The following is a 72,089-nucleotide window of genomic DNA, read 5'->3' as shown; positions in this document are numbered from 1 at the left end:
TTGAGAGGGAACAACAAAGAGGTTTTCAGTAAGAGTCTGTCTGAAGGAAGCACTGATGTAGACATCAGCGATAGGGAGGCCTGGGTTGAAGACCAAGATGTCCCCCTTGAACTTCTTCCTTCCCGACTTAGTAAGAGGGATAGGGTAGGAGGTAGAGCAGCAGTTGGAGAACATAGGGTAGACGGAAAGCACAATAGAGGGTGTGAGGAGGAAGTGGAGGAGGAGGGACTGAAAGAAAGACGTGAGATGCACAGCCTAGTGCCGTGCAATGTAGCAGCGCGGGGGGGATCACAGAGTTCGGAAGGGACAGACAGGTACACTTAACAGTTCAAACAGTACTCCCAGTGGGCTGGGGTCCTTGAGAGTGCAGAGAGACTAGAGGGGACAATTCAGAGTACAGCAGAAACCACAGTGGATGAGACCCTAGGAGTGGGAGAGAGCCTAAGGGACACAGATCACAGTACAATAGTAACCTCAAATGAGGATATCTAGAAGAAGGACACAAAACACAAAATACGGCTAACCACTGGAGGGGTTAGGGAGAGCCAGAGTATGATTAAGTCAGACGATTGAGTGAGAGTATGCCCAAAGGCCTGGAAGTTTAGAATAGAGCAGTAATGATCCCCCTTCCTGCACGTTTTTGGCTCTTAGAGCGAAGCAAGAGCCCCTTCCTCGGCTCTACCAAAGAATTCTCTGGCTTCTCCACCACTTTACATTGGTCTAAATCGAAAGATGGGATGGGATGAAATGAGATGGGAGGAGTAGTAGCCTTCTGACAAATTAAAAACTGGAATACGATGAAAACTGCTTAAATACCAGGTTTACCATTTCTCCAAATTATTATATGCAGATGAAGTAATTTTACAATGTTGGGTATGTGCGAAGGTTCCTTGGGGTCCAGGGTCCTAAGAAATAACAAACCTAACTGAAAGCTAGGTTGGATTTTGGGTGTCTCGCGCTTTGCCTACTTCAATTAGGTAAACTAATGGTTAGCATGAAATCAGTTCAAAATGTCCTCAAAATAAGTCTACAAATAGATGATTCATTATCACAAGTCAGAGCGCTATGTTACATAAAAGCAAAGAAATGTCAATGATGTCGACTATGTAAACTGGAGAATGTCCGGGTGGGGCAGTGATTGCTATTGAGTTTACCTGTTCTGGGAGATGGGGCCGCTGCATTGTGAGCCTGGGCCACAGCACCATGAGCCAGAAAATTGTACTTGCCCCCCAGTCCAAACGTTGCTTGCAACACTAGGGAAAGAACATGAATTAGGGTTCATGGGCTCGTGCTGCAGTATTCTTTGATGCTCAAAGTTGTGATACACCTATGCTTCTTCTCCTTCATAATGCACAACTTTCCGGTAACAATTAAGCGGTCGCCTTCACCCTCAGGCTAGGGGTCTGCAACCTTTGGATCTCCAAACGTAGTGGCTACAACTCCCAACAGCCCCAGCCATCATAGTTAATGGTGAGGGATCATGGGAGTTATAGTGCAAAACATCTGGAGAGCCGCATCTCAGTTCTTGGTATCATGCTGGATAATTACCTAAGGCTTGACGCCCTTATTTAGACATGCTACCAGCCAATAACGTGTTTTCAGTGGAAGCATTTAGACAGGACTGTTGTGAGCGTTTGCGTCAATATGGACTATATTTTAGTAATAATACCATTAGCAAATCGGAAGTCATGAATTTGAACATCATCACCGGTAAACCAGATGACGTTGCCCAGGACAGTTTTGAGATAAATATAAATGCTCTCAAGATACACATTTTAGCTTGAACACTGCAGTTTGGAGTTTAAACAAACTCCTTATGGCTAAATTATACCAAGAAGTTTGCAGTGTTTCCTGTTTTAGTGACATAATGCAACATCTGGAGTGCGTATGAGCCTGGAGGCCGAGATTGATGCTTTCCACTCCATAGTGATATGATGTCATTGCAACCACGCCCGAATAGTATAACCATTAGCTGTTCTTGTTAACGGAAGAATACACTTGTGTGGGGAGAAAATGTAGATGCCGAATTAAAGGGATTTACTTTTACTTGCACAGGTTTCAATACACACTTTACATTAAACTGTACAAATTAGCCGTGAATACAGAAATACATCCACAGCATACTAAATAGTGTTAGAAAGTGTTGCTATCTGAAATATCACCATTATCAAATATATTGGGCAGCTTTTATTAAAGTAGGCATTGATATGTTGCAAAACATTTAAAATGATCTGGTTGAATGCCTTAGGGTGCTCACATCATATCTCTCATTAAAGTGTATTTTCATTTTAAGTTTCATAAAGCCAAAGGGTATATTATTCCCATACGTCAGGATGTGCAAACCTGAGCTTTTTTAATTTTTGACATGCAAAGTAAAGCCGGTTTTCCAACTCAGACCATGAGAACTGCTGAACAGACCTCAATTTGCAAATGTCCCTAGCTAAAAACTATAGTTCACAAGTGTTCTTTGATGGGCCTTTTCTGCTGGCACATGAGCAGCTGCATCGTTTAGCTACATGGCAGCTACATCCTGACACGCATTGCTGAAAGAGCTTGCTGGAATCAAATTAATTCCAAGAGCCGAGGGCTACCTTTAAGAGTGGAAACCCATGGACTGACAGCCTACAACTAAGCATAGGACACCCAACTCATCTTCAAGATAACCCACGACAATGACACTGAGAACACCGTCAATAAATATCTCACTGAAAAAAACAACTGGATGACAAACAACAACTTCAAACTAAACCCAACCAAAACAGAAAGGATGATACCCCCACAAGAAGACAGTCCAATGCATACATCCTTCACATGATCCCCCGAGCAACCCAACCGGAGACATCAAAACTGATAACAAATCTGGGAATCCTCATGGACAATAGCCTCACCTTGGAACCACAAGTCAACACAATAGCAAAAAAAGTTTCTATCACCTTTGATTAATAAATGGATCCTCCCTACCTCAACTTTGCAAACAGAACCCTTGCAATCTTCTCCTTTGTATTATTTAGCATAGACTATGCAAATAGTCTCTACCTAGGAATGCTGAACGCCTCACCAAAAAACAACAACACATCCAAAATACTGCAGTAAGACTACCTGTGAGACTAAATAAAAGAGACCACATCACACTGGCCCTAAGAAGTCTGCACTGGATTCCAGGAAAAAAAACTCATTAACTTCAAAGCCCAATGCATTGCCTATAACACATTAAGCGGACAAGGAGCCTAATTCATCCAAGCAAAAATCAGACGTTACCAACTGAGAAGAGAATTATGATCTAGCACCGACATCCAAACAGAAACAAGACACTACGAGAAAAGAACATTCGGAGGAACCGCCTTGTCCTATCTGATACTCAAACTATGGAACTTGATCCTGAAGGAAAAAATGAACAAAGGAAGACCACCTAACTTTCAGGAAACATCAAAATATGTGGCTATTCAAATTGCAGAAACAAACATAGACCAACTATACATCAACCACCCTGATGAGAAGACTTCCCAACTCATACAATGCCTGCAAGCCATAATCCAGTAACAACGAAACAATACAGAATGAAAAACAACAATATATGATTGATATTATTGGTTATTTATAACGCGGTTAATACCCAGAGGTTTCTAGGCACGGACCCGGGGATCGAAGCAGTGTTTCTCCTTGTCGTCTTGCTTCCAAGGTGAACATGTTGCCCCTGATCTATCCTCCCAAAACGGGTATAGCTACAAATACCCAGAGACCACCCAATACAAAATAACCACTTCTCTCTTACACACAACCAACATCTCCCACCTACAAGACACAACCAGAGGGCTAGAAAATCAACCCACCAAAACATACAAACCACACATCACTCTTTAATCAAGCTACAAACCAAATAACTTCTGACAACAAATATCTCAAACACTGGACACTGCCCTTTCGGACACAACAAGCCCAGTGCACAAACCAAAACACAACCAGAAACCACGCACTCAAACAGGCCAATTCCTCCTGGTTCTACATGCATCACAACATCTGTCATATTTCTCTTTCTCCCTCACTAACCAACCCAATCCTATTTTCCTTACAGAGCCATCTGAGCACCTGGAGACCATGAAAATGGCATCTCTGTGTGGTATAAATCAACCTAACATATCATAGCATGAAGAGAGTTTCATTTGCTACTTTCCTTGGCATCTATGTTGTTTCTTAAAGAGGCAATGTCCCTAAAGTTGTTGCTGTGATTTTCTCCTGCCGTATGATGAGGACTATGTTCAGGGAATTCTATCAATACCACTTCTGGATCAATCATCTTCCAGATTGTGAAAGTGCCCAGCCCCTTTGGTGACCTCACCAGAAGTCCCCACATGCAGGCTAGGGAGGTTGCCAAAATGGGGGGAACTAATCAAGAAGGAGAAACTAGAGCTGGGAATTTGTGAAGAGAAGTAAGTGCATTAGAAAGGAGAGACCTTGTCCTGATGAGGTAGTCAGAGCACCTTAAACTCAATTTGGGAAGTCTAAAGTTTGAGTTTGAAAAAGCCTCAGGCAACCACAGTAGTCACTCAAGGAACTAAAGTAAGTTTGGAGTCAATTCTTAGGCCAATGTTCTAAACCCAAGATGTTGGGAAGGGCACCAAGCCCAGATTTAGGGGGCAAAAGAAAACCTCAAAAGCATCTTGTGAGCCCTGAACCACTAATACCTCTGTTGAGTGAGAATTTATTTGGCCTGTGAGAGCCCAATCTCTCATACAGGGCTGACATAAAGCTATGAAAAGTTGTTAATGCTCAATTAGTGTCAAGGTGGCGCAAGATCTGTGTTTCAATGGCATAGGAGTAAAATCTGAAACCGTTGCAGGGTAAGGATGAGCCCTATAGTAGCCCATAGCCTATTGGCAGTAACTTGGCTACAAAATGGTAGCCTGCCTGTGTCTGTGGTCTAAGAAGCAGTGTAACTAGTGCAACTAGGACAAGGCAGTTCCCTGAGACGTGCACCTCCAAAACTAGGAGCGTATGATGGTCAATGGTGTGAAAGGTATCTGAGATGTCAGAATCCACATTAGTACCTGGGGTTGGCCGAGCAGCCAATCAGGTTCCTTGGATTATGGGCTGAAACTGCTAATCTCACCCTGTATTCCATGGAACACAGAGGCTGCTTCTTCTGCTCGCAGTGACATCTTTCCCCCACTCTCCCTTAGATTTAAACTTTTTACGTTCCCTACACCCCCCACCCCACTTACTTGTTTCCTTCGGTGGCAACAGCACCTATGTCACCACTGTGCTTCTGCCCCTGATCCGTGGCTGCTAGGGTAATGGAAGAGTGGCTCTGTATGGAGCCCTGCCTTCCATATTCATGGAGGCCATCTTTGGACAGTATTTTCATTCATTGAATGGTTAGCGAGAAGTGCCCCGTTCAATGAATGAATATGCCTTCTTTTTTAACACCCAGGGTTACCGCTTTGGTGGCCTTTTTTATGGGTAGAATCTGTGACCTTCTAATAAAGACCAAGTGCTTCAATACCACACAAAAAGCTAGAAACCTATTAAGACGGATGATCCTCTGCCAAAATATAGAAATCTACTGCCAACAGAGTAGGTACAGCAGAGACCAACAATTGTGCAGGGATACAATTATTTTCTAAGCTAACATTTCTAGAGAGAAGGGGGGCAGTACAAAGGGAAATATTGATTTGCATGGACTCCAGACCTGCATGCCAGATTTTTAGGTAGAATATTTAAACACTATTCAAGAATTCACAAGATTATTATGTACAAGTAATAATAATAAAATAATAATATTCAAGAATTTGCGCCAAGGGAGGGAACCTCATGCTGGTAGCGTGGACATGCAGTGGACTCGAGTTGGGTGTGTCAGCTGGAGTTAGAGGTGTAGAGTTGTGTTGTTTGGAGTCTGGGGAGATGGTCTTTTAAAAGCCATGTGTGGATTGCTGGATTGCGTTTGCATGTGGTGAATATGGTGGAGAAATTGAGGGTTAGTCAGTAGCTTCTGTCTTAGTCCCTCACACACCTACTCTTTTTTATTTATAATTATATATATTACCTTCTTTATTTGCTTCACAAAGAACCAAATCTCCTCTACCCTTAAGGTTCCTTAAGGCTACCTTTCCATCGTATTTAACAATTCTGTGTCACATATCTAGATATCTTCTCATAATTGCCTTCTAGCCTATTCAAATATGGTTCCTCTAGTTTATAAAATTCATCACTGGAGTTCCCCACTGGAGTAATCGGGCGACACATTGTTTTCAGTTTAGAGAGCCCAAATTTTCATATGTATTGACATCAGTGTGACATCAAAGAAAATTATGGTACAGGAAGTGACATGAGTCTTTGACACTTGATGGAATCATGGAAAGCAACATTACAATACATTTTCATTAATAAATCAAAAGGCAAACAAAATTTGTGATACGCAATATATGTTAAGTTGATTTTTACCACTCACTGCTGCCATTTTTATGGTCACCTGTCACTCTATGAATGGTCACTGTTACTCTTATGGAGCAATAGAATGAGTGGGACATTTTGTTTCTAGATTCAAATGTGGACAGAATCAGTTCTAAAGACTTTTCATGGGTAAGTCACATTGAGATAAAATTATTTGCCTAAGATCACACAATTCAGCTAAGTGCTGATACAGGGATTTGAGACCAGTCTGAAAAATTGAATTTTGGCATATAACTTCCAGGCTTTAGTTGGTAGAAAGATGTGTTTTTGTCTTTCAAGACTACTCCATATACAAATCATACTATACCACTCCGACAAGCAAATAGGGTATCACACGTTTGACAGTGTGAGAAAAAAGGGGCGGTAATGGAACTTTGGTGGATTTATGGCTGGTGGAATTACGGCGCAGTAAATCTGCTCATTTTGGAGGTAAACTGGAGGATTTACCTTGAGCTCATTGCTGGAGGTAAATCCTCCACTTTACCATCCCAAATTGCCAGATTTAACATGCAGTAATTCCACCACTGGTAAATCTGCCAAAAGAAAACATGGAGTCCTGTGGACTCCAAAAATGGTTTAGTACCACAACTTGTAATCCTGTGGTACCTCCACAGGACCACGTGGTGGTAATGGTAAGTTGGGTTGGCAGTAGTTAGGTGGATTTACCGCCAGAATACTTCCAAACGCACAATGAGGTCCATAGATTCTTGCAAAACATGTTAAGCAAAAAGAGGATCATTATAGCTTTGTTTTCCCCCATCTCGAGCAGATTCCTAATTGTATCAGAATGCTAAGCAGTGTGACACTAAATATTGACTTTTGAGTTTTGTAAATGTACTTTTAAGACTTAGGTGCAACAAAATGTGTTGACATGGTCACCTGCTTTAGTCATAGCTTTACACAGGCATTGAACTGGGAGACTAGGGAGGGTTGGCAGAGCCTCAGTACTCTGGATTAGGAAGCCTTAAAAGTGTAATAAAACTCTGCAACAGTGTACTTTTCTCTGACTCCTTAGACACCCACCCTTCAGTTACAGAAGCAAAGAGCTTGGAAACATTAATGCAGATACTCTGAACACATTATTACATTGTTTTTATTTGGAAATTTGTCAGTTGTTGAGGCTGTTCACAGGAAGTGTGGCACATTTCAGAGCTGTTATTATTTCTAAATGCATGGTCGCAAAAATGTCTAAAATGTTGGCTACAATTTCTTAAAACCACCCCGTCCACTGACAAATATTGTATTTTGCAACAAAAAAAAGGCTGCACCAGAGATTTTGCAGTGCCTGTGCATGTCTTATTCTAACACTACATAATTTGGAATCGGCACAACGGCAGCCTTGGTGCACAATAACTGTGATGCAAAATCTCTAACATCCCTGTTTAGTTAAAATAAAAGTACTTGTCACTGTTCAGGGGTTAGGGAGGATTTTGTGAATTGTGGCACATTTTCAGATATGTTTATTTTTCGGGGTGCATGAATTCACAGTCACATAAAAAGGCTTGAAATTGGTTACAATTGTTCAAAGTATTGCCTACCCACTGACAAATACTTTCTTTTACACTTGGTGTCTGTGCATGTCTTATTCAAACTTTACATTCAAACAGGAGTCAGGAGGGAAGGTGGCCTGGGGCAAAGAGACACTGAAAAATCCATGTTAAACCATCTTTATAAATAGAAATATTTGTCAATGGTCAGGTGCTATTTTGAGGAATTCTGTCAATTTTTAGATGTGAATCAGCAGACACAAACATTTCTCAAATGTGTCTACAATTCCTCAAAATAGACCCAGGCCACTGCCAAATATTGGTATTTTATTTTGTTTACAACAAAAACGATGTAACTTAGAATGTGCAGTGTTTTTGAATACAGTCTGGGGTAGGAGAGGAAGCAATGGGAGAAAACATAGCAGCATACAGCGAGGAGTAATGCCCCTCTCCTATGGTATGCCAAGACCCCCTCTTCACCCTCCCATCCTTGCTCACACTAAGGCACCATTGGAAGGGAAAAACACTGTTTTTAGGTTTAAACCAAGGAGGCACTTTTTCTCTCATTGACGTTTTTCTGGGGTTTATCGGATTCAAATGAAAATCAGAAAGCCTAATTATATTGAATAAATAATAGTTCCTGGTCAACTTCTCCCATGAATACTGGACTCTGTTTCCTCAACCTGTAGATATCACCTCTAAGGATTCAAGCAAAGGAATGAGCTTGAGAGAAGAATATGCAGTCATCAAATTGCTAACATGGCAAAGGATATCAGTTTATGGACGTGACTAATAGCCCATGCTCTAAATGCAATAGCTATAAGCAGGAATATTCCACTATCCTGTAAGTCTAAACGTTGCTTTCTTTACAAGAAGTATTATATGGGTTTTACGATATTGCATAAAAAATTAAACCCCGCAAGTCTGTCCGAGTCATATCTATGTTACATTAAAAAAAAAAAAGGAAAAAAGGACTCGAGGGAACCACCAAGGACCACTTGTCCTCCCACTTCTCCGCGCGCGCTCCGCGCTGGGAATGGGTTTAAGTAGCGTTGTTGCTGCTGACTGCTACTGCTGGGCTCCGCCTCCAAAATTCCACTCGCACAGAAAAAGGACTCGAGGGAACCACCAAGGACCACTTGTCCTCCCACTTCTCCGCCTAACTGAAGAAATATGAATTACATTTGAAAACACTATGCGAAGAGTTAAGCTGGGCTCCGGAATGGGGCAGAGATAATGAAAGCTTGTTTAGTAAATGTGGGTATCGCCTAAAACTATGGGATTGGCAATGTAATTATACCCACTTGGAAAATCTGAAAAGCTATAATTTCGTCCCGTATGTCCTCTATACATTTATGAAGGCGCAATTGTATCTTAATCTTTGCCCATCAGATCAACTAAGACGCTTTATATTACTTCTGCGTATAAACCATCTTCCAGTACTGGCAATTAAGGGACAGGAGATAGGACTTGAAAAATCTGAAAGATACTGTAGAATCTGTAACATGCAAAATGAACTTGAAACGGCTCGCCATGTACTGACTCTATGTCTGGGGATGGAAAAGAGTCGTGTTAAACATTTGGGAGGTTTTGTCCACGATCTAGAATTTGTAGAACAGACTGACTTTTGGATACAATGTATTAACACTTTAAACTCCAAACTCCATATGGCATTATTCCGGGTATGGTCTGAGGCATCTATTTGTTTTCAGCTGAATGGCAGAGGGTCTGAGGGATTGAATAAGTAGTATGAAATATGCTTTTATCCCATTTGTATACTGATGTCTGCTTATTTTGAAGGTGTGACATCACTGGATGTAATGCTATGGTGAATTTATGAAGTGGTTTTATCACCTGCAGAACGATATGAAAGTCCCTTCTGACGGCCTATATGATACTGCAGGGCTTCACGATTTTAATGATTTTAATGATGATGATTTTAGATCTGAAGATTTGGCACCTAGATTATCGAGTCGTACCCGTGACGTATTATTCGTATGAAGTAACTCTAAATAATAGAGTAGGGGTTCGGGGCATCTTAATCTCCTAAGTTTATTCCAAAGCAGGGATCGATTAACCGTATCAAAAGCTGCCCTAAAGTCTATAAATAGGGCATAAATGGGGGGGTTCGTATAAGATAGAGCCTTATCCCTTAATGAATTCATTATAAACAGGTTGTGAGAGGTAGAATAACCTGGCCTAAAGCCACTCTGGAATTTGTCCAGTATGCCCTCAGTCTCAACCCATTTTAGCAATTCCTTCAGTATGAGGGCCGAAAACATCTTGCCCGTACAGTCTAGCATAGACAATAGTCTGTAATTCTCGGGTTCAGTTCTATTGCCCTTCTTATAAACAGGTATAAGTATGGCAGATTGCCATGTGGCAGGTATTAGTCCCTCGCTTAAGATCTTTTCAAAGAGGATTTTTAATAGGCCAGCCCAGAAGGAGGGGTTTTTCTTTAAAAGGCAAATAGGACCAATCTGAAGAAGTACTGCCCTACCAGCCGTTTGGAAGATACATTTAGAATTATTGGGATACTAATAAATGTAGAGTAGTTGAATGTGAGGACAAGAACAAGTTATACTAGACCCACTGAGTAGTAGAGTGGGATACCTTTCAAACAGCATTACAAGTGACAGATGGACACGCCCCTGTATCACAACCCTCAACTCCTACACATTTGATTAAACCCCTATACATTTAATGAGCCCCCAAAAAAATCTTATATAAATTGTATATACACAGAATAAGAACCCAGCTGTAGTGTATATTACATTTGTGGCGATGTATCCGAACCCCTATGCATTTAATTGAACCCCAATATATTTGATGAGCCCCAGAATTAGTTATATAAATGTGATATACATTTGATTGAACCCCAATAAATGTGATGACCCCAATACATATTATATTAATTTGATATACATTTGATATGAATACCAATACATTTGATGACCCACAAATGTTTTTATATAAATTCACTATGAATTTGATAAGAACCCCAATACATTTGATGACCCCCAATAAATGTTATATAAATTTGATAAGACCCCAATTAATTTGATATAAAAATACAACTTTGAGAGCAACCCTAGCAGACTGATATTGAATTATAAAATAAAAAGGGCACATTTAATACATACTATTGCTATCATCTGAGACATTTCACAGTATTATTTAGCTGTTTCATCACCGTCCACCATGTTTATGATGTTATACATATTGTTGTAGACTTGACGGAACAGGGCGCAGCTATATGTATGTATTTCACAACAGATCAAACTCTTTATATGGGGCGGGGGTGAAATGTATCTGTAACAGCAATGCGTCATCGGATTTAACAAGCTTACATCAAAATGCAATAAAAATAACCCCAAATGTTCTCATCCTTGCTAACAATGTCAACAAGAGTATATCTGATGCACCACATGTTACATAAGCACCCCCACGATGTTTACAGCCAAGCAATCTATCTCACAACCTAATATGACAACTGCCTCAGCATCTGATGAATTGCTTACCCCCGTTTCTAATATGGAAATAAGTTATTTTTTACATCCAATGGTGCATAAACAAGTGAATGTATAAACTAATGTTTCCCCACTGTATAGTGAACAGCCTATAATGTCTGCCGCCCTGACTGCAGCGTGTAGCAGCTCCCAATCTACACTATGCAGTAGCCTGGTGGCCCAGTTATTACTGCCACATGTACAAAGGTCACTATGCAACAATGATAGATTGTGTAGAAGAATGGCGGGGAGGTGACATTCTCTCTTATGCAGTAGTAGAAGGAGAAAGAAAACACGCCAATATAAATATGATGCCTACCATGGCTTAGGATTAGATAAAGTGGAGGACCTTCGCCATCCTGGGCAATCTAACAGTTGGTACTCAGGCATGAGTGCAATGGGAAGGCAAACGACCGATGAGAGTTGCTATCTGTGTTCCTTAATAACGCATGCATCTGGGGCGCCCAAGGTCCTAGTACCTCAAGAGGTAACCCTAGCAGAATCACAACGTCTCACCCACCTTGCACTATGTAGGATAAAGGGCACCTTTCAGGTACGCAGAGTCAAACTAAAACTCCTCCCACCAGATGACAGGAAATGCAAAGTGGGATCAAAAGACACTAAATGTTTACAAGAACCGTTCCTGGCTATCAATGGCACAAGTTTCGCAGAAAATAAGTGGGAAGAATAGACCTTCATGTGCAAAACAGAAGTGTTCTGTGGCCTCTCAGATGAAAAACTGGACTTTGTAGAAAAAACATGTGCACACATATGGACCGAGCATATCACAAAGCTAACTTGGGTCACCACTCTCAAACACCTGTGAAGGTGAAGCAAGAAGAGTTATGAGCTGTGCTTCTATAGTGAGGGAAAAGTGTTGATGGGCTCTAACAAACACTGCAACAGAACAATCATTATTCCAGATCTTCAAAAGGGAAGCTCAGCGCTAAGGGACTACTACTGGGTCTGAAGCAGAAAGGCGGATTTGTACCTCCCATTATCAAGGAGGGGCTATTGTGTGCTTTCAACACTACATTCAGCACTGTTGGCCATACCCGATGACCACCTAAAGGGGGCAGCTGTGCCTGCAGACGGTCAAACAGTACTAAAACCAACAGAGACCTCACCCACGGCGCCACCCCCCATCTTTCGAATACTGTCAGAAGAAGAGCAGCATGATCGCCTGTTCCGGAGAAAACAAACGTCGAACAACCTGTCTCAAGAATCGCCTGTCCTACTTGCCCAGATACCAAAGGAGTATAAACTTTTCAACTCAGCAGAGACAGTTTTCGCTTCCCTTGTGCCCAGCATCCAAACAAGAGCTATTGCCAAGTGGCTCCAGATTGTCGGGTGGGAACTGATCCAGTTAGCAAATGACACAGAAGAAGGGTTCAACGTCATCAAGGTGGAACTAAGAGCACTCGGACTCATGAAGGATGATGTAGAATCGTTACGTGCTCGACCTGCAAAAAGATCGGGGGTTCATGTTGCACGTTCATACCTTCTGCAGATGCTGAAAATGGGACACTATCGCAAGGGACAACAGCTGTACATGAATTGGGCGTCAAAATTAAAAAAGAAGCAGGAGTAAAGGAAGACGATTGGCCCAATATGGCTTTCGGCTGGGTGCCCTCATGGCTTGGGACAACTATGAAGATTCTGATCCCCATCATGGTGTTCACACTGCTGATCTTTTGTGTGTGCCAGTTAGGACTTCGATGTTGACTATTGGGTATAGAAATGATAAAAAGGTGCCTCATGCTACACAGGAAGCACAAGTACAGACAGGAGAAAGTGATGGTCCCAAATATTGCATGGTCGCTATATACCACACTGGGGATGAGGTGGACACTTATTATCACACAATTACACAGCCATCAGACCTTGAAAATTACAGAGAAGTATGGGTAGACCTGGCAGGTGATGGGGTATGTATATATACGACCTGTAACCCTGAACAGGGAGGAAGCAGAGAGAAGGGCTAAGGAGCATAGAAATGATGGAGGGTATTCATTACTGTAGGAGTAACGAAAGGGGGAATGTTGGGACGAAATGGTCCTATCCCACCCCCCTAGCAATAGCCAACATAAGTAAACTCTATCAAAGCCAATGGGAGAGAAAGCCCCACCTCCGCTGTATGTGTAAAGAGCCCACATCTCAACATGTCTGAACACTAAGACTCCATTTTGTACAAGGCCTTGACCCAAAACCTAGTCCCAAAAACTGCCACACTGTGAGGGTGCAGCACTCACTTTTCCAGCCTCTCACACATTGGGACCAAGCCATGTTACGCTCCCCTGGTCTCTGCAGCGATGTTGGGGCACGGTTACAGCCCTCCCTTGAACTGGATCCCCTTGGTCAGGCTTCTTCCCCTGCTCGCGTGTTGTGGACTGCGCTGGTTGTTGGCACTGCCCCTGTTTAATTATGATGGCGAGCTCTCCGTCCTGCTTCTCACTGGAGGGGCGCTTTAGATAGACTGAGTTTCTTCACTGGTCCATGTGCGTGGCAGCCCAGACCGGCTGTGGCTGAACCACTCCAAAGGTAAGTATACTTTCAATAATGATTATTGTCCGTATCCTTTTGTAATATCGTTCCTTGATTATTGTCTGTATCTTTTTGTAATGTCTTTCCTTTTCCCCAGTAGGTGATATGAGGCCCAGCGGTAGTGGTGGTACAAGAAGCAAGACCCAATGGAAGAAAAGAGAGTTCACAATGTCCCAATAGGTGGTAAGTTTAGTTTTAAGGTCAAGCGCGAGGATTGGTCTAAGCGCAACCTTAGCGTAATGTCTTTAGCGATTTTCTAACCTTATTTTGTCTTTTTCTCTTGCAGGATTGTCTGGCGATGTCAGACTGGAATGCTGATATCCGAAGATTTGCCGGTGGGTGAAGGATGCCTGGATCCGAGATGATGCTGGCCAAAAGTGGGCTCCCGAGTAAGTGTTGTGGCTGGGAGCCGGAATCAGGTAAGGATGCACTCCGACTGTGGTTGCTGCTGGAATCAGGTAAGGTTGCGCTCCGACTGTGGTTGCTGCTGGAATCATATAATTATGGTTAAGTTGCTCATCCCATAGGAAGAGCACTTTTTGGGCAGTTTATAACTTCGCTCCTCTTGGACGAATTCTCACCAAACTTTACAAGTATATGGCCCACTCTAAATTTCTTTTGCAAAGTTTAGTGAGGTTTGGTGCAGGGGGGCAAAGTTATAAGGGAGATCCCAAAATGTCTTGTTTTGCTCACTCCTACAGCTGTAACCGCTGGACAGATTTGCACCAAATTTGCGGCAGGAGCAGCGGTTTGGTCCCGAAAGTGTGCTTTTGAAAATTTGGTGTAAATCTGTCCAGTAGTTCTTTTTAAAAAGACCAAAAAGTAGGTCTAAAAAAATTAGTGATATCTATGTCTGCTCCGCGGACACATTTCCCTGTTCGCTCCGCGGACAGGACACCGATTTGTTAATCGGCTTTTGTCATGTCTATGGACATGCAACGTGTTCGCTGATTGGCTTGGTTGAAGCGTAAGGTGTGTCATATTGTTTTGATGAGCCTGCCATCTTGGATCCACGGACAGTGTGGCAACGAACGGGGGAAAAATACAACTTTGGGGAGTGTGTTGGTGTGTAAGAGTGCTTGGGGAGGGTGGGGGAGTAAGAGATGGGTCAAATGCTGTATTTGTTTAGGTGGCAGGTGCCCCTGATGTATTTGTCATGTCCACGGTCACCCCGGCTGTCCACAGACATAAAAAATGCACTTCTGGCTATTTTACTTTACTATGATATTGGTTTTGGGTTGTTAGTACAGTGTTGATTGTATTTAATATCCTGTATAAGTAGCCAATATAGCACAGTTAAAATGTTTGAATCTAAGGGTGTGTTATGCTGTGGTGGTTGTGGCCAGGGCCTAGAATCTTGGGTGCATGACCGAAGGCCGTAGGCCGTAGGACATGCACCTAAGACTCTAGGCCCTGGTCAAAACCACCGCAGCATAACACACCCATAGAATCAAACATCCATCAAATATCCACAAATAAAAAGTTTGTGTGTTTGATTTGTAGAGTTTGTATGTGAAGTTTTGGCTAAGTCATGCAATTAAGATTGTAGAGTTTGGTAACAAGCAGTGCAGTATAACATATCCATGGAAGTAAACATTTTGGATTGTGGTGTATGGTTAGATGTTTGCTTCAATGGTTATGTTATGGAGCAGTATTTGTAAATTGAATTATTACATACTTACTGTTTGATTTTTTTTGTGATTGGATATATTTTTTTCATGACTTTGGTAACTGGAGCAGATATTCTTTTTCAATTTCTGTGATAAAAGAAAACATCATGTTAGTGTAGGTAGTTCATAATGAGTTATTTGCCCTCATTACAAGGCAGGCGGTGGACCATGGTGCTATTAGCACCATGGTCCATGCCGGATTCCGCCATGGTGGATGGCGGAATTACCGCCCCATTCCAAGGTGAGTGGGGCGGTAATTCCCCATTCACCATTTGCCCTTCCCCATTCCCATTTTTGCCCCATAGGGCATAATGGGGATGGGGAAGGCGCTAATTACGGCACCGTAAATTACGGTGCCGTAATTAGCACCAACGTCGCTTAGCGCCTTGGACTTTAACGCCTGCAAAAAGCAGACGTTAAAGTGTGAATCAGGCATTAAGGGTTAACGGCGCCGACGGCGCCGTTAAACCCTAAACACCTGACTTGTAATGAGGGCCATTGTATTGCATAATAGACATTTCTGCATTATTTTGACCCTCATATTTAGTAGTTTACAAACCAGTGTACTGTGTAATTTGCTCAGTTTCTGTGTTTGTTTTTTAAATCATTGGGTCTGTGGGAAAAAAATCCATGCTGAATTAAAAGAAAACTTTTTTTGTTATGGTACAATATATTTCTTTCTTTGTTTTCAGTGTTTATTTGTTGTTTGTGGCTAATGTTCTATCTGTTGGCTTGCTGCAGATTTTTTGGGGTAGTTAGATACCTGTTGGCATATTGTAACTGGTTATAATTTTTTATTTATATTTTCAAATTACTCATCTATCTGTTGGGTTGTTGCAGATTTTTAGGGCAGTTAGATACCTGTTGGCATATTCAAATTGTTTATTTCTTTTTATATTTTAGTGGTATTGATTTATCTGTTTGGTTGTTGCAGAATCTTGGAGTAGTTTTATAATTGAAGTTTTGTTAATGTTTATGCACAGATTAGTTATTAAATTTTAGTTTTAAGAATATTAAGTAAGCGTTCATAAGATTTGATGGTAATCTCTGCTTTAGAGTAATGGTACTATCATTACATTCGAACCATCCACAATTCTTTTTTTATATGCAGTGTAGTGACCTGCATTGGTTGTGGCTCCTGCGTGGTAGATTATACCTATTGTTGTGAAGGTTTTCTTACCAAGTGATACTTGACCATCTGTGAATCCAGTCAGCTTACAGTTGTTTTTGGTATCATCTGCATTGTAACATAAAAGCATTAGTATTACGTATTTACTATGTGTTTGTATTTGTAAGGTGGAGCAATTATCGGAATTGCAGGTAGTACATAATCTGCCATGGTTTTCATTTTGTACAAGTTGCTGAAATGGAATGGATTCACAGTTAGGTATCGATACATACACAAAGCATTCATTAGGGATTTGTTCCTGTGCAACATGGTTGCAGAGAGTGCATGTATGTTTCCACATGTATGAAATCTGAAAGATTTCATTTATAGGTATGTTTTTGTTTTCCAGTACTTGTAGTAAGTACATTAGAAATTCTTGTGGATCTTCTTGTGAGTTTATAGTGAATTTGACCATTCCAGCACAGAAGTCCAATTCCTGTGTTACTCCATGAACACTGTAGGTGTTGTCAGGATTGTTGGTTGCATTTCTATGAAGGACTAACATTTGCAAACACAATTGGTCTGTATTGTGTAAGTACATTTTGTCAATAATTGGTGGCAATTGGAATAGAATATTTATTGCTATATTTGCGTAGAAATTTACACCAGTTATATTTGAAAATTTGAATGGACCTGATAGTTCTGTGTCATTTTTTCGGAGTGTGTGCTCCTTCTTTGAAGAAGTACCTGAGTTAGTTTGAGCAGTAGATTCTTCTTTGGTTGTAGTAATTGATGAAGTATTAGCTTCTTTTACTCTCTTTGGAGGATTTGCAGTGAGATCCTGTTTTGTTTCTGTTTGAAGTAGTTTTCTTTTACAACGTTTTGCTTTTTGTGGAACAGTATAGGTTTTTAGATGGGGGTGTACAGTGAACCAATATCTATGAATGTTTTATATAGCGTAAGACCTTGTGATTTGTGAATGGTGACTGCATATGCTAGAGTTAGAGAAAATTGTTCTCTGCGTACATACATGACTTTGAAAAGAAGGAATCGGGCTATTGAGCGTCCTATCCTTTTAACTTTTGATAGTTTGTCAAAGAGAATATTGACAAACTGAATGTTGTTGTCACGTGGGTATGTTTGAAAGCCAACAACTGTACCGAGTGCTCCATTAACTAGTCCTTGCTCCACGTCTAGGTTACGTTTAAGCATTACCCTACAGTTTAAGGATAATTTTAATATTTTCTCCAAACCAGCTGTGTTGGAGATAGAGTTTTCTAGGGTATTTAGTCTTGTTGTGGCTTGTTGACACAGGGGTAGTGTCATACCATGTACGTCCAGTTTGTCTATGGAGCAACTTTCAATTATTTTTTGCATTTCTTTTTTTAACATTGTTTCATTGAATTTTGAACAGCTTGCAATAGTTGGCATCAAGGACATACAATTGACATTTTCGTGTGCTAATTTTTCCATGACATCAGTAGCACATGAGTTATGGCCATAGAGTGCATGGATGTGTTGGGTTTTTAATATTGATTGTGCTTCTTGAGATAGTACACCAACTCTAATACTTTTTATAATGCTGGCGTATGTGACGTCTGCTGACTGGCGCATGTTTTTTGTTAATACTCTGTATTGGAAATGTTGCCAAAGGTTGACATTTCCTAAGCTGCCAACAGTTTCATGGCAGAGTTTGTGCTCTAAGGTTTTAAAAATAGGTTCAACTTTCACTGGTGTCAATTGAAGAAGATCTCCAAAAACAATAATGTGTTTTCCTCCAAAGACCTCTTCGCAGTCTGTTTTGAGTACTTCTTGTAATCTGAGGTGAATCAAAGCCAACATTAGGTTGGAGACCATGCTCACTTCATCTATTAGTAGCATTTTCATTTGTTTCAAAACTCTGCGTAGTTCCATTGCAGCTTCTGTAGAAAGTTTGTAATAATCTAATTTGTTTAGGTGTTCTACTGGAAGGAGTAGTAATTGGTGTAAAGTGACACCACCTGTGTTGTAGGCAGCTAAACCTGTGGGGGCAGTTACAAAAGCTGACAATTTGTTGTTTGTCAATTGTTGAAGGAACTTGCTGATGATTTTGATTAAGAATGTTTTTCCTGAACCAGCTTGACCACTGACATATAGCAGTATAGGTTTGTAGTTTGGCAGGTACACTTTTTATTTTCATGTTGTACACCATGTTCAATTTCTTTTGTTACTTCTTGGAAAATGCTATGCTGCTCATTATTCAGTTTGGATTTCAGTACAGTGAAGTCTTCTGTATATTCTTCATAGTGAGACATGGTGTTTTCTACTTCTGTCATAGCTAATTCTGCCTCATTTGCTATCAGTGGCTGTCCCAGTGGTTCTTGGCTTCCTGTTACAGAAGGTTGACTACTGTCAGGAGTGTTTATATCTAGATGTGCCTGGAGTTCTTCTTCGTGTTGCTGTTCATTGTGTAACATTGTTTTGTACTATGCAATGTTTACGTTGTTATAGTGCTTTCATTTGCTTTGAAAGTGTCTTCATAGGAGTCATAGATATCTAGTAACTCTTCTTCTTTTCTCCATGGTTTAAAAAGTTGTAGCAGGGACATGTAATATAGTTCTTTATTTGAGGAGTTTTTAATGACAATTTGATATGATTAATTAAGCTTTGTTTGGTAAGTTTCACTAAGCTGCCTTCACAATTTGTCACTCTGTATCTGTTTTCATCTGGTTTTATATTATTTTTGTATGTGAAGTTTTGGGCTATGTGGTATAGACACATGGTTTCCAAAGTGGTACTCCTATTTGGGTAGTATGTGTCTAGTAACTTGTTTTTCAAATGTCTTGGCTGTTGAGATAATTTTTGGCTATTGTTTCTATGTCCTCGTATGATTTGAGAACTCTTGTTCTAGATTTAGCAGGACCAAGATTTAGCCATACTATATTTTCAGATTTTCCATACAAAGCAGTACCGGTTAAATCGTCTGAAGCTTCATAGCAGCCACATTCTCTATGAGAGAGATTTTTTATGCCTAAGCTATACAATTTCTGTACAATTTCTGAGACAGTGTTTTGTCCAATGATAGGTCATCCCAGAGGTCTTGAAGCTCTGTTTTTTCTGCTTTGGTTAAGTAGGATGTAACATATTGTTCAAAAGAAGTGTTGCACTTCTCCGAGGGGAGGAACAGTTTTATTACAAATAAAGTGTAGCATAGCAATGAAGTGATGATGGAAATATCTTAACAGGATCTAGAGAGCAGAGTTCTCCAGGAGTTAATGTATCTATGTTTGTTTTGTTTTTGTTTGATATGCGTAGGAAATCATGTAAATCTTCCCATGCATATTCTGCACAACTTAATGTAACAACCCAAGTGGGTGGGCCAAGATTTCTTATCATACAACGTACATCTCTGTGACATCTGAACCAGTATTCTTTTGTACCACGCATGTTTGCTAACAGATTTGTAATGCTTGATTTCAGAACCTCATCTTTTTCTTGCACTTTTTGTAGTAATTGCATAGCTGACATATGAAAATGGGTACCTGATTTCAATGTGTGTGCAACTCCGTATCATAGAGTTGCTAGTTCACTTTCAAAGAGTAGGTGGAATATGTATTCCACATTTTGTCTAAATCTGGGATCTTCAGAATACATTCGTAATGAGCGGTATTCTGATGCTGTTATATGAGTGAGTCTATCATCGTACCTTCCTCCTTTCCCAGTAGGAAAGAGTAAAGGAAAGGCACGTGCTTCTGTACTTTTTTCCCATATGCTGATTGGTGATCCTTTGGTTTGTCGCATTTGGTACGTTTCTAGTGCATCATCTATGGTGTCTTTAGAGTGTAATGGATGAATTGTATAATGGTCCAAAATATGGGATACTGTAGCAGGATCTAGAAGTTGAAATTGACCACTTTCTGGTGACTCTTGAATTATTTCAGTGGTTTCCCTTTGGTTTTCTTCAATATTAATGTATTTGTAATATTCCTTATCATCTTTTAGATATTGCAATGCTTCTCTAACTTTGTCCACAAGTTGTTGCCAATTTTTTTTGTCTTTTGTAGGTACACCATTTACTAAGACAATCAAAGATTGTTCTATTGGACGTTGCACTCCCAGAGTGTGTACATTTTCTTTCAGAACTAATGGTAAATAAACTACTTTGCCACGAATGCCTTTCACTCATTCAGAGGGAGGTAATTTTGCTGTTTTTGGTTTAAGGCGTATTATTGCTTGAAATGGGTGCACTGTTTGAATTATGATGCTCTCATATAAATTGAGTTGTTGCAGGGGTTTTGGTAGTGGGAATAATTCCAAGTTATTTGTGATAGCACGTGAAGGAGTTTGGTTGTTGTCAAGTTTTGCATTACAGTAACTGCAAAGTATTAAGGGGTCAGCTATTTCGTATATGTTTTCTGCTATAAGGTAGAGAGCTAATTCAAACCATTTTGAATCTTCATTGTCTTCTATTTGTAACTTATGTCTACAGTTTTTGTGCTACTTTTATAAAAAGTTCTGCGGCAACACACACACACATGGTTTGGTACTTCAGCTGATGTACTTTTAAATTTTAGTATTTCTTTTTTGTATGTGTGTAGTAGAAGATTGCCATTTGTACAATTGTTCCTAGTCTGTTTTAAAGCTATTGCATTGTGTAAGTGGCTTTCACTTCCAAATTATTTTCTCTGGATATGCTCTATTTCTTCGAGTAGGTCTTTGGCTGTACCATGTAGAAGATTGTTATTTAAATTGCCTAATGCTAATGCAGGACTTTTAGCATAGTACAGTTTATGGACTAGATTTCTTGTAGATGAATTATGTGTTGATATCATTTTGATATGATAGAAGGTGCTTTTGCAAGTAGGTCCTGAAATGCAGGCTAATGAATGTCATTGTAGTCCTGTGTATTTGCGCACTGGACAGGTATCCATATTTTGTAGGAGTTTCATTTTGAATTTGTCTTTGCCTTTCACATACTGATTGAGGGACTGGCGTAAAGATTTGAAAGATTTTTTGTCAATCTTACACATTGACGTGCACAGCCATTTGTACACTGGGCGTTTTGGTTCAGTCGGATGGATAGGTGATACTGAGTTTTCTGGGGATATTTCTGTAAGCAGCATTTCTTGTTCCGTTATGGTATTATTACGTTTTTCATTCCCTCGTCCACTGGTAGGTATGGTAATTGTGTTTGTTAGCTTTTGCTTGTATGCTTCTTCATTGAAATATCGTTCTGTGCTCGTGGTGTGACTCCATTCACCTCCACAGATATTTAAGAAGTTATTTTTGTTGGCATTCCGTTTATTGAGAAGTCTTTTTTGTAGTTTAGTAGTTAGTTTTGTTAGTGGTTTCATTCTGTTTAACACTAAAATAAAGAACTTCCTTTTGACAAGGATTGCACTGTCTATGAGAGCTTCTAATATTAATTTTCTACAGTAGGTTTTAAGGGTTGTGCATGATTTCTCTCCTGTTTTCATAAGATTCTGAAGGAATCTGTGGCAGAACATTTTTTGTAAAATACTTTTTTTTGGTATGGTTACTTGCCACTACATCAAGATTTATAGGAGCAGTGTTAGCAGTAGTAGTAGTCGAATTTTTGTTAATCACTTTCTGTTTTGTTTTACATTTTGAAAGAGGAGGCAAAGTTTCTGTACTGGAAGCTTGTTTTCTTTTGCTTAAGCACTGTTTTAGGCATTTTGTTTGAACTTTTTCTTACAAATTCTGCTAGAGATGGATGCTTCTTTTGGACACTTTTATTTTGATTTGCTCTACTTCTGCTCTGCTTTCTACAGACTTACTTTTTGGTAGGCATTCTTTGGGGTCTGTTGTAAAAAAAATAAGGTATGGGTTGGGCTGTTCTGCAATATGTGTGCTGTGTGCATGAGTGTCTGAGTATGATGGTAAGGATGTATGTGGAGGTGTGTGATTGTGCAATGGGCAGCTACAACTAGTTAGGAAGGCTATTCTTATATTTGTGTGTTACTGTACTGGGGTTCAGATGACAATACAAAGTAAGCTAGTGGTGAGGAGAAGCACTAATACTAAATCTAATGGTATAGAATTAAAACAGTTCTTTGTTCTGCAATACTAACATTCTAGGGGCTGATTCATGGAATTTGTGTGCTGGAAAAATGGGGATTTGTGTGCCATTCTGCCCGCAAATCCCTGTTTAACAAATGGGGATTTGTGGGCAGAAATGTCATGAATCAACCCCACAGTGTGTTTGAGTTACAGTTAGAACATTATGGTAGTATTGTACTTACTTTTTTTGTTTGGAATGAGCAGGTTTCTTCTGAGTTGTTGTTTGTACTTCAGATGCTGCTGCTTTTCAGGAGAGTGGTCTTCACTGCAATTGTAAAAGAAAGAAGTTAGTAATTTTGTGTGTTTATAGCAGTGTTGTTAATTCAGACATTGATTTTTATGTTTTTGTAGTAGTATTGTTGTTTGATAACTGAACATAGTGTGTGCATGCAATTTCCTTTGACTATGTGTAGCCTTTCTATGTTGATTACAATCTGTTAGTTGAACATGCTTTGCAAATGAGTATAATACTAAGCGTATGAAACTCACTTGGTTTCTTAAGGGTGTGTTATTGGATGTTAGGAGATAGAAGAAATAATCATATACTTATTTTGCTATTTTTATTGGGTAAATGGCAGAAACTGTATGGAAAAGCATGGAATGAATGTATTTGTGTAGGTGTGGGTAATAAAGCAGAAGGATGTGATGTAGAGGCAGTGGTATTTTTTGAGCTGGGAGCTTTTCTAATGATAGTGTCTATCTGTGTGAGTGTAAAGATGCATGAACTCCCCCTGACTGTGTGTAATTTTATAATACACTACTAAGTGGTTTTCTGCAATTATACTGTTATTATCTTTTAATATTAAATTACACTTTTTTACATAGCTGTGTGTGTAAAAAATAATTTAGATAGCAGAGAGTTTTGGGAGTGACAGTTGATTACAGCAGATGAGAAAAATGACAGTAAGTTCATTTTATAGGTTATGCAGATTAAATGGCAGTTACCCTGTTTATATGCATTTATAAGAGTTGTACATGTACTGTGCAGAAAATATGCATACCTGTAGTTTGTATTCATGCATGTGGATATGCATGCAGCTGCAAGTAGAAATCTTGGATACTTGTACAGTATTTTTTGTAGTAGGTGCTTTCTAATGACATGAGAGTGATCAACAGTACATTTGAAGTGCTGAACAATGATGATGGAGTTAGATGTAGAGGTCTTGGATGCGATTGGCGGATGGTTGTGTGACTGCTTAGCTGTATCCAATGAGGGAATGGCACAGAGAGTGAAGTGGAAAGGGTAGAAGGGCTGTCTAAGAGTTACGTGCTCAGCGGACACTGTGGCTGTCTGCGGACAGGCGTGCCACATCTGGAGTTTTCCAGCAAATCCCGCATAGAAAGGGGACTGTAGGGATTACCAAATCAGGTGTTAAGGTTATGGTTTGTGTTGAAAGAGGCTGTGTGTAGTGAAGATGGCAGAGGTGGAGAAAATCAGGGTGTTGGTGGTTGGAGATATGTTTGTGCATGGTTTAGAGCAGTATTCTAAATGCAGGAATGTGGCAAACAATTTTGATGTTAAAGGAGTGGAGGTGGTGTGGAGCACTGTGCCTGATTGCAATGTACATGGAATTGTACACGTTTGTGAAGATATAGATAGGATGAACAGTCTCCATGTGGTAGTTTAGCACTGTGGTGCTTTGCATTTGGGCTATGTCAGTGCCCCTACTTTGTTGGCAGATTTGGAACACTTGGTTCAAGCAGTATTGAACGTCCTTCCAAATACCAAAGTAATTTTTTCTGGGTTAATACCTAGGGCAATATGGGACAATAGTTCTTGTTTTTTGTCCTCAGCAAAACATTGCTAGGTATGCAATCAACCGAGGCATGTTTGCTTTCATGCTTAGAGCTGGTATGTCCTTTTGTAATAATGAGAACATTTATTCTAGTAATGCTGTTTATTTTAAAGAAGATGGCATTTCTTTATCTTTTATGCGAAATGCCATGCTGTTTTGGAATATAAGGGATGCTTTGGAGAAGCTTATAAGAAGATTTTAGGAGTAAAGTAAGAGAAAATCAAAACAAAATACACAATAACAGGTGTCTCTCAAGCATCTCTTTTCAGAGCCAACTTCAAAGGGGAAATGGGGTACATTATTTTTCGATATATCCGCGGACATGGCGGTTGTCCGCAGACAGCGCGCATTACATACAGGGATTTTGGGGTGGAGAGGCATGCAAATGAGAATGAGTAGAGCCAGGGATTGGTCAATACAGTGTTATGTAAGGAGAGAGTTTGTCAGAAAGTCTTTTTCCTGAGAGAAGAACAGATAGCTATGGCTGTGTGTTTCAGAAAAAACATGATCTGGATTTTGGGAGACTCATGAATTTATTGTTTGGAGGTGCATGCAGAACGCTGTGGAGTGGCTGCACATCTTGGATTCCCTCATGTGGAAGTGCACTGGCATGGAGTGCGTGAAATGAAGTGGCTGGATTTGGTATCTCTCTGTGCTACTTTGGAGACCCAGTGTCATCCAGACATAATTATATTTCATTGTGGAAGGAACAGTTTAGGACATGTGTCTGGAATTTCTTTGCAATTTGCAATGAAAGAAGGACTTGGGAAGGTCATGGACATGTTTCCAAATTCCCAAGTCATTTTTTCTCGTATTGCAGAGAGTCAAATGTGGCTGCATTCTTCTTCATTTGGTCCACAAATGGAGAAAGTGAGGCGCAATGTCAATAAGTCTGTTATGTTGGCATGTCTTCTTTTCACAATGAAAATATTATGTTTCATAGCTCATACATTTTTTGCAGAGATGGAGTACATCTTACTTATGCTGGAAATCAGATTTTTCTGCGAAATATACAAAATGCATTGCAACCTTTTTTGTAATGACATTAAAAATTTTGCAACAGGTGTTAATCATTTGAAGTTTTTGAAATACAAAAAAACCACCAAAAGGCTTTTTTCAGAGCCACCACTTCGTCCCATAGAAAAGTGCAATGGTTCTGATAGGGCAGCACCCCTAAAAAATAAATGTCTATGGACTGTACGCAGACTCCTAAAAAATGCACAGGGCTCTGCACTATTTATTTGTCACTTCTATTTTTAAACTGTGAAACGGAGGGGAAAGGAGGGTAAGGAAGGGACACCAACCACAGGGATAAGAAAGGGTAGGTGGAGAGAGGAAGATGTAGGGTGGGCCTTATTCAGGTAGTGGGCAGACTTTCTCGTGCTTCTTGACCGCAGTCTCAAAAGCACTCCGAAGATTCTCCCCCCTGCAGAGTACTGCGTCGCAGTACATACACAATATTGTGACCCTTGAAAGGTAAGGGTCAACAACATCATGAATGGCCTGTGAGACAGCTGGAGGGATGTGCTGTCCCACAGGAGTGTCTCTTGTGGTGACAGGAGCGGAAACGGAGGATGTTGTAGAGGAACTCAACCTACTACATTTACAACAAGGTACAACCTTGCGAATAGCCCCACCGTGGAACGACCTTAGGTGTCGCTTCATTGATATACCAAAGCTGTACGAACCAGGCCTCCCACGACTCAGCACCATTTTGCACTGGTTGCAGGTGACCTTATTCGCAAAAGCTTTTGGCACTCCATCAAGAGTGGTAAACAACCGCCGTACCCAAGACTCACGGAGAGTGCTGGTAGTATGGACTTCCACTACCTCATCCTCTTCATCCTTTTCATCCGTCTCCTCTACATCCTCACACCTGTTGCCCTCTGCAGGCCCTTGGGGATGTGGTGGTGGTGGAGGGGGTTGGGGTGCTGATGCTGATGCAGGAGTAACTGAAGCAATTTGGGATGCCATCAGGAACCAGGAAGCAAAAGCAGCAAAATCAGCAAAAACAGGTCAATCTGCCAGGTTAATCTGCAGTACTGGAAAGACAATGATCTGTCAGGTAGCCAGAAGCAAAATGAGGATCAGCTCTGGGTTGTGGCCTTTTATAGGGGTGCTGGTGAGCGCTCCACGAACACCAGCGCTGTCTGCAGACACTTCGAACACCCAAAAAAGTGTCAAAAAGTATGTAGATCGCCAGGGACATTGTCTGGGACATGTGCAATGGTGAACTTTTACTGTAAAATACTTTGGATTATCCAAAAAAGTACTTTTAAAATGTTCAGGAACCCGGACAGTGTCCGCAAATCAGGACACACACTCAGCGTGGGTGCGGTGACATGATGACATTGCGAACACGTCGGCGAATGGGATGGGTGTCCGCAGGACACCAAATGTGCAGGGACGGTTATGAGCATGTGCGCGGGTGTTCTACGGACAGTGTTCGTGTCTTCAAACTAACTAAAAGTGCAACACACGTGCAACGGACAGTTTCGGACAGGCGCAATGTTCGTAGGACCTATGGGTGCATAGATGTTCTGCGGACAGTACCGACAGGTATAGTGTCCTTGGGACACCTCCATTTTGCTTAACTGTGGACATCCCGACACCCAGTGTGTTCAGTGTGTTCTAAGAACAGTTCCAATTTGATTGCGGACAGTACGGACAGGCATAGTGTCCTTACGACACCTCCATTTTGGTTAATTGTGGACATTCCGGACACCGAATACGCTCTAAGAACAGTTCCATCTTGATTACAGACTGTACAGACAGGTATAGTGTCCTTAGGACACCTCCATTTTGGTTAATTGCAGACATCCCAGACATTGAGTGTGTTCTAAGAACAGTTCCATCTTGATTGCGGACAGTACGGACAGGTATAGTGTCCTCCGGACACCTCCATTTTGGTTAATTGCAGACATTCCGGACACCTGTGCTGTCCGCGGACACCCCAACTGCCTTTTTAGAAAAAGAAAGACACAGAGGACTGAATTAAAACACACATAATAGTTTTGTTATTATATACAAATATACAATTTATGAAAGAGAGGGGGAAGCAGAAACTGACACAAATACAGGGGAATTAGGGGTTTAGAGAGGATGGATTGGAGGGGATGAAGGGATGGAAGTCTCATCATAATGTTTTTCTTGGTGGTGAGGGTTTGGGGATAGTTGACTGGGACATGGAGAGGGGGAACAGGTACATGTGGGACAATGATATTTAATTTTTTCTTTTATATGGTCCTCCACAAACTGTTTCAAAAGATTGAAATTTCCCATTAGCATATCAATTTTTTGTTCCATGCGCTGTACAGCATTTTCTAATGCCTCTTTTGCTATATTATTTTCACAGTTTGTATGGTCTGTTAAAAAAAAATGTGTTAAGTACACATAATGTAATGATTAGTAATTTGCTTATATAGAGAAGTGTCTACAATTAGTATCACTGTCTTCACTCATTTCATCACGTGGGACATTTTCTTCAAGCCATTCCAAAGTATTGGACATTTCTGTGTGAAGTTTACTTACTAGTTTCTGGTAAGTTTTGTTGTTATTGTTGTGTAGGTCTGCTGTTACTTCTTGCTGTGCAGTTTCTGTGAGGTAATTATGTTGGAGGCATATCTTTTTTGTTTTGGTATATTGCATTTTAGTACATATGCGATTTAAATGGACGGTTGATGTGTTACATATATAGGTTCCACTTCTTATTTATTATTACATATAATGTGTTCATGTGCTGCTTTTTGAACTTGTTCAGTGTTTATATGGCATGATAGAACAATCTAAGATACCCCCTGAGTTTTTGGGTAGTGTTGATGTTGTCCGCGTCCGTCTGCAGACATACGCACAGTCTGCGGACATCAAAATCACTAGCAGGGGGTTCAGTATATTCTAAGTTACATGTATATAAAGTAAGGCAATCCTAGTAAACATCTATCAAATTCACACTATGTATATGTATATTCAGTAAAAAAAAACTTTGATAAAGGGAGGTTATGGTTAAGTTGCGCTATTAAAAACCTATAAAATTCAGTAAAAAAACTTTGTTAATGGGACTTTATGGTTAAGTTGTGCTACTAAAAACCTATGAAATTCAGTAAAAAAACTTTGTTAAAGGGACTTTATGGTTCCAAGTAAAACCAAATAAACCCTGAAATTCGCTAGTTATGGTAAGCTAAGCAACCATAACTCACGCCACCACCGTCCATTGCTAAGACTAACACCCAGGACATCAAAGATGACATCACAAATGTCATTTATGACATCACTGATGACACCACATGTGCATTTACTTTTCATGAAAAGTCTGTACAAGGGATTCTTATAGTAATGTTGATTAAAAAGTGTGAAGGATTATTGGAATAAATATCATGAGGTACGTAGTGCATTAAGCAATGCCTTAATATAAATAGCATTGTATTATGAAGTTCTTTACAGTATAATAAGCTACTCATGTATAAACATAAGCATTGTGTGCAGCATACACGATGGAGGTGCAATATTCATAATCTTCCCATGTTGAATAGTGAAATGATAAATGCTTTTTTATTAGAGTTTTGTGTACTGTGCAACATGTAATAAGTAGCTAATAAAACCCACTTACTATATACTTTGATTATTACATACAAAACACAAAGATAAAACAACACATACACATATGAGTATATACAGGGAAAGTGAAGTACGCAAAATAGCAGCAGTAGAACCAGAAAGTGTTCATAACCTAACTGATTATCTTTATGCACAGAAATGCTTGTTCTGCTTCAAACCTACTACTTCCCTATGTATAACTATGACATGATGTGACTGCACCCTAAAGAAAGTAATGTGAATACAAATATGAGCATATCCAGAGAAAATACAGTAATAAAAAAACAGCAGAACAATAAAAAAGTGTTGATAACCTTAATGATTGTCTTCATACACAGAAAGCATTGCTATCTTTCAAGTGTGTATTTTCCCTATGTATATGTTTCATATGCTGTGAGTGAACCCCAAATGAATTACTGTAAGAACATATTTGAAGTATAAGGGCCTCATTACGACCCAGGCGCTAACGGGTTAACGGCACCGTAAAAGGCTGCGGCGCCGTTAACCTATTAGCGCCTAATTACGAGGTCCCTTTGCGGGACACGACCTTAACGGCTGGTTTTACCAGCCGTTAAAGTAGGGACCCGCAAAGGGACCTTGGTGCCAAGTACGGTGCCGCAATTTATGGCACCGTACTTAGCGCCTTTCCCATTCCCATTGAACCCTATGGGGCAAAAATGGGAATGGGGAAGGGCCATGGCGGCATGGGGAATTACCGCCCCACCAACCTTGGAATGGGGTGGTAATTCCCCATTCCGCCATGGCGGACACCGTCATGGACCATGGTGCTAGTAGCACCATGGTCCTTCGCCTGGGTCGTAATGAGGCCCTAAGTCTACAAATATAGTACTTTTTGATTTTTCTGTTCTGGCATAGATATATCACTAAAGAAAAAAAGAGGGAGCTAGACATGTGAAGTCATCAGTGATGTCATCAATGACATTTGTGATGTCATCTTTGATGTCCTGGGTGTTAGTCTTAGCAATGGACAGTGGTGGCGCGAGTTAGGGTTGCTTAGCTTACCATAACTAGGGAATTTCTGTGGTTTTTCGGTTTTACTTCGAACCATAACGTCCCTTAAACAAAGTTGTTTTACTGAATATATATATATATATATTGAAAATCCTAGTCAAGTATGCTAATTCTGATCGCAATGCTGTACTTCAACATCTTGATAAATTAGAGTCTGAATTACTTGACATTCCCAGCACTGAAGAGGGTAAGAAATTACGAATTAAAATTGAAGAAGATCTTATTGCCTATGAAGAGGAGATCAAACAACGCAAACACAGAAAGTTCATTAGAGACAAAACTGACTATGAATCAGGTCGAATTTTTACTTTTGCTAAGCGGTTTGATTCACTGCGCAAAAGTTCAACTATACAATCATTGCCTAAACTATTGGGGGAGGCGGAAGCTGTTTCTTCAGAATCCGATGTCTCTGTTTCAGAAAATGATGAAATGCCTATTAAATTAAATTTTTTAGACGAAATGAGACTTTTGTGTCAAGACGGAAAAAACCAAAAGAGAGGCAGAGGCCGTGGAAAGAGCAGAGGAAGAGGAAGAGGGAGAGGAAACGAACAGAAATTGTCAAAAGGAAAAAAAACCTGTTGAGGCTGTTGTGGGAAACGGCTCTGATGTATATCAACAGGGCAGGTCAATGCGCTCTGGAGCCAAATAGCTACAACAGACAATATGAATATTCATTAAGCTGTCAATATGTCTTACCACACTCTCACAGCTTCCCAATTATCACTGCTTTCACTGGGTTTGAATTTCTGTCCTACTACAAAGTTTGACTACGTCCAGTCACGTTTGGACTTTGACAAATTTTTACGTAAGGTCAGGCTAAAAATATTCTTCTCCATCAGTCCCCCGCAGGCCAAACCATCTTTACAGCATCTTGGCCGAACTGATCTCTACATTTCTGATATTTCTACCTTGACTGACCTGGCATGTCTCCATAATGAATCCTTTGATCCCTCGACCTTTGACCCTGCTGACTTTGACATTGATCCCAACTGGGATATACGTACTAAATTAAAAAACAAGTCCAGGTTTAACCCTCAGTTCTCAGTGGGGGGCTGTATTGAGGCATTTCAGGATCTATGTGTCAATGATCATCGTAAACTCCAGAAGAAACCTTTTAACAACAAACAGAATCTTACTATTTCACAACGATCTGCCCTTAATGAATTGCAGAACTTGTCCAGTATTGTGATAAAACCTGCCGATAAGGGTTCTAATATCGTTATCCAGGACAGGGAATGTTATATGTCTGAGGCCAATCCCCAATTACGGGATCGGTGCTGTTATTCTAGACTACCTAAAAATCCTTTTTTTGAAATACAGTTGGAGCTCACCGCTTTGTGTACCAAGTGGGCCGAGCAAGGTCTTATTGAGGATGAGCTGGCCAAGTTTCTTGTTCCTGCCAGCCACACTGTTCCGACTATATATTTTCTGCCTAAGACTCATAAGTCCCTGACCCACCCACCAGGCAGGCCTATTGTCACCTTATGTGGTTCCTTCCTAGAACACATGGCCCAGTTCATTGATGAGACTTTGTTTCCGTTGGTGTCAGCTCTGCCCTCATATCTACGTGATACCAAGGATTTTTTGAGCCATATTTCTGATATACCTTGGGAGGAGGGGTTAATGCTAGCTACCCTTGATGTTGTTTCTCTTTATACATCTATAGATCACACGATTGGGTTGACAGCTTGTAAGCATTTTTTGGACACTCGTTCTTTGAATTTTTTGGGGCAAAGTTGTGTGATTTTGGATATGCTTCTGTTCTGTTTGACCAACAATGTTTTTCTTTTTGAGGGTTCCTTTTATCACCAGGTTAGGGGTACTGCTATGGGCAGTACCTTTGCACCAACTTATGCTAACTTGACCATGGGGTGGTGGGTGTCTACTTTCTTGTCTGAACTATTTTCAATTAGTTTTCCTACACAAGTTATTGGTTGGTGGCAGTACATCAATGATATTTTTATCATTTGGAAGGGAAATGAGAATGAGTGGGGATCATTTGTGGACAGCATCAACAACAATGCTGTAAATTTGAGTTTCACCGAATGCCACAGCTCCACTGAAATTATATATCTGGATGTTATTGTAAGACTAGACAATCTAGGCATCCATACTTCCCTACATAAAAAACCCACCAATACTGGCCTTCCCTTACATGCAACAAGTTGTCACCCGCTTTCTTGTAAGAACAGTATCCCTTATGGCAAATTTATTCACTTTCGGCGCAACTGCACCGACATCGATGAGTTTGATCGCTGTTGCAGTCTGGCTGCCGCCGATTTCCTAAAACTGGGGTATCAAAAAAAGATTATTGAAATGGCTTTTTTTAAAGAATGTCACTCTCAAGGGAAGTGTTACTACATGGTTCTACCAGTAGGAAGAAAAATAAGGATCAGGATGACCCCCGCCTCATTGTGACATTTAACAATGCCTCATATGATGTTCACAAGATTGTTATGAAACATTGGCATATTCTCAGGCTGGACAAAGACCTTGGCCCATTACTACCTAAACACCCTACTTTAACTTATAAACAGGCACCTTTGTTAAAGGATAAACTGGTTTCCAGTTATTTGTCTCCTCTCCAAAAGAATTCCACTATGACCAATTGGCTACCTGGCTTATCTAAATGCTTTACCAAGTGTCAAAAATGCAAAGCCTGTCCTCATGCCACTTTTTGTAAATCCTTCATACATCCAATCATGGGCATTGAATTTAGCTTAAAACATTTTATTAACTGTGAGACCCCTTTTGTGGTGTATGTCCTTGCATGTCCCTGCCGGAAATGGTACGTGGGACCCACTACATGTATACTCAAGCTCCGCATTTTGCAGCATCTTAGAGCTATCAAGAACTTTGACCCCATGTACCCTATGGCTAAACATTTCAGGCAGGAACATGACAGTGATGTCCATCTGCTTACATTTTTTGCTGTGGCTCATGTGCCGATCGACCCGAGAGGTGGGGATCGCACTTTGAGATTGAGACAACTGCAAACCAGGTTTATCTTGGATTTTGTCACTAAATATCCCAATGGTCACAATGATCACGAGGAGATGCATACTTTTGTGGGAACCTAATCAAATCATTTTGTTTCTCTGTGTTTCTACCTCTTTTTTCTTCTTGCTTTGTTTGATTTTGGTTTCATGCCACTCTATCCTGTTTCTCTTGTTTTCCATTTACATTTTTTGCCCTGGCCTGGAACTGCTCGATTTGTTTAAATTGTATTATCTTTGTTATCCGACTTTTTTACTTTTTGGTTGGTCTATTTTGGCTGTCTTGCCTCTCTGAGGGTTTAGGGGGATGTGATCTTGTAAGTACGTGATTATATCTGTATTCTGATATTTTGGTTTTTGATATTGTCTTTTCTATTTTTTTCCTTTTTTAACTTTTTTCTTCTTTCGCCTCTATTTTGCCACAAGTTTCAAAATTGTACAGGTGTGTTTCCTGATTGTGATCCCTTTCTATGTGGGCATTTGAACCAACTATTATCACTGGTTTTTTTTTACTATTGGGTGCATATGGTATGTATTTGCACCCGAGCCAGCAGCTATTTGTGTGCTAATATAGACACACATATTAGGAGGAAATTGGTATATTTTTTTGCATTTGCACTTTATGATTACTATTTTGTCTTTCCTGTTTATTGCTGCTAGGTCGATATGTTTACTGTCAAATGCACTTGCACTTTATATTGTAGCCTTGCGTTTCTGTTCTTGTGAAGATTGGTAACTTGCACTTTATGGTTTCTGCCTGTAACATGTTTTTATTCCAAGGGTTGCATATATTGACTGTTTATAACTGTCATTAGAGATGTTTTATTAGACAGCATTATTTTGTCCCATCTGTTTACTTACTGTTTATGATTACTATGTTGTCATGCTGAGCCAGATATGCACTTGCACTTAATTTCTTAGCTATTTGCTGCATCTTTACTATTAGGTTCATATGTTAGCATAGGAATGCATTTGCACTTTATGTCACAGCTGTGGACTGCTGATAATTTCTCTGAGTGAGATTTTTTAACATCTATCTCATTATATGTCCCTTTTACTCATGAATATTATATTTCCATTTGTTTTTTGTTGGATTCCAATGTGCTATTTATAATACTGCTATTTTTAACTTGTTCTTCCAATGGTTAATGCAGGTCTTTGCTACATTTCAAAATGGCCACCATGATTTCGTGACAAAGCTGTTAGCTTGTGGTGTGAGGCAACATGGAAAACAGACTAATTTACAATATCTATTGTTATTGTTTTCACGTCTCCCTAACATGATCAAGCACTCGTGAAGTGCGAAACGCGTCGTTCAGGACACTGCCCTGGTGTCCTGTTTTGTTTTGTTGTGTGTTTTGCCAATCTTTTGCTAACTTTTTTACCATTTATTAAACTCGTGTGTTCATTCGACTCGAGTTTGTTATTTTTTGTTCTGGGACTTCCTAACCTCACGCTTGGAGTGCGGTTTCTTTCCTCCATGTTTCAATGACATATATATGTATATATTTATATTGTTTGCAGGCTGCTTAATTTAGGCGTCCTGCTGTTTTGTCCTCTATGTGCTGCTTTGTGTCGTGTATTTGTTTTTTGCACGATGCATTTGTTTTTTTTTATTTTTGTACTAACATTAAAAGACATCAGTAATTGGTTCACTGTGTCTGCGGTGTTTCTTCCGACCCCCTACTGAACCTGGCATTTGTTTCTCTGTGCCTGCGGGAGTGCAATTTGCTTTTTCCTCCTTTTCTGCTATATATATATATATATATATATATATATATATATATATATATATATATATATATATATATATATATATATATATGTGATAGCTATAAATAAATATGTGTGTCTAATGGTATTTAAAGTATAACAACATTGGTCATAGGCTTGTGTAATAAGTGTATTTTAGATATTACTGTAAACAACAGAACATGAAGTCTAAGTTTTAAAGGGTGGGGTCTTTACTTTGGAAAAAGAGAAACACTCAAGAGCTGAATGTGAATAAAAAAGGGGAACCTTAGAACATCTTAGATGCACTGAATTTGCTGCATTCTTATAGGGCCCGTGGATGTATACATTGCAAACGGATGTTAACTTTTTCAAATACATGTCCAGGTAACGGCATCACATACTCACGTGATAGCTTTAAACATGAAGCAGCTGCATGCTGAGTGTGAGCAGGTTTGATTGCCTGATGGCAGATGCTTGAAGCTAGCAGTCCTGGGTGTTTTCCCAGTGGTTCCCAACCACACCTGCACTTTAGCCTTCTCTTACCTTGACAACAGTCTAATTCCTTGGGAATCTTCCTCAATTATAGAACTCTTCCTGCTGGTGTTTGATGCTTACTCTTGTCTCCTGAGCAATCCCTGGTGCTGTGCCACATGCTTCCTCTTTCACTCTCCTGCCCTCATCCATGCTAACATACCAGGGCTCCTTCCTCCCTCTCTGTCTAAGCCTTCCCAAGCATGTTCTTCTCTCCATCTCTCCTCTATGGCTATTGCTGTCAATCATCACCTCCCTATGACCGAATATCACTTATATCTCCTGCATCTTCACAAATTCTTCTCCTGTTGGGACAACACATCCTGTGAAGGCTCACAGCTTCTCCTTCCTTACATCTCATAGCCTCCTCATGAAATCTCAACACTTTTCCCTTCTTTACCTTTAATTCATTGTCCTGATGTTTTACCACCTGTTCCTGTTTAGGACTCACCACCTCCTCCTGATATTTCATCACTGCTCCCACCTCTGTCTCTACCACCTGTACCTGATGTTTCACCACTGCTACCTCGTATGTCCTTACCAGGTCTTTATGATGTTTCTTCCTAATTTTCTCATTTGTCATCACTGTCTACCTGCTACCTCCTATCTGATGTCTCTAACCTCCTCTCTATTGCTTCCAATTCACTTCATCTATCCTTCTCCACTCCAGCCACCACCTCTCACATTCATCTCTTCCACAATGCTTCTTCTCTGCACCTCTGCTGCCTCATGACACCCATGCCCTTCTGCCAACTCTCATCCTTTGTACAGAGGCCTGTCCTACCTGCCTGGACATCCTCTCTCTCACATGTGTGTGTTGTTCACTTAAACAATATGATTGGCCAGTTAGTTTTAATAGCTAGTAATCAGGCCACACTACTTCCTCTACTCCTCCGTCTCACAGGTACATAGGCCAAGCTGATAACTGCGGCTGGCACCATCTTGGAACATATTTTCATTCTTGCACACCCGCGGAGGAAATCTGCACTCTCTGCAAGTTCTCCCTGTTCCTGAGTGCCCACAATAACAGTCAGACTTTCTTGCATGTGGGCTGGTGAGGTATATTATTGTAATGTTTTGGGTTATTCTTGCAATATATGAATGCCACACAGTTATAGCTGTCTACTAGTCTCTCTGCCACAATGCTGTCACATCTCTGATTCATGAGTGTGTTAAGGTGGCAGAGCACCTTAGTGGTAGGAATGGGGTAGAACATGGGATCCTCTCCACACTGTCCTGGGCCCTGCATCACTCAGCAGGTGGGGGTGCCTGTCCCACTTTTTCACCCTATCAGTAACATTGAGAGCCAGACAGGCAACATTGTAACAGTGCTCTGATAATCTTAAATGTTGCTTAATGTATGATCATTCTGTAGCATTGCACAGTATTACCGTTCACAGTAATATTGACATTCTTCTGGTCACAGAAACATGATTAACAGAAACCTTCTCCACCTGTTTTGCAAACATTGTGCCACATCATGTTACACTTACTTTAAACGACTCACTATTATTATTATTATGTTTATTGTTTGATTCTAGAACAATCTTTACAAATGTAGAATTTTTTAATTTTGCAGTTTTTACAGATTTCATAATTTACCACTTTAGGATTTAAAAATTAAAAACATTTTAGGCTATCACCTTTTACCGGTTTTACAATTTTAAGTTGCAACAATAACCAATTAGACTCAATCTAAGAACAACACAATAAATACTCTAAGATTCCCTAAAATGCTGAGAGTCCATTCTTTATACAAATTTAAAACAATCACAGTTTCTTAAACACAGCAGTCGCAGTTCCAAGATGTCAAAATCACATTCTTTTGTTTTAAATTTCGTATTTTGGAGCATGGTAACAGTCCTAAGAAACATCAAAACACTGCAATATAAAAGTTGAACTTTGACATATAAATCTTATAAACATTGACTCTAAGTTATTACTAATGAAGGAGGCATACTGAAGTTCCATTCTCAGTTACAAGGCTTAGTTATACATTAAGGCAGGGCCGGCCATAGGATTTGCAGGGCCAAGTGTGGCAAATTAAGTTTGGGTCCCTTAATTTGCATTTCATAACATCCCAGGAAGTGACATCACAAGATAATGACCACTACCTATGTAGGCAGCAGCAAAAACATGGTAAAAATTAAATATATAAATATATATCAAAATAAATAATCTGAGAGAAGAATTTCCAATAACTACCTTAGCAAAGTATAAATGGTGCCACCTTTTAAGCCCAGCAATTTATAATGAAATATTCCAAAGAAAACAAAATCCAATCATGAGACATGCACTTTAATGGTACTTTTATATGTTCTTGTGGGTAAGCATCTGCATTGGAAAATTGACAACCTGGTGTGAAATCCTAGTAGCTGAACACTTGAGCAAGCAATCTTTTTTTTAATGCTGAACTCAAAAACACAGAGCCGTGGTTGCGTCCACCCGTTGAAAAAGTGGGCGGACGCTGTCCACTTACATGTATCAACTTGTGCCCTGAAAATCAGTACAGGGCCAGAACGAGAGAAAATATCCCCTCCAGTGTCAAGGATGACAACCGCTCGCATCACACCCATGGTAAAATATTCATGGCTCACTTGCATCCTTCATATATAATGTGAGGAAAATGTTACATTCTACTTAAACGCTTTTTGGCCTGGTAAATATAAACATGTGGAAATAAGGCAAATAGCTAAAACGGTCTATGGACATCAACATCTGATAGAACCATGGGCTTAACCAAAGAGACACTCAGTGAGGAATGAATCAGGAAACTGCTCCCTTTTCCAATCATCGAACTCAAATTATAGATTTGGCATATTTAGCTCTTCAACACTTTCTAAAGTCCAATTAAAAGATTCCTGCGGCTCAATAACTTTTGCTATAAAGAGTGTGAGAGGTGAGCCATAGTCCAAATGCATACTTGTATTTATTTAATCAGTAATCTTAGTGTCGTTCTTCCTCGACATCAATCGAGTCTGCACATGCTGAACTTCTTCTTCTTGTCTTGCTTCCGGATTAACGGTTGAGGGTGCATCAGTCTCACCAGCATACGGCTTCATTTCACCCAAGTTTATCCAGGTGCGCTTTTCTTGAACTTTTTCTGCTGAAGATGTAACATTCTCAACAATTAACGGTCCATTAAAACGGGGCTCGTGCCACTTGCTTGTGAAATTGTGCAATAGGATTACGGCTCCAATGAATAATCTAGGTATAGGAAGTCATTCTTGAAGTCTGGTTGCTGAATGGTCTTCATCTGTGTCTTGAGACCAACACCCCTTGTGCTTGAGTTGATCTGAAATGACAGAGATACTAGCAGTCATACATGTCAAATACACACGTAACTCATTTCCTAACAATTCTCCAGTCATCTGGGCCTCACTTCTCCTCCTCGATGGAGGAGACAAGGGCATTCTCATTCACCTCCCTGTCACTAGCTTGTGGGGTCTGAGGTGGTGGTCCGACTCAGGCTGATTCCTTAATGCATATAATGCAAGGGGCAGGCAATACAGCCATCTCTTTTGTAGTGTCAATTTGAGTTTAGCAGTTCTCTCTTTGAGAAGACCGTTGTGTCTCTCACATACCCTGTTCGCGTGCAGGTGATAAGCAGAAGAAAACTTGTGTTTTATGCTAAGCAATTGGATAATCTGTTCAAAAACTTCATTAACAAAATGGGGCCCATTGTCGGATCTCAGCACCTTAAAAACTCCCCATCTGGGAAATACTTCCCGGACTGAAAAACTTGCAGCGCAAGTGGCATCAGGGTGTGTACATGGACCTGCTTCAATCCGTCTCGAAAAGGGACAACCACCAATATCATATACCTTTATCCACTGCATACTTTCAGAATATCAACATATTCAATATGTAAATGCTGAACAGGACCATTTGGTCGAGAAATCACTCCTCTGATTTTTTGAAGTGTGTGTCTATCGGTAAACTTTTGACATACGATATGATATGGCATTTATAACGCGTCTATGCACAAGTGTTTCAAAGGACGACGAGGCATGGGAGAGGAAACAGAGGGAAGACAGAGACAATGATCCTACTAGGCCAAGTGACATTGAGATCGCACAAGTTCAGGGGAGGGTAGAAGGGGAAAAGTGCAGGGTGAAGGGGAGGGGCAGTGCAGTAAATAGGATAACAGTAAAAGAAATAAATACAATAAATAAAAAGTGTGGCCAGCTTGTGGCAAGTGCAAGGGTAAGTGCAGAAATCAGTGGTCAAGTGCTAGTAGGGGCTGTAGGGATACAGAAACAGTCCCTGAGTGCAAGGGTTGCCAGGGGGGCAGAGCAGGTGTGCAACTGGTGGGGCGGGGACCTGGGCCCGAGATCAGAGGTTAGCCAGGTAACCAGTGTAATTTCAGATTCAGACAAGAGATAAACGGGGTAGAGGAGGAGTGAAAGCAGAAGCAAAGTGGAAGGTCTTGAGGTGCTCCCGGAACTGGAGATGGTTCTCCTCAACTTTCAGAGAGGCAGGGAGGCTATTCCGGAGGGAGGCTCCAGCAGAAGAAAGAGATTGACCACCAACTCGCTGTTTGGAGAAGCGACTGACCTGAGGGACTTGAAGGCAGATGAGTGAAGAGCTCGAGACGGAAGATATTTAGGAAGAGAGAGTTGAATGTATTGAGGTCCCAGGCCCCAGAAGGCATTGTGGACAATGCTTTTGAACTCAATCCTTGCCGCCACTGGAAGACAGTGCAGGGATTTCAGTCCTGGAGAGATACAATCCCTGGGCTTGAGGCCAAGCGCAATTCTCGCAGTCCTGTTTTGGATGAGTTGCAGAGGGCGGAGAGTAGAGGCAGGAAGATTTAGAAAGAGGCTGTTGCAGTAGTCCAGCCTAGAGAGAACCAGAGCTCTGGAGACAGTGAGCTTCTGGGGATGGAGAGGAAAGGAAGAATAACTCTGAGAAGTTGCACCAGGTAATGTGACTTCTGAGATATGTCAGAGATATGAGGAGAGAAGGAAAGTGTGGAGTCGAAGATGACCTTGAGGTTTTTAGCCTCACAGGTGGGAGCAGGAAGAGGGCCAAGAGAGGCCAGCCAGAGAGTGACAGGAATGGAGGGAGCAGGTGTGCCAATGAGGGGAATCTCGGTCTTACTGGCATTAAGGCAGAGATCATTGGCGACACACCACTCCTGGATGGCGGACAATCAGAGATGATATAAGGAGAAGAGATGGATGAAGGGAGCCTGAAAATTAGTTGAGTGTCATCCGCATAGCACTGAAAGTTGGGGCAGTGAGCGGCAATGCAGTGGGCATGAAGTGGCAGGTATTGGTTGAACAGCCAGCAAGAGAGGTTAGACTCCTGGGAAACACCACAGGTAGAGATAAAGATAGAGGAGAGGAAGGACCCAAGTTGGACCTAGGAGGGTTGATCAGAGACAAAGGAGGTCAGCCAAGGCAGGGCCTAACCGGTGATACCCAAGTTATCATGGAGACGGTTGAGCAGGATGGCATGGTTGACCGTGTCAAAGGCAGAAGAGGGATCCAGTAAAATGAGGACACAGGGGGTGTTGGAATCACAATTGGAGAGCAGGTCTTCACGGATGTTCAGTAGAGTAGTTCCCATGCTTCTGGCAGCTCTTAAGCCAGACTGAAGGTCATGGCGACAACCAACAGATTCAGTGTGAAGATTAAGCTGGGAGATGGCCAGCTTTTCCAGGCGTTTGCCCGGGAAAGGAGTGATGGAGGTTGCACAATCGTTAGTTCGGGCAGGACGGGTCGGCAGAGGGTATATTAAGAAGAATGTGCACAAGGGAGCGCTTCAGAGGGGAGGGGAAGGCTCCATTGGTGAAGGAGTGGTTGCAGAAATCAGCCAGAGCAGGAGCCAGGGTCTCAATGTGTTCCTTGATGGTTTTGGAGGAACGGGAGTGAACCTGTTTTGATGAGACTTTCATAGATCGGACTCATCTAGAAACCTTGTCTGGGGAGAGCAGGGGAAAGACAGAGAAGAGAGGGGAGTAGAAGGGGGAGGAGAAGAGGACGAGAGAGATGACAGGATGTCCTGAGTTTTAGAGATGAAATGATAATCCAGGGCCGTGCAGAGGGCCAGGGAGGAGAGGTAGACTCTGCAGCAAGATTGGCCAGCTCCTTGCAAATTTTAAAGAGTTTGGCCGAGTTGTTAAATGCAGCGTAGACGTGGGCATGGATGTGGGCTCTCTTCTTAGTGCGTACAGAGAGCCGGTATTGTCTTTGGAGCAGGCGGCAGGCCAGTCTGTCAGAGGATGTACCGGAAGCACACCCTGCACTGGCCTTTAAGGGTGACGAAGTCTGAATCATACCTAGAGTTGCACTTGGCTTTGGGTTTCAAGAGGATGCTCATGACAGGGGCAAGAACATTGAGATCATCAGATATAGCAGAGTGGAGCATGGAAAGGGCTGTGTCAGGGTGTGAGTCAGCTGGGGGGGGAGTGCCGGCAAAAGCCTCAACTGACACACGCTTCATGGGTCGGATAACTGAGAAGATAGGTGGCAGTGCTGGAGTTGGCTTGGCCTGAAGGGTAGAGAGGGTGAGATGGGAGGAAAGGAGAAAGTGATGACTCAGGAGAGAGGAGTGGTGAGAGGGATCGAAAGGGGAAGGTCTGAAGAGATCAGAACATCCAGAGTATGCCCTGCAGAGTGAGTCGGGCCAAAGGGGAGAATAGAGAGTGAGAGAGAGTCACAGAGGTCATGAAAGAGTCCTGTGGAAGGACAGGAAGCATCCAGGTTGACATTGAAGTCTCCAAGAAGGAGGAGTTGAGTGGTTGAGACCAGGAGGGAAGAGGAGAGGTCCGCCCACTCAGAGAGAAAGGAAGAGATCTGAACAGGTGGCCAATAGATGGTAGCCACAGCAAGGGAATGGCCAGGAGAGAGAGAGAGCCTGCAGATGATGCATTCGAAAGAGGAGTAGGCCTACGTAGGAATGACAGAGGCAGGAATCCACTCAGGGAAGATCAGGGCTACACCCCCTCTGGAACAGCTGGATCTTGGCACGGAGAGGATAATGTAGCCGTCAGGGAGTAGAGTATCAAAGCTTGTGACAGAGCTGGCCCTGGCACATGTCTCAGGGAGACCAAGGACATCAAGGTCATGTTCCTCCAGGAGGTGGCAGAGGAGTGTTTGACAGCTGAGCGAGAGTTTAGAGTGGCAATATGGAGAAGGTTGCTATCCTTGCTACCTTGAAAGACTTCCGGGGAGGGGGTACAAATCAGAGGTACGCCCTGCAGAGGTGTGGAAGCATCCCGAGGTGGGGCAGAAGAGGAAGGAGGTGAGGGCAAGGTAGTCAAGGAGGAGACAGCATGGGAGGCGAGGAAGCCGTGGAGGAGAGAGAGGGGACAGCAGGAGAAGAAAGGAAATTGATGAGGTACAGGAAGCATCTATCAAAGAGAAGACGGTTGGTTTGAGGGCCTTGGATCAAGACGGTACCATTCAGTTAAACATTAATGATGACCTTAGAGGAGTAGAAGGAAGCCCTCCCACCGAGTGCCACCATTAATGGAAGAGGAAGAGAAAGGAGAGAGCATAGAGACCATATGTAGAGTCCATAGGTCTGGCGAGGGAATAACAAAGAGGATGTCGTTGAACTTTTGCCTGGAGGAGGCACTGGTATAGGTGTCAGCGATAGGGAGGACTGGGTTGGAGATCAGGATGTCCTTTTTAAACTTCTTCCTACTAGATCTAGTGAAGAGTGCCAGATATTCGCTAGAGAAGCAGTTAGAAAAGATAGGAAAAGACAGAAAGCACCATCGAGTAGGTGGGGAGGGGAGAGAAGACGAGGGCAGCGCGAGGGGGGCGGGGAGAACACTAGGGAAGGACAACAGGGCAGGATGCAAGCAGACAAGACAGAGAGAGATGAGACAAGTTGAAATTGGACAAGACGACAGGCGCTAGGTAGTGGTAGAAAGGTTCTCTAGATGAGTGCTTTGCTAGGAGGCAAAGCCACAGAATGGCACTACTATCACTATGCAATTTTTAAAAACAGGAGAACCACACCGACATTTGAGAGTCCTAAATAGCGGGGAAAAGGCCTACGTTTCACAGTGCAATTTTAAATACTTTCACAATGCAGTTTTAGAAACAAGAGAAACACACCTGAGTTTAAAAGTCCTGAATAGCGGGGAAAAGGCCTAGGTTTCAATGTGATTTTAAATACTTTCACAATTCAATTTTAGAAACAGGAGAGACACACCTAAATTTGAGAGTCCTGAATAGTGGGGAAAAAGGCATTGGTTTCACAGTGCAATTTTAAATACTTTCACAATGCAATTTACTACATAAAATGCAACGTGTTCTAACAGGTTCAGTACAAACCAGTTCTCCGCAATAGCTGCTGCGAGGCTTTCCCTAGTTACATGCGCAGGGTAGTGCAGTTGTTCAGGTGCTACCCTTAGCAAGGCTACAGGCATCACCGGCTTTCCAGTGCTGTCCTGTCGTCACAATGCTTCAGAGGGAGATAAAGAACACCCCCTCCGTTTCCACAATTCTTGCTCTTCCTGTCGAGTACTGCCTTGAACTTCCATCAACTGTGTTCTTGAAAAATTATTAAACCCTTCATTTACAATCATAACTGTGACTACTTTCTATTTTACATTTGGAGTATCAAAACTTGAAATATCTGGTGAATATGCAACCCTTTTGGCCTCTTTGTCTGCCTCTTTGCTCTCACAAGAGATAAAATCAGTTTGCTTAGTATGTGCTGTGCACTTAACTATTGCGATGGCTACTGGGAGTTGTAGTGCCTTGATAAGCCTGTCCAATAATGCTGTTTGTTGCAGGGGAGTGCTGTCCACTGGGAGGTAACCCCTCCTTATCCACCGTGCTAACCCTGCATGCACGGTTGACATCACATAGGCAGAGTCACTTTACACTGTCACTTGCTGCCCTGCGTGTTTCTCGAGCGCGACAATAAGCGCAACCAATTCTGCTGCTTGTGCCGAAAAGTGAGACGGTAGTCTTGCACTTGCTACCACTTCGAATTCCCCATTATTTCTGTGATTTACCAATGCTGAACCTGGATGCCTTTCCCCGTCAGTTTGATCAATTTTTTAAGACCAGACAATAAAGAGAACCTCCCCTCCTGCTAGCTCATTCTCCTTTACCCTTGGGATGTCATTGTAGAACTCCTCGTAATTTGAGCAATCATACACCTGCTCACCCTCTGCCACAGGCTTGGCTACAAATGTGGCAGGGTTCACTATTTTATGCCTCACTATTTTGATTGCTTGATTCAATATGACTACCTCATATGTGGAAGCCCTCTGAGTTGTCAATGTACCCTTAGGTACAAAAAACGGCAAACAAAGCATGTTCAAGTCATAGAACACCCCATCACAATGCTGGTAGACTTCTCAATACGCGAACGCGGCTGCTGCTAGCAATTGTTTGCAAGGAAAGTGCACTCTCATAACTGGATCTAAAATCCCCTATAATATGGCAGAGGTTTATACCCCAATGTAGTCCTCTGTGTAAGCACCGCTGTCATAACTGTCCCATTCATGTGCGAGAAAAAAAAGAACTCCTCAGAATAGTTGGGACTTCCTACAACTGGAGCTGTACAAATTGCTTTCTTTAATTCTTCAAACCTTTCCTTCATTTCCTCAGTCCATTCTATTTTTTCCTTATTCACTCGTGCTTTCTTCCGAGCTTGCAAATTTGGTCTTGTATATGAACTATAATCAAATACCCATGCACTAACATAGTTGCACAATCCCAAAAACTGTTGCATTTGTTTTATCATGTGCGGTTTTGCTGTTTACATGATTGCCTCAGCTTTTTCAGGTGTGACATTCTTCCCTTCGTGTGAGATTAACTGACCTAGGTACAACACCTCTCCTTGACAATATTGCAATTTCTCCTTGTCCACTTTATATCTCTTGTCTGCTAGAATAATCATTAACTGAATTGAATATTGCCTACACTCATCTTCTGTTGTGCTACAAACTAAAATGGCATCTACGTACTGCAGCACAACAATCAATATCAATATAGCGCAGGTCCATCTGCAGGACTCTATTAAAATCGATGGAGATTCACAGTAGCCTTGGGGCAAACCAGTGCTCTTCAGCTTAGTCTGATGAAACGTAAATGGCGTAAGGTCTTGAGAATCCTAATGCAATGGGATTGAGAAAAACGCATTTTTTAAGTCAAACACAATGAAATATTGTGCCTCTGTGGGGATGCTGCATAGTATAGTTGCCGGATTCAGAACTAAAAGAAACTTTACCTCTACAATCTGCTTAATTGGTCTCATGTCCTGAATGAATCTCCACGACCCCCGTTTCAATTTTCTCACAGGGTACACCACAGTATTGCACTGTGACCCTGACATCACTAAGATACCCTGTTCCATTAGTGCTGATATAGTCCTGAAAATACCCTCTTCTGCCTCATGAGACATTGGGTACTGTCTTACTTGAGGTAAAATTGCTACTGGCTTCAGCTTAATCTTATGAAAACAAGATCAAAGGTCACACAGGTAAATACAAAAACTATTCAAATACTAATTGATTCAAATAAATGTGGGAGAGGCTCAGTCAGATAAACAGATAGCAATTCTTTAATGTGTTTCTCTATGAGTTCAGGTTTTTCCTTGATATTAATGATGGTAGTATCAAGAGCAAATAGTGTTTCTGCTTTATCTATTTCATCTCCAATGATGGAATTTTCTTGAGGGCTGTATTTATCGTCAACAGCATCCAGTTGCGACTACATTTAGTCGCAACTCCAGAAAAAAGTGTTTTATATTCCTCATAATCTATAAACAAACAAGGCTCATTTCCAACCAGGAGACCCTGTGGAATTATTTTCTTTTTAAGGTACTCCATCAACAAATGGCTATGCATTTCGGTTCTAAATTATTTCTTTTTTAATTTAAGAATACTGTCACTAGTGACAGTAGAACCGTCTGAAGAATTGGCAGAACCCTTTCTTTTTTCTCCCCTTTTTTTTCTCACTCTCTTTCTTTCAGGCCTTACCAACTGGCCTTGTTCCTTACTTCATTTTATTGAGGTTCACTATTGCTGCATTGAGATGTCGTTTTGGATACCATGCTTTTAGACGCTAGATGTGAACATGGTTCAGTGATCTACTTGTGCATATGTCCGCCAATAACACAGAATAGAGGTTAGTATATTTATGAATATGCAGCGTTGCGCATGCCTTTGGGTTCATTTTTTTGTGCAATATGGTAAGAAATTGGGATAATTCGCTATATCCCATAGATGTCTTTGTCTCCACAGATGCAATAAGGTTATCATCTGTTTACTTAATGGGCTGCGCGAATGAAGCAGTTGCTCTCTGCGCCGTTCATGGATTAATCAAGGTGAACATGCTTTTGTTTGGTATTGATAGTCCATTAAATTGAATTCTAATTAGGTGGGGAGTGTGTTGAGGTCCAGTCAGTTTTTTATTTTAATTTAATTAATTTTTTGTTTCTTTTTCCCAAATATTTTTTGTGTTTGATTTTTTGTTTATTTGGGTTGATGCTTTTTTAGAAATTGAGATCTGCAATCAAGTTGGAAATACCACAGTGATACAACCATGGAACCCACTGGTCTAATTATAAATTGTATGCAAATTTCAATATCAGTGTGTCTCTAATGTTATATATTTACTCAATAGTGCGCCCTGACGAAGGCGACGATCAGTTCCAATTATCGAACTAGACAACATTTTGTCGCCCAAACTGTATTTTTGATGATACTTTGTTATTCTGTATCTACAGTAGGCACTTAGCACTTTTCGTGATAGCACCTTTATAGTGATTTATATATACTGTTTATGAAATTTAGATGGAGATGTATTACATCTAGCAGTAATGGATAGGGTGCTTTTAGATAGATTTTTCTGATACTTTTGAATCTTTTTTCTGTGTTGATATACATTTCAATGTATTTTAAGGATGTTATTGTGTGAATGTAATACATATTTTTATGCTATTATGTTTTTGAATAATATTAAAATATGATGTTAAAATTGTTTATCTGAATGAGCCTCTCCCTTCTCCACATTCATTTGAATCAATTATTATTTGAATAGTTTTTGTATCTACCCGTGTGCCCTTTGATCTTGTTTTCTTATGTAGATTGTTCCCCTGGTCCACAGTTCAGGGGATACCCATCACTTTTGCTTATTTTCAGCTTAATCTTAACCTCCACTACCCACTTCAATTGGCCTACGTCATAGGGGCCTGTAGTCCATAAAGAAGTTGGCACTTTTTCCAAATATTCATAAAAAAATACTGGGCGCTGCCGCACTTTCATCATTCGCTGTAGGATTTTCCGTTTTCTTTATTCTGATGCAATATGTAATACTCATCTAGAATATTACTTCATTATCTGATGGATCATCTCTGAACATATCCTCGTCGGTGACGTCAGTCAATCTATACCCTTCCCCAACAGCAATTACTGTTCTCCACGGCCTGCCCTCGTCATCGGTTCCTTCGAGCATGGCCAATTCCCCTTGCACTATGGCTGGAGTTAATCCTAGGGGAATAGTCTGCCCCCCTCTTCGTACATAGATATCTGTGGTATAGGTTGGCACGATTGTTCCCTTCTAGAATATTTCACTCGCTAGCAGCACGCAAGCTGGTACCAAAGGTGCTGGAGGGTTGGACTTGACCAGGCCTCCCCACCTAATTAGCTCAACATCCATCATCACTCCTGCTGTCTGCCATTCAATTAGTCCTTTGAACTCGGCCTTGCAAAGGATCACTGTACCTGAGAATAAAAGGGACTGTGAGCATGGCCTTATCTTGTGGTCTCGGTGTAGCTTGCCCAAAGTCTATTTTCAACCTGCCAGTGTGACAAGAGACCGTGTTTTGAGCTCCTTCTTCGCATTTACCAGTATTAAATGAATAAAAACTGGCACTACTAGTGTTTTTCCATTACACCACAACAGGAGCCCATCTTGCTTCTCACGTTAATTGTATCTCCTCGAATAGATAACCAGGTTCTTGGCGGCCCCAACTCTTCACACTGGGCCAGACAAGCCTTCTCGAATCTTCCCTCATCATCAGCTGTTTTCTTTAACTGCGCCACACTTCCAGCCCTTCTATTCGCGGGGTCCAAGTTTGCATACAATGCTTTGTGGAACATCCAGATTCTATACACACATATATATATATATTGGTGGCACTGTCTGCAGTCTATTTACTACACATAGCCAGCCTCATGATTACTTAGTCTACTTGCGTTACAGCACCTGTACAATTATAAAATGGCTTCCGGAATTTCCTTCAGAAGATAGTCATTTCTCTGCGGGTACATCACATAAGGTTTTCTCAATGGATACCTTGTTTCAAGGACTTTTTCGGTATAGCTACCATTACTGGGGTTGTGCATGTCGCAATTTCCAGTTTCCAAAATATAGGCAAAATAAGGGAGGGACTTTTGCTAGAGACACTTGCTAGAGACACTTGGTTCCTCCTCTACACTTTGAAAACAGAAGTTATTGTATTCAGCACAAAAAAGAAACTTGCCAACATCCTACAATCTGTCCCATGTCCAGCATTTTTTGACGTACCAACAAAGTTCTCACTCAATGTAAAGAACCTTTGCTGCATTTTGCAGTCAAATTTGAACTGCATTCTTCAGGTCAATCAAACATTTAAATCAGTCTACTTTCAACTTAAACTGTTGAAGCATCTGCTACCTCTCATTGCAGAGAGTGTGTCGAGTGGTAGTTGAAGCATTGACTAACTCGAAATTAGATTATTGTAATGCCCTGCATATGGGCATTCAAAAAAGCTAAATACAGAGACTTAAGTTGCTCAGAATTCAGCTGTTAGGGTCATTTTCTCTTTAACCAGGAAATCATCCGTTTCCCACTTTCATAGGAGCCTTCATTGGTTCCCAGTGCAGCAGAGGGCCCTGTTTAAAGCCATCCGTTTGGTTTTTAAATGCATCCACAGCATGGCTCCCACCTTTCTCTCTTCAAAGATTGCAGTCTGCCATCCCAATCGGGTCACATCAATCGCTGGGACAAAATCTCTTGGTGGTTCCACTATCCAGGTCTGTTTCCTTCAGGGATTGAAGTTTCTCCTATGTACGCCTGCTGACCTGGAATATGTTGACAACTGACATGAAAATTAGACTCTCAATCTTTTGTGTCTTAGTCCCTGTTCAAGTACTTCATCTGAGCCCAGATACATATACTGCATGGTTCCACAAGATATGCGCTATATACGTTCAAAAATCAGCATAAGGAAAACCATCAATCTGGTGCACTAGGCGAGATCCGCAGGACTGAATATCTGCCTTGTAGCAGTAGACTCAGAGAAAGCCTTTGACAGGGTAAAGTGGCGTTATATGATGAAAGTGATGGAGAAAATAGGTCTGGGGATAACTTCCGGAAATGAGTCTGAGCACGCTATAGATCCCCTACAGCAAGGGTACAAGTTAATGTGGTAATCTCTTATTCTTTCCACTTATCGCGAGGGACACGACAGGGGTGTTGCCTATCGCTGCTGATGTATGCCCTAGCTATGGAGCCATTGGCTATCGCTATTAGAACCAATCAATTGATTAAGGAGACAACCTGCGGGGACGTAGTATGTAAACTGTCAATTTGTGCTGATGATATCCCGTGCTATCTGTCTGATAGCCATTCCTCTCTCCCTGAACTACTTCTGCCAGTCAAGAATTTTGGGCAGTACTCTGGCCTAAACGTAAACATTGACAAATCCTGCATTATGCCCATCGGAAAGGGTACCCCATTGTTGGACTCTAGAACGAGATATACGGATATGTAAAATCATTGCTTAAATACTTAGGGGTCCGCCTCACTAGAGACCACTCAAAACAAAGGCAGGCGAACTTTAATCCACTTCTGGAAGGTAGAAAATCCGACCTGAAAAGATGCGACCCAGTGGTTCTTTCCTAGTATGGTCGAATTACCTCAGTCAAGATGAACGTCCTCCTGTGCCTTCTTTGTCTGTTTACGGTGCTTCCTAATATACTCCAGGAAAGCTTCTTCAGTGACCTAAATAGCTCAGTGAGTAGGTTTATATGGCAGAAAAAACAACCTAGGGTAAAAAGAGTCACTCTCACAGTTCCAAGGTAACATGGAGGCTTTGGCTTTAACGACTTTCTCCTTTACTATCAAGCATCCCAGTTGCATGTTATGTTAGCGCATATGAGTGATGATCTTTGATTTTATTAGATCTTATTAGTCATACAAAGTGAGGGATTTATTATGGACGCCCTATCAGGGCATACCCAACCAGCTAAGGGATCACCCCACATTGGGAGTGCTCTGGACGGTATGAAAAAATAATAAGGCAAATAGGGTGCTTTGCATCTGGCCCTATCCGATGATGTCAGTGTGTGGCTTTCCACTCTGCCTCCCCAGTCAAGGAATCCACCAGTCGCAACAGTGGGCAGACAGGGGACTTGAAAGGGTGGGACAGCTGTTTAGGGAAGGTGAATATCTGAAATTCAAGGGGGTGGGGGAGGTCTTGAGGAGGGACACAATTACCATCTTTGATTATCTTAGTCTTAAAGGTATACTAACTGACCAGAAGTGGCACGCACACTTGTCCAGAGACCTTAAGCCATTTGAACAGGTTCTAAACACCTCAGTTAACAGGAAAGGGCTCCACTCTAAAATATATAAAGTCCTCATCACTGCAGACATCATGGGGAGACAGACCTTTAAGCGATACTGGGCAGACCTGGCTGGGGGGAGACATCTCAGGTTAAGATTTGGCAAAGATCTTCAAGATCAATGTTCATAGGAATCTCTTCAAACATAATTTCAAAATCCTACAGGGCTGACATCAGGACTGTTAGGGAGAATTCTCATAAAAGGCGATTTCTAGGGTTTATTTTCTTCACCTGGTAAGAGTGTGAGCCTTTTTCCCACTCTTACATGTGTTTTTCTGTGTGTGTTTTTACCATTTGTGTGATCTTGGGTACTGGAGTCTCACCTACTCTATGGCCTCATATTGTTCATGTGTGTTATACAGCACCTTCAGTGCAGTGACACAGGATTGTCTTTGAGACTTCCCACTGACTCCATTTTTCTGGGGCTGACTACTGTCACTTTAGTCACTTTAAACCACAGAGCCAGTACACCCCATCTTACATGGGGTATTGGAAAGGGTTAATTATTATCCCTTTTTGTCTGTGTCTCTTGGAGCATTGTTTTACTCCCTTTACATCAAGACTTGGCTGGTGGCAGTGGTAACTACCCTAACTTTTCTACCGTGGTTACCTTATATAACCATGGTATTGTTTTAGGCTATTATGTTAGCCTCGAACATAAACCCGCTTGACCAAATACATTTTATTTTGGCTCCGGCTGGGTTTATTCACCATTTCTTTTTGTTAAAGTCTTTCTCGTGTTTTACTCTGCGCGCCAAACCGGGGATGATTCCTTTGTTCGCCGTCTTTTCGCGGGCTTCTGCACAGAAGCCCTCCTTAAGTCGCCTGATAGTCTGGGTAGGCAGGATGTGAGGGAGGGATCTTCGGACCCCTGCCATGGGTTCCCTTGGTAACCAAGTCGCACTCCTGTTTGATTGGCTAAGGGGAGTGTCCTTGCAAGGACAGCCACCCTGCTGTGTGATTGACAGCCAGGCTGTATGAATGGGGGAAAACTGCATAAAAAGCAGGTCTCTGGGACTGGAAAGACAGAGTCGCCACTGGAATGAAAGAACCAATGAGCTGATGGAAGAGGACCCCTACAACGACTGAACCGCCCTGTGAAGCCCTGCTGCAGGTCTGAATCTTCAGAATCCAACGACAGAGAAGATCCTCCAGGAAACTTCTTCCCTTGAACTGGTGGGACCAACCAGTTTGCCCAAACTGCAAGCCAGGACCCCTCCTCTGGTCGAATTCCCTGTACAGAGCTACAGTGGGCCGGATAGCCAGGAAGGTCGGACCCTGCTTGGGTTTTAAGGAGCGCACCTTTTATTTGTTGCTTTGCTCTGCTGCTGGTTTCTTCCCTGGGTAGTGCAGGACCCTCCAGTCTTCCTACGTCGTGTCAGTCCGACAGTCACTTCAGGAACCGTGAGCCTGCAGGAACTACCAGGAACGTCCGCCTCAGCTACAGCTTCCTCTCCGTTTTAAGGTACTGTGCAAATCCGGTTGTTTGTTTCATTCAACCACGGTGAAAGTGTTTGAAATCTTTCTCCAAACCGAGGGCTTGTCCTTCTCTTCTCTTTGAACTAACCTTTCTATCAACCAACCTCGTCCGCAGTCTATGACATGAACTTTACCGCATACTACCCTGAACTGTGTGATCTTGAGCAAAAGACTTTTGACCCATTGACTTTGGCCCTAAGCCTTTTCTACCTGATTATATCACTGTAGTTCCTCTTACTTACCTGTTGGTGTGATTTAATTTCTATTAACTTTGTCTTCCCCTCCCTTTTAAATTGCTGGAGTGGCATTTTGCTGCCACTTTATTTAGTGAGCTTAACTTTTCTTAACTTTTCTGGAATTTAAGGGAAGTGGTGTGGTGTATTAAGAGTGTGATTTTTAGACTGCTTATAATAGTGTAATGTTATACAACTGAAGAGTGAAATAAATGTATATTCTTTTACTTGAAAACCTTGAGTCTGTGTTTGCCTGAATCATAGTAATTGCTGTCCTTTGTGTAACTATTTGGTACTGCTCTCTTACTCTTGAGATACGTCTGGCTGCTCAGCCATCACTACCACTTTAACTGTGTAGTACAGGGTTGTACCAAAGGTGAATTTGTACTGTCACTTGTAGTCTGTGTGTGGTGTTCCCAATAGGTACTGCATAAAATTCTGCCTAACAAGGACCCTTTGAATCTATCAAGGATGTTCCAAGGAGTTTCCACACTTTGTCCCCAAGCATGTGGGCAGGTTGGTTTCCCATATATGGTGGCACTGCCCACGAATACAAATGTTTTGGGATGAACTACTGAGCTGTAGAAGTGAGATCACGGGGGAACAGCTCACTCTAGATCTGATCCAGATGTTGCTGGGCTCCCAACCAGGGACAAGAAGGAAAATAGATTCCCCATGATGTTCAAGGTGATGTTTAGGACAGGGAGGTTGGCGATAGCCCAAAGATGGAGAAATGAGCGGGTTGCCCACAAGTCAGAATGGGAGAAAAAATGTCAAGAGATGATGGCAATGGAAAATGGGTATCTAGTCATTACATCAAATGCAAGACCATCGAATGCCTTACCATAGAATAAAATGCATCGAAAAAAAACATTGAATGCATTTTATTAAGGTAAAAGGTTTATTTTAATTATAATCGGGTTTAAAGGTTAAAAAATGGGGGTGGAGGGGTCCCCCCATTTATAAAAAAGAAAAAATAATGACTATAAACCGGAAAATGTAACAGCAATAGTGAAAGTTCACATGGAATCTTTTCAAGACAAACAGGCCCCTTGATTACCTGGTGGGATGAGAAGGCATGTGGTTGCCCAGCTTGAGGCAGACTTCCTGACTTGGACTCTTCTGGGTAGTGGTGCACACAGGGGCAATGTCCCCTTCCTTGTGCAAGGGTAGCTCGGATTGGTGACCAGTGTGGGAGGTAAGCCAGAGAGTTGGAGTACCTGGGTTAAGCTTGTCCAGTGGGATGCTCTCCACCTTATTAGATATGTTTGAAGAGGGAGCTGCAAACAGGCTGGTGGGATGGGTCTGCAGCAGCGGCAGCAATAGCAGCTTGCTGCCCAGAATAGGGCAGCAAGACTTATCCTTGGCCTAAAGCCCAGGGACAGCATCTCTCCTGCACTAAGAAGTCTTCACTGGCTCCCGGTTGATCCACAGATTAAATCCAAATCCCTCTGCATCATCCACAAGGCTGTCTGGGCCCAGGGATCACACTATCTTCAACTTTATCTCTCTAAATACTCTCCCCCTAGACCACTTCGCTCCTCTGGCACCAGCTCTTTGTGTGTAAAGCGTTTTGCTAAGCAGAGGGCGATGGGTTGTTCACTCTCCTCTGCAGGCTCCCTTCTCTGGAATAACCTCCCCCTTCCCCTGCACCTGGATCAGGATCTTCTCAAATTGCGGAAGCTCCTTAAGACTTTCCTCTTTTCCTCCTCCTTGCCTCCTTCTCTGCTCTTCTAATCTCACAGTTGCTGAATCGGTGTCATTGGCCCTTATGCATCTTCGGGGCCTTGACCTCCCACACCAATTCTTCTCAGCTCCTGTCTTTCCACAGCACTTGCATCTGCATACCCTCTGCTCTGGAGACTCACACTTACACCTCCTGTGGCCCAGGCCTTTTAGCACTCAACTTTCTAACACTTCGTCCATGGTCCACCCATGGCCTTGGACTCCACAGCACTTCCCCCTTTTTGCCCCTTCCTTTCTGCACTGCACATTCTGAATTACTCACAAGGCATAGTAGGTTTGACTTCCATTCCTCTTCCCCCTCTGCTCTTAAATATGATATTGTAATGCTGTAATGTATTTCCCCCTCTCCTTCCCTCCATGCCCTGTGGGTGCCTTGAAGCAGTATATTCTTATTGTATAAGTGCCTAACAAGCAAACAATACATTAAATAAATAAATGAGCCTCTGTACCAGAATTAAAATATAATTTTATGATGCAGGTTATGTGCCTTGTGATGGTTGTTGGCGAGGTAATTCAGTACAGAAATTTGACAAGTGTTAATTGGGGATGGGTGGAGGTGTAATGTGGGAAGTGTTTAACTATAGGGGTTTGCTGACTTTACGATGATTGTATGAAGAAGAACATTCTAATAAAGATTAAAGTTAAGTTACAATAGCAATTCTCAAATGATACCTGCGGGGAGGCAAGAGTGCGGGTGTCCTGGTGTCCTGCAGCCCCTCCTCGCTGTTGCTGCCACTGCTTTTGCAGACCCCTCCCACCAGCCCGTGAAGCATACAAAAACTCCTCAGCTTAGAAGCCCACGGGGAGGCAATTGCGCAGGGTGTCCTGGTGTCCTAGAACCCCTCCACGCTGTTGCTGCTGCTGCTGCAGACGTTCCCCCCCCCATCAGCCCGTTAAGCATACAAACACTCCTGGCTTACTTGCAGGGGTGATGCCTGCAAGGAGGCAAGGGCGCGAGGTGTCCTGGTGTACTGGTGCCCCTCTTCACTGTTGCTGCTTCTGCTGACCCCTCCCACCAGCCTGTGAAGCATACAAAAACTCCCTGGCTTAACCGCGAGAGTGAAGCCCTCAGGGAAGCAAGGACGTGGGGTGTTTGCTTCCCACAGAGGTGTTCTCGCCCTGCGGGGGATTGCTGTCTGTCGATTGAGAACAACCCTGCCTAATGCCGGGGCACTGTTTCCAGCTAAGGTCTGACTTGCCGTTCCCGTTTTTCATCTTCGTTGTTGGTCTCCAGCTTTCGCAGTGTGGGACTTTCAAGGCTCGGGGATTCTAAAGCAGGTGACACAACAGCTGAAACTTCTTTTATTCAATCTGTCATATGTTTCACCTAAACGCTCATTGACACTATTACTAACATTGGCACAGGAAACTTTGGGAAACGCGGCCATCTTATTCTTATTCTGCTTTTTGTGCTTCCTTCCCCACAGCCCCATTTCTATATATATAATGTCTGTGAACTCGGAACTGGCCCAGGATTCTGTGGAGCAACCCATTCCCCTCCCTGTGTTTGGACTCAGGCTTGGCCTGGGCTTTGGACTTAGCCTGGGTCCCATAAGAAACATTCTGTCTCTAAAGCAAAAACAAACCAAACAGAAAACCCAACCAAACCATCTTGATCCACCCAGGTGGTGCTGACCATACACCCTCTTCCAGATTGGATGGTGCTAACCTCGCTGGCACTTTTGGGAACAAATATTTACTAATCTCTGAGATCCAACAATTCCTGGGTACTCCCAATGCCTTTAACAGTTTGCTTCGAGGAGGGGGGACAACTGCTGAAACTGCTGCCTTTACTGATGCAGTCATCAAAGTTCCAGCTCCCGGTGCTAAAACCTCTGGTATCTCATCCTGTCTAGTGACAGTTGCTCTGGGCTTGATCCCCCACCCCCAATCAGATCAGCAGGCCCATCCAGTCCAACATCTGGGTACATGGGGGCTCCCAAACCCAAGGGGCCTGGTGGGACAAGCCTTTATCCAGCCACCTGGCGTGCCCGGTTTTAGGCAGAAGGAAACCCCCATTGCCCACCTTTCCCTGATAGAGGGGCGGCAGGGCCTTCGTTCCTTGGCTCAGGTATCTACCCAGGAGGCAAGGGAGGCCAAGCAATCCTAAACCGGGACTAATGATGACCCGTCTAGCCAACAACTCCTCCTGTCGCCAGCATGTGTGGGTAGCAAGGCTACGGGGTGCCTGGCCAGTGTCTTTTAGGCAACCAATGTAGATCTGATGGGATTGCTCTGTTTTCTAGCACCCAACTCGAAAGAAGTTCCAGGCGTCATTCTTATGGCCAATGGGGAGGGGACATTAGAGTGGAGGGAAAGCTGCCACACTTGCAGCTTGGTGCTGCCTGAAGTCCTGAAGCTGAAAAGCCTTCTCCTGTCCCTTATGGAAATGATTGGAAAAAAGCAGAACCAGCCAACACACCGGTTAATTTGGGGGATGAGAATGGGGCCCTGCCCATGTCTGATGTACCAAGATCAGGCAGATCTCATGCCTATGTCATTTGCTCCAACCGCCACGAGGCAAACAAGGGGGTGAGCAGGAGCCTAGATGGGAATGGAGCGCTCCCCACTACAGCAATTGTTTCAAACTAAAAGAAACCGACTCGCAGATTGCAGGTTGCCAAAACCTAGGGGCGATTAAGACATGAGGGAATGCAACAAGGGGGTGGGCCGAAGAGCTGTCTAACTCTTTTCATAAACTTACTGTGCCCCCCTCACGTAACTTAATATTTTTGCATGGGGTGCTCAAGCTGCGCCCCAGACAAAATGAACCAAACTAAGTGCTCCGAAACAAATGTTTACACTGGTTACACTTGTTAAGGGGGTGCCTCTTTGTAGCTATGGACAATATCATGGACTGCACCAGGATACCCATGCCGGGGGAGGACGAGACTGACTCTGTTAGGATAACATTAAGAAATCCAAAAGTGGCCAGGGAACTATTGAGTTGGAGACGGCAACGTAACACTCCCCCCGCCCCCGTCAAACAGTACTAATCAATGAGCCCTTCTGTCTGTGAAAATCCACCCTCCGGTCAGTCTTGACGGGGGCAAATGCTGCTCCACTGGGGGGGAGGCATGAGAGTTGTTTGCAGCCCATGGTCTCTAGTGGGTATCACGATATCACCTGAAGGAACTATCCTTATATTAGCCTAATATGTCCTTTGTCCCTGAGATTTCTGTGATTTTTGTGATTTATGTATGCTGATGTCTGTTTTAGATATGTATTATGAAACTTATCATTTGTGATGCAAAACTTTTATGGCTTCAAGACGAAATAAAGTCGAATGATGATGGAATTCTCAAATGGCCATCACGTTATTTAATCGATCAGCAAATACAATGCATACAACCTTTATGTGGCTTATTCGTGTATTATAAAAGTCTTAAATGTCACCTAAAACTAATGAAATAAAGCACGATTGTTTGGTTATGCTGTTAATAGGCGATTTCCACTATGCAGTGCCTGCCTCACCTATTGCGTCACACACCATGCAATCCTAGGTGACACTGACCATAGCAAAAACAATGGTGCTGGGTGGCATTGGGTAAAACTGTACTCTCTAAGGAGAATCTTCAAAGATGTTGCACGAATGTCAAGATTTGCCATGCAAAAAACAAAATGTAGCAGGTCCTCTTCTGAAGCCAGACACAGCACCATGCTTTTCAGATGGGTGCGCTGCCACATCACAGTCACTGATCTCAGCGGTAGGCATTTAAATCTGGCTCTTGTTAATGTATGTCTTTCGAGGGGGCTATTGACTCCGATACATAATTGTGAATGCCAATCTAGGTGATTGTCGCATGGTGCCTCTTGAGTGGAGAAACTAGTTCTTTGGTTTCTCAGCACCAGCCAATATGGTGCCATTAAAACACTCTAAAGGCCTATTTTGCCCAAGTACGATGTCAGATGGATTAGCCTTGGGATGCATTCAGCTCCCCTTTTGACCAGCATTGCCGAGATTATAAATTGGTTTTGTTTGGCCTTGGGGTTTGCCCTTATACGTAGCCAGTGAAGAAGGGGCCGAATGGTGAGGTCATCAGTCAGAAAGCAGAGACCTAACTTCTGAAGAGTGGCAGAATTGGAAGTCGATCAGGGCAAGGTCAGAAGTTTTTTTAAGAAATCATTTTCTGGCACTTGCAAGTCTACCACCTTGGTAAAGTCCCATAATGATGTTCTATAAATAGCAGCTGTGAGAGCTTTGCAGTTATACACTTTGAAGACTCTAGCTAGTGGTTGGTTCTTATACATTTCCATGAAGCGTATGACCCCTTCCATCACCTGTTTGAATTTGATTGTTTGTTTGAATTGTGTTGGTCGCCCAGAAATTTTGTTGAAAAGCATATTCCGAGATAATCAAACTCACTAATGCGAGGGATTTCGATGTTACTGCAATACATTTTTGACATCATAGCACATGGTCTGACTGGAAGACAAACCATTACTGAAGATTTACCTGCTTTGACCTGTAACTACAGATTATGCATAAAAACGGTTTAAACTGTGATTAGATGTTGTCCTGCTCTCGCAAGGAACACCATGTCCTTAGCATAAGGCAATACGGGTAGACTAAGGTAACCTATTTTTGGGATGTCTACTTTGATGTTAACTGAGTTTTCATATAGCCCGTTTTTATAAAGGGAGAAGAAGAGAGGGGACAGAGCACATCCATTCACACTCCTGAGTTGACTGGGAAATACTCAGTACCGTGTCTCTGGTCACCGCTTTACATGCATTCTCTGGTATTCTGGTGCAGGCTAGTCAAAAGTGTTAGCAGTTCCAAGGGGCAGTCTTGGGACTTGAACATGTCCCAGAGTTTGACATTTGTAGACTGTTAGGCAGAAACCTGTGCAGTTCCCTCTGGGACCACTGCAAAAAGTTTAAGACTACAGGAGTTAGCAGTAAACCCAATTAGTAGCAGTCTGCACCACCCAGATTTACCTGGTAGCTGTGGCTGAGCAGGCAGACTTCTCTCAGGACGAGTTAGTCAGTATGTGGAGTATACAAGATAGGGCACTTTACACAGTAGAACAAGCAGACACAGATCAGAGCTTGGGTGTAAAGATATATAATTATTTATTTAAAAACACATCTATGAAAAACGCACTGGCACTAATATGGCAAACAACTTCAATCACAGTTACTATAAGTATATATCAATCCCATAACAATATTTCGACAAGTCTAGGTTCAAAGACACCACTTATTTGCAGACAGAGGTGAGTGCTTAACCTAGATGACACTCTAGTATTCGTTAGAAAGGGAGAGAAAAAGGCAGGGTATGAAACCAACTCAGTACCAACACTTTTACGAAGCAAATGCAAGGCAAGCAAGGCAGGGTCTACTGTAGATCACAAAGTTCAGAGGCCAGGCCCACTCGGAGAGAGGCAAGGCGGTATGTCCCAAAAATACCACAGTGGAAATGCACTTCAAGTCTTTGTAGCAAAATGTCACAAAAAGGTTGGACCAGTTTTAGAACAAAAGTTAAGAAGGTCGGGAGGCGACCCAGTGGAAACGTAAGGATTTAAGACACCTCACGTTAACCGGTTCAAGGGAAGCCAGGTGGACACAGTACCTTTAAAGTGAAGAGACAGCTCCGGCGGGGGCAGTTGTTCCTGGTGGTGGATGCAAGTCGGGGCTTTGCCAGAAGAAGAGATGATCTCGTCGTAGAGGAAAGTTGAAGATCGTTGCACCACCAGGGAAGAGACCAGCCGCGGAGTGCTCAGTCAGAAGGCACCACCTTTTGATCATGGTACAGTGGTTAGTGGCTATCCGGTTGCCGGGGTGCTCAGCACAGGCAATTCGACCACTAGACGTCCTAGAAGCGAAGAAAAAAGCAAGGGACTGGTTGTTCCCACCAGTCAAAGGGAAGAAGACTCTCCAGCAGGGAGATCTCCTCTGTCGTTGGGAAGTGGTGAGTCGGTTCAGCAGGGCTCCACCGGTGGTGTTGTCGTTGCAGGACGGCTCAGCTTCTCCCTCGTCGGATTCTTAGGTCCTGTGGCGACTTCTGAAGTTCCAGTCCCCAAAGCCCTGCTTTTATGCAGAAAACCCCCATTCATTCAGCCTAGCTGTCAATCAAACATGCTAAGTGGTGAGCGGGGCGGCTCACCACTTGGGCCAATCACACTAGAGTGTGACTTGAGTTGGCAAGGCAACTCAGTCCAGGGTGCCTAAACCCCCTCCTACACCCCCTGTCATACCCAGACAGAATGGCACCACTCTGGAGGGCTTCTGTGCAGAAGCCCGCCAAAAGTGGAACAAAGGGCTCAACCTTTGGTTTGGAGTTACAGAGGCAAACACATACGCCATTTTAAAAACTGAGTTCTGGCAGAAAATACCAACCGGTGAATTCATTTTAATTTAATAAAACGGCGTATGACCGAGGCTACATAGAAAAAGTATTAGCCTCGAACAATGGGAAAATCCCATAGGAATATATTCGCGGTCGAATATAAAAAGTAGTATCCACTGCCACCAGCCAAAACTCGACGAGGGGGGACGGGACAGTGCCCCCTCAAATAACAGACCCAGGGGTAATCGAATTACCCCTACCAATACATCCACAATAGGATGGTTTGTACTGGTTCTGTTATTAAATTTAGGTCTAGTAAAGCCAATGGTGACTTTACATGCCCTGGGAGACAGTAGTCAGTCCCAGGGTATGGAGTCTATGGTGGGGGGTCACCTAGGACACCCCAGTGCTACGGCACAGAGGGTGCTGCGTAACACGCATAGCAAAACACATGAGACCCTACGGAGTAAAAGACCCCATAGCCGATAGAACACATTAACATTCAAAGAAATACCACAAATCATGTCCAAGAGTGGGAGAAAAAGAGTCTCACTCTTGGCAGGATGAAAAAAACAAACTCCAGAAATCCAGCAAAGCTGCTGGGGGACTCACTAGGTTAGGAAATTCAGCCTAAACCAAGAATTCTCCCTAACATTCGCCCCTCTCGCCCCCCAGACTAAGGGACAGGAGGATTTAATCCACTCCTGGATGAATCTCATACCTCTAGTCGATGACATACATCCTAGAGAGACCATCAGCATTTTGGTGGTGACACCCTGACCTGTGCTCAATGGAGAAATCAAACCCTTGCAGGCAGATTGACCATCTCAGTAGTTTTGGGTTTTCCCCTTTCATTTGCATTAACCATCTCAAGGGTTGGTGGTCAGTCTGAATGACAAAAGTAGAACCATACAAGTATGGCCTAAACTTCTTCAGACCCCACACAATAGCAAAGCACTCTCTTTCGATTGTTGCCCACCTTGTTGCAGGATCCTTCAGCTTGCGGCTGATGAAGCAAACGGGGTGCTCCCTACCTTTCCCATCCAGTTGACTGAGTACTGCACCTATTCCTACATTTGAAGCATCTGTCTGCACAATGAAAGTTTGGTGGTAATCAGGAGCCCTGAGTACTGGGGCTTGGCAAAGAGCCTTTTTCAGGTTTTCAAAGGCCTGATTGCACTCCTCATTCCATCTAACCTTCTTAGGGAATTTTGGAGAGGAGATGACATTCAGAGGAGAAGCTATGGTCCCATAGTTCTCAATGAAATTCCTGCAATACCCGGTGAGACCTAAGAAGGCTCTCACCTGGGCCTAAGTAGTAGGTGTTGTCCAATTTTGCACAGCTTCAATCTTACTGAGCAAAGGCCTTATTTCTCCACCTCCTACCTCATGTCCAAGAGAGACTACCTTACTCTGTCCAATTTGGCATTTACTCACCTTTATGGTCAGATTGGCTCGTCCAAGAGTCTGCAAAACATATCTTAGGTGGTCTACATGTTCTTCCCAGGAATTGCTGAACACTGCTATGTCATCCAAGTATGCCATGCAGAAGTCCTCCATCCCATTCAGAACCTGGTTTACCATCCGTTGAAATGTAGCAGGTGCATTTTTAATCCAAAAGGCAATACCTTAAACTGGTATAAGCCAGCTGGGGTAGAAAATGCAGTTTTCTCCTTGGCATGGTCTGTCGGGGCTATTTGCCAATAGCCTGACGTCAAGTCAAATGTGCTGAGGAACTTGGCTAAACCAAGTCTATCCACCAACTCATCTGTTCTTGGCAAAGGGTGGGCATCAGTCTGGGTGACTGCATTAAGAGCTCTATAGTCCACACAGAATCTAAGTTCTTTAGATCCTGCCTTTGGTACTAACACAACTGGGCTAGACCATGGACTAGTAGAGGGCTCTATTACCCCGAGATCAAGCATCTTGCTGACCTCACCTTTGATGTGGGTTCTTACATTTTCTGACATTCTGTGTCCTCTGCTTTTGACTGGCAGACAGTCACCAGTGAGTATGTCATGCTGGCCCCAAGGGGTCAAGCCTGGTGAAAGTGAGAACAGAGAGGCAAACTGATTCAACATAGATTTGCACTCTTCTTGTTGCTCAGGTGTCAGATTTGAAGAGAGATTTACTCCTTCAATCTTTTCGTCTAAAGGTAAGCCTCTGAGGAGATCAGGAAGAGCTTCACTCTCTTCTTCTTCCTCTGATGATGCTAGAAGCAACGCTCCTACATCAGGTCTTGAGACATACGCTTTGAGTCTGTTGGTGTGGAAGACTGTTGGAGCCTCCTTGGGATTGCCCAAGTCCACCAGATAGTTGACCTCTCCAAGTTTACCCAAAACTCGGAAGGGTCCCATCCATTTGTCTTGCAAGGCCCTCTGCCTTGTTGGGATCATAACGAGAACTAGCTGGTCTTGAGTGAACTCAACCATGTTAGCCTTTTGATCATGCCAGTGCTTGACCAATGCTTGTCCAGCTTTCAAGTTATCACTTGCTTCTGCCATCATGTGTGACATTCTCCTCCGGAGACCTATCACATAGTCAGTCACTCTGACTGGCTTGGGGGAAGGAGCACTCTCCAAGCCCTCCTTAATCAGGGCCAATGAACCTCTGACGGGATGACCATAGAGAAGCTCAAAGGGAGAATAACCTACTCCCCCCTGAGGGACTTCTCTATAAGCAAAGAGAAGGCATGGCAGTAGAAGATCCCACTTTCGTTTAAGGGGTTCCTCTAAAGCACCTATCATGCTCTTCATGGTTCAGTTGAACCTTTCAACCAACCCATTGGTTTGTGGGTGGTAAGCTGTTGAGAACTTGTAAGGAACTCCACAGGTTTTCCACATGGCTTTCATGTAGTGGGACATAAAGTTTGACCCCCTGTCAGAGATTACTTCCTTAGGAAACCCAACCCGGGTAAAAATACCAAGGAGGGCCTTAGCCACAGCCGGAGCTGTAACAGTTCTCATAGGAATGGCCTCAGGATACCTAGTAGCATGGTCTACTACAACAAGTATAAACCTGTTGCCTGAGGAGGTTGGAGGATCAAGGGGACCAACAAGGTCAATCCCTACTCTCTCAAATGGGACTCCCACAACGGGGAGAGGCACTAAAGGTGCCACATTCTTGGAGCCAACCTTACCAGAGGTCTGGCAGGTGTGGCAGCTCCTGCAGTGTTTTTCTACTTCGGCCCCCATCTTTGGCCAATACAAGTAGAGAGAGAGCCTTTCCTTAGTCTTCTTGAAACTCAAGTGACCAGCCAAAGGAATCTCATGGGCTAACTGCAAGAACTGTTGTCTGTTCTCTCGGGGTACTCAAGTCGTTTGTAGTCTCCAGGTTCAGACTCTGTCGGTTCACTGTAGAAGAGGCCATCTTCCCAGTGCAACCTGTATTTCCCAGGCTCTTGCCCTTCAGCCTGAGCTTCTGCCTGGTGGCGAAGACCTTCCAGAGTTGGACATTCTCTCTGTCCCTTACTGAAGTCTGCCCTGTTGGGTCCACCGTCTGCCAGTAAAGACTGCAGCTCAGGATGGTCACCAGGATCCAGATCTCCAATGAGTTCCTGGCCTTCCATTAGCTCTTCCTCAGAGTCTAATTCTACCACACAGGGTTGTACCACCCTCTCAGCCTCAGCTGGAGGGGGAGGTACTGGTGTAACTTTGGACAACCGAGGGGAAGTCCTTGTTGGCTGCACTGAAGTGCTGGCTGCTGGTTTCTGTTTAGAAGTTTTAGGTTTCCCTTTCGCTTCTGATTTCTCAGACAGCAGCTGACAAATCCAGTGGAGCAGGAGTGATATCCTTCTTCATCATCTCCTCGGGACTACCTCTCATGGTTCTCTCCCTTGCAGGTCTGGTTAGCTCCTGTAACCGTTTACTAGGAGGTCTGGGGGTATGAGACACAATTCCAAGAGTTTTTAAATCGTTACCCAACAGAACTCGTCCTGGTACCTCACTTTGTATGCTGACAGGTATCTTCACAGTCATGTCATTACACTGGTAATTTGGGAAGCATCTGCACAGGCCCTCCAGCTAACTTGGTGAGGCGTTTGGGTGTCTTAGCAACATCCTCAGCCTGAAAAAAAGATTTATCCAACACAGTTATGCTGGCCCCAGTGTCCCTAATGGCAGGAGTCTCCTGACCATTCACCTGGACACTGTCCTTATAATACTCTTTAGTATTATCTGGGATAGAATTATAGACATCTAAATTCTGTTGTTCCCAGGATGGGACTCACCCTTTCATCAGTTTATCAGTGTTTTATCTATTGTTTATGACCTACATTTTCTGTGTTATAAGGATCGACAGATGCTTGTAGTTAGGGAGAAGTATGGGGCGTGGAGAGTGAAGGGAGGTTATGTAGTTATAGAGGCTCAACAACCCCCCACTGGAGAAGTACTCCCCTTGCAGAGAGGCCAAATATGGGAGGCAAAGGTAATAGTAATCTCTACGGACACATTTGAGAATGACCGAGTGAAGGGAAAGAACTGCATTTAATGTTTGTTCTGAAATGTAAAGCAGTTGAATGATAAGATTTTACACAGGCAGGTGATGAGTTGTTTTAGTAGACACAGATAAGACATAGGGCCTCATTCTGAGTTTACCGGTATCCTGGCGGTAGAGACGCCAGGATACCAGCATACCAGCAAATGTAGTAACCGTTTCCGGCACCCAGGCTATGGGTGCTGGAGGGACGGTGTAAATCCCCATTTATGGAGTCCCAAAGGGCTCCATGAGGGGATTTGCCGTCATTACCGGCAATGGCAATGCCGTTGCCCTTAATGATAGTTTTTTTTGCCGGTAGGTCTGGTAAAGTGTTGGTTTTCACAAATACCGGCACTTTTTTACCAGACCGGCCAACTCAAAATGAGGCCCATATTATTGCACCAGGTAAACCACCTAGTTGGGTCCTAGGTAGATGTCAATATAATGTAGTGGAGCATTTGGGAATTTATATGAATTCACAGAAGAAACTGTGGAATATTTTAGAATGAATGAGGACTCAGTATAGTCCCAGCTTCTTATGGGAAGCTTTTAAAACAGTATTAAGGGGGAGGGGGATTTTGGCCATCTCCTTACATAGAAAAAAATTGGAAAGCTACACTTTTAGAGTTGGAGAAAGACATTCATATATGAAAGGATAGATATGTAAAGAATGGTGCAAAAGAGTCTAATAGAGATTTGTTGAGGATATAGGCTCCCTATAAAATAAGTTGTTGCAGAAGATGCTGGACAAACCTATCGAGCAGGAAAATATGAGTTAGATATAGGAGACAAACCAGGAAGGATGTAAACATGGTTGGAAAAGAGGGAAGAAAGTGCACGGTTGGTCAGGAAGATCTCTGCAGTTAATGAAAAAGTTTGAATAGTAGCAGATCAGATTGTCAAGGCCGTCGCCTATTTCTACCAGGAGCTATATAAGGAAATGGCTGGCCTGGATATGGGAGAGATGTTCAGTATTTGAATGGGATTTAGCTTTCTAAGATTGGAGAGGATACATTAGTGGATCTTGAAAAAGATAGTACCGCAGAAGAAATAGAGGCGAACGATTGTGCAACTTCAAACAGGAAAACCCCCCTGCTTCTAATGGTTGTCCAGTCAAATTACGGAAAAAGCTGGGGAAAATGTGAGTAGTTTCATGTTAACAATGGTTAATGAAAGCAGGGAGAAAGGCATACTACCAAGGGATCTGAGGATGACCACAATTGTGATTTTGCACAAAGAGGGCAAGCTGCAGTTTTGCTCCCCGTACCATACAATATCCCTCATTAATGCAATGTCTACAATATTGGCCACGGATTGCTGAGGGGAAACCTAATAAACTCTGACCAATGAGGTTTTCTTTGGAGAAGGGCAATGAGAATGAATCTAAGGAGGATCTACAATACCTTTTATAAAATATCCTTCTTACAGAGACCTCTGGACATAGTGCCTTAGATTTGGAAAACTCCTTTGATCTAATAAGATGAGACTGTACCAGGGCCATTATGCAGAAGATGAGATTCGGGTATTAGTTTATGACCCGGTTAAAGTTTGTGTACGCCAAACCAATTTCCAGAGTCAATGGACACATATCACACTGTTTTCCACTTCAAAAGAGCAAATGGCAAGATTGCCCCCGCTCCCCACTTCTATTTCTCTTGGCTATAGAGCTACTAGCTCAAAAGATTAGAATTGACTCGGTGTTCACGGCTTTGGAATGGATGGAAGGATCGAGTATTGCTTCATGCTGGTGAATTCCTGATCTATTTGCAGCGCACAAAGGTTTCAGAAATTATAGTGGATGGAAAAGATAAAAGAGTTAATTGGACACCACGGTTCAATGATTAATTGGGGGAAACGATGTTACTCTCGAAGGTAATGCTGCAATCACAGAAAATTGCCAACTGCACATTACATTTTGATCCTTTTAATACCTGGGCATGAATGTTAGTATTAATTACAATTGTTTCTTGAGGGAGAATATGGTTTCAGTCCTTGCAAAAGTTAAAATGAGATGTTGGACACTGATCTACCCTATCATTATCAAATCTGGGTTGAGCTAATCTGTACAAGATGATTGCGTTGCCAAAAGTGTGTTATATGCTACAAAACACTCTGGTTGAAATCCAACAGGCAATTTCCAATAGTATGGAGGCATCGCTCAGAGTTTTTTTGTGGAGGAATGAGACTCCCCTGAAAGCTTTGAAGACTCTATATTGATCAGCTTGGGACAGGGGTCTTGGGCTACTGGCTATCTGCAAGTATTACTGGGTGTCCCAATTAGTTGCAGAACATGAATAGTTGTTTGGTGGCTGCTGTAAAACATATGTGAAATTGTAAATTAAAGTGATTGGAGGAAGCTTGCCACAACAAATCTTATGTGAGTGGGAGGAGGGTGGAAATTGCAATGCCGCAGGTGTCGCAAAGCGTAGTCCAGGCCAGACAAGAAGTTATTAAAACAATGGGTTGGAGAGGAAAGGCTACTCATATGTCTCCGTTCCGGGATAATCCTGATAAAGCAGAGATTAATAAACCTATTGGTATTGAAGCTCGGATACATAATAGCACAGAATAAAGAAATGTCTTTCCAATCATTGTGAAGAAGATTCCACCTACCTGTTGCTGAACTGTTCTCCTATATTCATCAAAAACATGCATTATGAAACAGTTTAGGGGGAGGTTCAATATTCCTGAGCATATGTCTCTTAAGATAATGTACTCACAAAAGAGCTGATGAAAACGTCTATCACACTATTGTACCAAACTATTACAAAATGTACTTCATCACCAATAACAAAGTTAAGAGAGAAACGGGGGACAGATCTGGGGGCCTTGGAGTGGAAGACTGGAATGAGGCCTTGATGTCTGCAAAAGAGACGGGTATTGGCAGTATGCTATGGTAAGTACAATATAAAATACTGCACAGATTCATTGTGCAGACGAAGGAGGTACCTTCTTCCGCTTGGTGTGGAGCAATCCCAAAATTCAGTCCTTTTTGGGAAAGGGTGTTCAAAAGGTTTTCTGCGATTTTGGAGCACTATTTACCAAGATGTCCCAGATTGACCCTTTTAAATATCTGGGTGGTGGTGATATAGCGACATACAAAAATTATTTTGTTTCTACCGCTTTAATGGTGGCTTTGTTATTTTCTCTCAGTGGGGTGCAAGAGACGTCCCGCAGCTTGTGATATGGAAAGAAGACCAAGGGGGTCATTACGAGTGGGGCGGTAAGGGATACCGGGCACCGGTAAAGAGACCGGTGCCGGTAATCCCTTACTGCCCTACTACAAGGTCCCTTAGCGGGTCCCTCCAGTAACGTCTGGTCTGACCAGGCGTCATGGACGGGACCCGCTAAGGGACCAGGGTGCAAATAACGGGCTTGACATGCTCGAGCCAGTTATTTGCGCCCTCCCCATTCCCATTGAGCCCTATGGGAGCTGAAATGGGAATGGGGAATGGTATTTTCAATGGGGACTTACCGGTCCCGCAAAGGTCGGACTACACCGGTAAGTCCCCATTGAACTAGACCGGTGCCGGAGCTGTTATTGGTGGCAGTCATGGCGCAAATAGCGCCATGACTACCACCAATCATTCGGAATGAGGCCCCAAGACTGTTGCTGCTCTTTGGGCAAGAATATATAGATCGAGGGGGTGTCCAGAAAAACATAAAAATATCTGGAGCAAGTGCTTATCTACTAGGTGATAGATGCACTTAAACTTTGGCTGTTTAGCGGACATTATAAGTGAACTAAATCTTTGTTGCCTGGACTTGAAACGATTCATTGAGATATGAATAATAAAGGCTATTAAGGGACTGCTAGGGAGGTAGTTCGATGGAAGAGGGTCGCAGTTCCTGTTGTATTACTTGAAATGTAACTTTATATTTTGAATTGGTATATCTTGGTTGTTTGTGTTGTATTTATAAAAGAAATAAACTATATCATAAAAAATAAGAGCAAGCGAGAGAATTAAAAAAATAGGATGCATGGATGGCATGGCATGGTATGGGTCAAGATAAGAAGAGACAAACAGTGCATACTGCCTCCCCGCCCATGCTGTAGTTAAGTAATAACACACAAGAATGGTGCTGAATATGTTGACTGCAGGGAATGCCAGGGTTATGTACTGTATCATGACAAAGGCAAAGTAATGTGTGTTGCTCTGTAAACACCCCATATACCAAAATGCACATGAGACAAATATGTCTAATGTACTGTAAGGGAACAACCACAAATCCCACAAAGTCTGTCCCCAAATGCCACGTCATAAATGACTTTCCATATAATATCGTATATCAGCTTTTCCTCAGCACCGGGCAATGTTTTTGACTAACAATCCAACTAGCCCTACAAAGAAAATCCAATGGGAAGGGATTCATATCATCTCATTACACACAGGTAGTAAACACATTGTTTCTGGTATCCATACAGTGGGTAATACATAAAATCAATACAAAAAAATGAACCAGTAAAAGCAGGAAATAAAATAAAACAAATAAATAATAAATCAGTTACACAGTGGTAAAATCTACTATATACTTACTGAACCCATTATAAATAACTGGTGGAGCTGATCAAATGCTCGGATGAGGCCCACATCAGGTTTGAACCCTCAGCCCTAATCTTGCATCAAAAATACTGATATATAATAACTTCAGCTACACATCAGGATAATTGTAATGAAGACAAAGTAATACTGTTTTCGCTCATAGAATCAACAAACAATGCTGTCTCTCAACAACATACACATAAAGAAACTGGATTACTTAAAAGGCTCACAGAAAAACAAATTAATACATTCTGTAAGATAACCAACACAATCTGGATAAAAAAAACAATACGACATGGTTCGTAAATATGCATTTTTCAAAATTGTATTGTTGCGGATCATGAAAATGATAATGCTGGAATTCCTACTCACTGGAAAGGGAATCTTAACCAACAAGCCCTTAATATGCTGAAAATGTTAAATAGAAGTAGAAAGAAATCTAACAAGAAATAACAGTTATCAGATGCAACCAAGAAATGCTGTGGTCTAGCACACAGCATTCTAGTATAATATCAAGATGACATTTAAATGCAAAAATCAACAAGGAACAAATTTCGCGATGAAAAAGCCTATGGAGAAGCTTTATATGTTTAGACTGAAATATGACAGCAGTACACTCAAAATATATCTAAGGGACAGCAAACAAGTCATGTCGCTCTCAAGTTCAGATCCCGAATCAACAGCTAGCAAATATTTGATAGTACTATGAACTAGCAATAGATTTATTATTCTCCTTATAGATAGGACTCCACTGTGCTAGAGATGTTGGTCACATACTATACCCGACATATGGTATGGTATGGTAACAAGTACGTATAGAGCGCACAACCACCTTCAAAAGATGTAGGAACAGAAAGCAACCAGGTTACTTAACAGAAAAAATTAAAAGCGGGAATAAAAAGCTTTTTAATGTCTTCCAAAATTCCAGGTGGTCATTCAAAAGACGTAAGTCCACATGTAGTGTATTCCAGAGTTTGACAGCTAGTTGAGAAAATGTGCGACCCCCTGATCTGGTCTAGATACCTCTAAGAGACTAAGACCGAGCCGGGGGAGGCGAACTGACCCCCCCATCTGGCGGGAACGAGGTGGAAGCACCTACCAAAGAGCTGGAGTCGGAGACCCCGCAGCGACCCCCCGCATGGCACAGCCAGTTCGCTATGCAGATTCGCGGCCATGGCGGCCTCAGACAACAGGCAGCTGTGGAGCACATTGGGAGACTGCGGGGTGGCCAGCGGTGTATCCACAGCCATGAGAGGTGCAGACGGTGGGCCGGCTGTGGAGACACCCCATACCCTGGCTCTCCTCCCTGTCTGCCTGGGACGGCAACACCGGTGAGCCTGCCGCAGCAGGCAATGCCCCCCTTCCAGTGCCGAGCAGAGGGGACGAAGTTTGGCAGAGAGGCCTGGGGAGTACAAACAGCAGATCCCGTGCTGTGCTGCAACGGAGCGAGCCCGTGGAGACTGACGGAGACCATAGCGGAGATCTTAAGCCCTGCATCGTAGCACAGGTATGGCGCGCGCTGAGGGGGCCAACACAGTCACCTGCTGGGATCACTGAGTCCACATCCAGGCAGCCATAAAAGCCAAGCGCTGGGGCCCCTGCAGCCTGCCTTGCCACCGTCTCTCATACCATCCCGACAGGATTCACTTACCTGCTCCCCAAAAAACAGCTGAGGAGGCCGGAACGCAGCCCCAGGGGTAAGAACACTATAAGCATAGAGGAGCTATCTGCGCAACTCCGCCTTGCAGGTCATGCTCGCCCCCCCTCCCTTCAGTGCGAATAAAAGCAACCTGATCCAACACTGGTGGGCGCAACCATCATTAATCCCCCAAATGGAGTCACGTTGGACCCTGATTTCTTGCACATAACGCGTACAACGCCCATTACCTGAAGAGCAGCCGAGGTAACGACAACTGTCCATAAGCTCCAAATACCACACCGGGAGAACCTCCCCCAGCACAAAGAAAATGGGGAAAACTTCGATTCCGGTTCAGCTTCCAAGACTCCCAGATTGCTGGAGGAACCAGAGCCCCCGAGGGATATCCCACACCAAATGAATGAGGGGTCACGCTCCACAGACATCAAAGAACTCCTGTTGGACCTGAAAGTAGGCATAGGCAGCCTGAATAACAAGATGGACGGCCTCTCCTCTAAAGTCGATCTCTTACAACATTGTTTGGACACCCATTCAGAATGCCTGAATGAGGTAGAACACAGCATGTC

Source organism: Ambystoma mexicanum, chromosome 2p (genome assembly GCF_040938575.1).
Source record: "Ambystoma mexicanum isolate Mex_15411 chromosome 2p, UKY_AmexF1_1, whole genome shotgun sequence".
Taxonomy (NCBI): domain Eukaryota; kingdom Metazoa; phylum Chordata; class Amphibia; order Caudata; family Ambystomatidae; genus Ambystoma; species Ambystoma mexicanum.
The sequence above is the reverse complement of the archived record's forward strand: the minus strand, read 5'-3'. Positions refer to the sequence as shown.